General features: G+C 43.7%; 3 protein-coding genes and 1 long non-coding RNA gene across 5 annotated transcripts; 1 reads left to right on the top strand and 3 right to left on the bottom strand.

The window, feature by feature from the left end:
- Positions 1-9441: 9441 nt before the first annotated feature.
- Positions 9442-12563, bottom strand: LOC127341277 (F-box/FBD/LRR-repeat protein At5g22660). Its single transcript, XM_051367080.2, has 3 exons — positions 11444-12563; positions 11229-11372; positions 9442-10063 (listed from the first exon to the last, which is right to left on the bottom strand). Exons 1-3 carry the CDS (start codon positions 12461-12463, stop codon positions 9668-9670), a joined length of 1560 nt encoding a protein of 519 aa, XP_051223040.1. The 5' UTR covers positions 12464-12563; the 3' UTR covers positions 9442-9667.
- Positions 12564-13589: 1026 nt separating this feature from the next.
- On the top strand, positions 13590-13949 carry LOC139837878 (uncharacterized). Its single transcript, XM_071827184.1, has one exon. The coding sequence runs from the start codon at positions 13590-13592 to the stop codon at positions 13947-13949; it is 360 nt and encodes a 119-aa protein (XP_071683285.1).
- Positions 13950-43092: 29143 nt separating this feature from the next.
- On the bottom strand, positions 43093-47900 carry LOC127341279 (uncharacterized). Of its 2 annotated transcripts, XR_007875393.1 has the most exons (3): positions 47453-47900; positions 46027-46178; positions 43093-43932 (listed from the first exon to the last, which is right to left on the bottom strand). It is a non-coding gene; the product is annotated as an uncharacterized lncRNA (long non-coding RNA). The 2 variants fall into 2 exon arrangements; XR_007875392.1 differs by having other exon boundaries at positions 46027-47900.
- A 1097-nt stretch (positions 47901-48997) lies between these two features.
- LOC127341278 (dehydration-responsive element-binding protein 2A) lies at positions 48998-50953 on the bottom strand. The gene is made up of 2 exons (XM_051367081.2): positions 50657-50953; positions 48998-49997 (listed from the first exon to the last, which is right to left on the bottom strand). The coding sequence occupies exons 1-2, from the start codon at positions 50710-50712 to the stop codon at positions 49241-49243; spliced, it is 813 nt and encodes a 270-aa protein (XP_051223041.1). The 5' UTR covers positions 50713-50953; the 3' UTR covers positions 48998-49240.
- Positions 50954-72089: the final 21136 nt, after the last annotated feature.

Below are 72089 nucleotides of genomic sequence, written 5' to 3'. Positions count from 1 at the left end.
GCGACCTTGTTTCAATTCACGGAACTCATCCCTCATCTTCTTGATAAGACCCGGGGGTACATGGTACTTGCTGAACTTGAGTTTGAAATCCTCCCAAGTCATGAATTGACCTCCGTTCATGGCACGGGTACTTGTCCACCAAGCGCGAGCTGGTCCAGCGAGGTGGTGAGTGGCGAACAACACCTTCTCGTTGGCTTCCACTCCAGCTACTTCCAGATTGTTCTCCATAGTCTGGAGCCAATCGTCGGCGTCGAGGGGCTCCTCGGTCTTGCTAAACACCGGAGGGTTGGTGTTCTGGAAGTTCTTGAGCTTGGATCCGGGGTGGTCATGATTTCCATGGCCTTGGGCGATGTTCGCAAGGCGATGATGTTGGCTTGGCGCTCGGCTCTCTCGGTTTCCGGTCTCAGCGGGGTTTGCGGAAAGCTGCATCATCGCGTCATTGGTGCGATTCGGAGGGGCCATCTGAAGGTATAGAAGATCATGAGATAAGAGGGAACATTCTATGGTTCATTTAAGTTTGAAAAACATTTGAAAACTTGTAATCTTTTCATGACAAACATAACATTCATTCATTCAGGCAACACATAGTACAAACTACACACATACTCCCATGGTGTTAAGAACCATTCTCATGCTACGATACAAAGGACGGGATACAACTCACACCTACTATAAGTGAAACTAGTGCAACTACTCCTCATCGTCGATATCAATCGGGACGTAGTCATCCTGTCCGGCCTCCAGGAACTCGTAGTCCTCTTCCTCGGTGTTCTCGTCCTCCTCAAAGTCATCGTCATCGCTCAGAAAGGCGTCTCCTCCCTGAATATCGATGCCTTCATCGTCCTCCTCCATGTGACGAATCTGATCCTCCGGGCCGTGACGGTGGCCTCAAGTGACGCGATCCGGTCGCGAAGGCGGCGAATCGTAGCGTCCTTCTTGGCACGCTGCTGGCGAAGGTTCCTGCGGTCGTTGTTGAGTAGCTTGATCGCCTCACCCTGCTCGATGATGTGAGCATGGGTCTGGTTCGCGTAAGCGCGAGAGGCGTCGAGGTCTCTCTGAGTCTGGTAGAGCATGAAGTCCAAGTGATCCACATGGTGCCTCAACTGGGGGTGGAGTGGCACGTCCATGGGTCTTCCGTCAGAGTTACGCCGTGCGAGATGCGCAAAGCGTTCCTCACGAAGGGCTTCGGTATTCTGTCCGCACAGACGAGCAAGTGCTTCCTGAAGAGCACGTGCAAGCCCGTCGAGCCGCTTGCTTTCCCCGAAAGAGAAAAGGATCCTCTCCGAGGTGGGAGGCTCCAGCTTGCCCCTCAAGTCGGCAGTGATAATCCACTGCAGTTCCCCTCCCGGCTGGTCGTCCACCTGAATCCCGTGAAACTCGGGGTGTGGGCGGCCAAGGTGATCCGACAGGGAGTCGAGGTCATGCTCGAAGATCAAGCTTCCTCCGTTTCCAAGCTGATAAAACTTGGTGTTGAGGGGTTCATTCGGCTCCATCTGAAAGAGAATTGGATGAGTAAGTTAGAGAGTGCAAAGTGTGGCAAGGTTTTAAGTTGATTTAAAATAAGATAGAACATGATCAAATTTTGGCAAAGTCTCAAAGACAAGAGTGTAGTAAATTTTCACAAATAAGTCCTTTCATTTGATTTCAAAGTTAAATTTTTCAGAACGCCCATTCTAACTAAGGTCTTCTAAGGTCAAACAATGGCTCTGATACCAACTTGTCAACACCCGGATTTTTAAGTCCGAATGCCTATTATGTCATACATCGCAATCCCAGGAATATTGTTGTTGCGAGGCATAATAGTTAAGTATCACAGTCATCATTCATTACAAACCATCAGTCTTACAAATTTGGAATCACATGATCCCTATTACACGAATAGTTGATCTATCGATCAACGAACAAACACAAGTTCATAGTTCAACATAGCGGAAGCGTAAGATACAAGGACTCTCGAGTCCACAGGCCAACGCTTGACGTCGGAAGGCGCCTAGTTGTCGTAGGCGTCCTGCTGGTCATCTCCTTGTTCATCTTCATACTCTGGCCATTTGAATAGCCAGGGACAAAGCCGTGAGTACGTTGAGTACTCGCAAACTAATACTAAGAAAAAGTGCTAGACATTCTAGTAGGGTTTGCTAAGCTCTAGTTTATTTGCATAAAGCTAGTTTTGGTTCACAAAATTTTGAGAAAACTTATTCAAGTGCTAACTAACCCAAGGGGGAAACATTAGTGTCATTCCCACCATTCAAGTGGTGATTTCAATTCAATTCACCACAAATCAATTCACCATCACCTTTCAACATCATTTTCAAAGATATGACATCGGAAACTGTATGGCCTTTCCAACCGTCCGTAACCGTGGACGCGGCTATTCGAATAGGTTTACACTCTGCAGAGGTTGCACACTTGTGCCACAACATTTGATTTCATCCGTCGGGATTTCCCCGAATAATCGTAACACAGTACGCGGATCATCAACCATAACCTTTCACTTACGAACCCTAGTATGAGCACCTCTCCCCATGAGCTTGGCCTCCCAGTGAAGACCAACTGTCAACCTGGGAACTGCACAGGGCTTGGGCCGGACATTCACCTCATTTCGCATCATATCGTATCGTTTCTTTTGTGGTAGAGGCAGCTTTCGGCATAACCCCGATGACGCTTGTTTAGAGGGAACCCATACTAAGACGCATAAACTTCCAGTTAAGCCCTACCCATAATCAGGTATTGTGGGGGTACTTGAGAATTGGAAAGGTATCGCATTCAAACCAACATCATGTTTTATCAAAAATCACCATCTTCTCTTGGTCATATTCACCTTCAAAAATCATTCAATGGAATGCATCTTCATTCCAAGGTTTCAAATTCCTTTCAAAAACACAAAGTTCCCATCTAGAGTAGTCAAGTTTAGTTGATTAGCACTAGCTCTAAGTCATGAGGGGTGCTACCTTGCTTTGCTTGGAAAGGCTAACTCACTACTCTAACAACCACTTGTATTTTGACCAAAGTTAACTATAAAAGGAAAAATCATTTGGAAAACAAGTAAAACTTGGGATGGGTTCTCATAAGAAAAGGTAAGACATGGTGCCTTGCCCCAAAGGGGCTTTGCACTTGGCAAGAATAACAGCTTGCATAGTAATTTAGCTTGCCTTGGTAGTTCTCAAACTGTTCCTCTTCCTCCTCCTGGTAGCAACCTTCTTCTTCGGCGTACTCTCCGGTGCTACCGTCTAAATTTGAATACGAGTATAATTACTCACTAATTCCAGGGCTATTCCACACATCACAAATAAACACACAAACTACTCTATGCACACACATAAATAAACTAGGGTGCATGGGTTGTGGGATTAAAATAGGATTTGTATTCTATATGTAAATGATAGTTTCCATAGGGTTCTTGAGAAATAATTTCCTCTTATTGAAATCTTCTTAAGATTTAATTTCTCCAACAATCATGGATGAGCTCATCTTGACCTTGATCAAATGTTCATCATCATCATCATTTGGGAGAATGATTTAAATGAGGTGGAACACCTCATGCCATTTAAATAACACTACATTTGATTTAAATCTCAAGTAATTCATATAAGAGAGTTTGGAACCAGGGGTCCAAACATCCCATGAATTCATGTGAGACAAGTTTAAATGAAGTGTAATACTTCACACAATTTAACTTTAATAGTTTTGGACAATATCAACTAGTTAAACTAGTCAAAATATCCATTCACAAAACCATGGCATGATCATGCAAAGTGACCACACCATTTTATTGCATAAACAATTAGTGTAAGTCAAATGTGAGCTATTAGAGTTGGAATTAACTTAATATCTATTTTGGTTGATTTTTAAGAATTATTTGAATAGGGAAAAGTCCCTGGCTTGTTATTTTTGTCACATTAATTCTACAAAGAATTTGACCAAGAGGCCAGTGGCATTGGATAGAGAATTTCAGTGGCTTTCTAACAATGTCAAATTCACTAAATTTGGTTTAGCCAATTGGAAACTACTTAATTTCAAAGTTTGGGCAGTATTGAAAATGTTTGGAAAATGTTTAAAACGAATTTGAATTAAACAGGCCGGCGGGAAACCAACGTGGGCCGAAACTGTTTAAAAAGAGAAAACGGCCCAGAGCGCATCCCGTGCGCGCGGGCCTGCCGACAGGTGGGTCCACCCGTCAGCCTCCTTTAAAACCCGAAACGGTACGGGCGACGTGGGGCGTAGGATTAGAGAGTAGATCGACGGCTCGAGCCATCGTCTTCTCCGGCGAGATGCCGAGGTTCCGGCGGCGAGCCTAGGGGTGGGAGAGCTAACCAGGGCTCCCGCGGTGGCCGGCAGCAGTGCGTGATGTCGATGTGGACGACGGCGAAGCTCCTGGCACCGGCGGCAACTCCTGGATCGGCTCCAATCGACGGCGGCGAGGTGCGGTACTGGCGGGCTCCGGGCTTCAAATTGGAGCAACTCCGGCAAGAATCGAGCGAGTGGTTGGGTGGAGGAGAAGCAGTGGAGGGTGGTGAACGTGGTGGTGTGCTCAGCTTCGTCCAGGGAACGCGGTATTTATAGATGGCCAAGGGTGCGGCTTGGCCGTGAAGAAGTCGACTGTGGCACGGCATCTACGGCGAGCGGTCGAGCTAGGCGAGGTGGTGGCGTGTTCTACGGCTCCCGGCGATGCTATTGGCGGCGACAACGGGGTCGGGCGGTGGCTAGGTTGGTCGCGTTGCTTCCGCGACGGGCGCGTCTGCGGCGGATCGGGGTTCTCTTCTCCGGCGACGGCGGGCACGGGTCGTGGTCGAGAGCATGTCTAGGCGCGCTGCGGTGTCACGGTGAGGCTCAACGTGTTCGCCGGGGTCCAGGGGGTGCTCGAGGTCATGGCGTGGCGCGTGGCCGTGGTGTGTCCGCGGCGTGCACGCGCTCGACGCGAGCGGCGTCCGGGCGCCATGGACGCGTGCCGGTCCGGCCAATGCGTGTGGCTCCTCCTCGACAACGGCCGATGCTAGGCGACTCAGTAGAGTGAGGTGGAGTGCAGGGACATGGTGGCCAGGGTCGGCGATGAAGGAGAGAGGGGGAGGTGCGGCATGGCCGGCATGTGGCCGGCATGGCCATGCCATGCATGTTCTCTCTCTCCCTAGGGTTTCTAGGCTGGGGTTAGTGAGAGAGGGGACCAGGGGACCATTTGGGGTTGGTTAGAGTAGGTTAGTTTGAGTAGATCACTATTTGCTATAGTGTATGAATAGGGTTCAAATTTGAAAAATACAAAAATATCAAAAATGGAAATAATTCAAATGGTGAATGTTTTTGAAAAGTGAAAGTTGAGATAAGTTGTACTTGACCAGAGATGAGTTGAGGTGGTGGTGGAAAAATTGGATTTCAAAATTTGGCCAAAATGGCTAAGTGGAGATTGTTGACAATGTTAAAAAGTCAAGACTTTGGATGAGCATAGCTAGTGATCAAGGATGAATTTGGCAGGGTGGTCTTCATCAAAGTTGTTCACCTTGATGTTGACTTTGAAATGGTGCAAGGAGTTAGCAAAGAATGGTTTGGGAAAATTGAATTGCAGGGGCTCAAAGTGGTGATCAGACTGAAATTGGCAGATTTGGTCATCATCACATGTGAGTGGGAAAAGTGTTTGAAAATTATTTGAAAAGTGAAACCTTGGTTCCAAAAGTTGTGATAAGTGTTTAATAACATTATTCAACTAATGGTGAAGACCAAATAGGTCTAGGGTCAAAATTTATAAAAATGCCATAGGGCATATGTGAGGGTTTTTAGGGTTTTGCCCTTTTATTTGATTTTCTTCCTCTTTGATTTATTTGGTTGGTGATCCTCACATGATCACTCTAGGGTTTTAGAGCATATCAAGAACAAGTAATAACAATCATCATGGCATATCACTCAGATGCACAAGTCCTATGCATGGTACTATATGCAAAAGAAAAGTTTTTGTTGGTTTGAAAATTTGTATTTCTGGAATCTTCTAACTTTCTTTTTCATTGAAATTTGGGGTGTTACAAGCATTCATGTCAAAATAGGTATAAGCAATGGAGTATTTTAGTTACGCCCACATCAATTGATCGAGGCTATCAAAACACTTTACTATCTATTCATTTTCTTTTAAGAATATTCATCTAATAGTAGCGAGTCCATGCCAAGACTTGAGAAGTGATATTTTTGGATCCCTTTGACAGCTTCCAAGCAAACGTCATGAATGAACTTTTAGTAAGGATTGCGACAATCATGGGGCTAGTGGTGCTAGAATCCCAAGAGTGTGCACAACAGTCATGTTGACACGCGTAAAGTAATATCATATATTAATTCATATGTTGACACGCGTAAAGCAATATCCCATATTTATTCACAACTTTACATCTTGGCATGTGTCCCATCTACCACCAAGTTTCAATTCTATCAAACAACTCTTATCAAGAGTGCTATCAAGTCTATCCCAACATCTATGCAGTTAAGTATCTTCGAAGTTAATCCTTTAAGATAATCAGTCATCATACAAGTCATAGTTTTAGACTTCTTATTGTTGTACTTGCTTGGAAATATTATTTCCACGGCAAGACTCCGTTAACTAAATGAACTAGAGTAAGAGCTTTCACAATTAACCAAACATACAAATAAAAACTCTGCTCCAATTGCTTCAAATCACTTCCACTAGTATCATATCATAATAAATCTACTGACTAGCATAAACAAGCTCTTATGGAGACCAACAAAAAGCAAGTGCATCCCTTATATAAGTACGAAACATAACTTACTCAAGCAAGTCAATCAAAAACAATGAGATACATGCTTGTTCAAATTTTATTAAATGAGAGCATTGCACATGGTCCTACACATGCTAAAGTAACTTCTCCAAGCTAGGCTCTTGCAAGAACCAAACTTGAATATATCACCCAAAGAAAAGAGAAAATACAGATTTCAAAAGAGAGTGTGAGAAGTGATTACCTCCACAAGCTTGATTAAAATAAGGGTGATGCACTTTTATAGTTGCAGTGCGAATAACCTCTCTTTCATTGGACAAGAATCTTTGCTTCAATGAACCTTCTTTGATATGGAATGGTGATTTCCTTCCTCGGGAACCTGCTTGAAAACTAAAAAAAAATATTCTTTCGAAAGCACGGGGTTAGCTCACAAGTGATGAAAGCATAAGTCTCACGAGGTCGGTTCATCAACTTAAGCACCATGCTTAAGTCAACAAACTAAGTCTAAGAGATTTACAAACTCTTGGAATTGATGAAATGCAAATGAGACAACATATGAGACACAAGTGTGCAGCCCTATGTGCTTAATTAAAAGGAGAAGTCTTGCTTAAGGCGGAAATCTCGCTGCTAAAAATTTATTGAGAAAATTCGAGTTGGAAGGTTTTACTATACACATGTTGTTGAAGCGTTGAGTTGAAGCAAACCAAGTGGCCAGTGTAGGCGTTTGAACGGTTGTCACACACGTCAATGTTTCCACACAAGGTTCAAGTCCCTGCGAAAAAAACACATGAAGTTAAAAGAAAACGGTTCGGTGTATGAACGGAGTTCATTCACCTAACCGTGAAAACAAAAAGAAACAAAAAGAGACATGAAACACTATAGAGAATTATAGGCTGAGGAGTTTCGAAGGTAAGTAAATAAGGTATACTAGAACATGTAGAAGGTAACCCACAAACTTTAGATTGTAAAAAAAAATTGAGTTTTTTTATGGTACATGTCTTTACTGCGTTCTGTCGCCTCCTGGTACGGGCGGGTGGTACAGGCAAATGCGCCCGTACTGACGCTCGCTATTCCTACTGAAAATTTCTTCGAATTTGTGTGTCGTGTGGCGAAGTCGGTATGGTCGCACGGTACGGTCGTGTCCCGCCATACAGACGGTCGCTAAACTTACAGCGACTTCTCTGGAAAAATTATTGGTTTCTTCGTTGCTTCGTAGGAGTGGTACGGGTAGATGCACCTGTATCGGTGCCCACTAAACTCCCTCGAGCCTCAAAAATCATTCATTCTTCTCCGAAAATTCACTAAGGACCTGAAACATTAGTCCAACATCCAAAAACGTTCACATATATTCCATAGAGAAATTTTTAAACAGGATATGCAACATATGGTTTCATCAATGATCAATTCTAACTTTTGAAATAGTCCCAAGCCGTTTCCATGGAAATGCTTAGCGTTGTGTGCTGCAGTATTTATAGGTGTTTCTTGATCGGTTTTCTTAGCATGGCTAACTTGAAGTGCCAAGATTAATGTTGCTTTTATGCTGACAGATACGAACAACCAATCAGCCATATATCTGTTTCATACCTAGAAACTTCAGATCCTCGTTTATTTACCTATGATTGTGTTACACTATTCGGTTCTTAATTTGGTTACTTCCTTACATTTTGCTGCTTTCGGGTTTTGCCTTCTGGTTTGTTATGCACTTCTGGGAAGATAATCATCAATAAAGCTCGCTATGTCTTTCTGTGCTGTGAAATGTGAATCATGATGTGCAGCCATATGTGGTATACCGACACACCTTCAAGGCATTGTATGATGTTTCTATTATCAGCCACATTCAGAGTCTATCATTGTCTCTCGCTTAAAACATCAACACAGATGAGCCACATTCAGAGTCTTTCTATGGATATTCAAAAACAGTAGGGCATGAAGAAATTGTGGAAACACAAATGGTCAAGAAGCCAAGCAACTAAAACGAGGCAATGGCATAACAAAGATTGTGCAACATGAGAATTGGACTGTCATGTTGTACTCTACACTCTAAAACCGTGCTAAATTATGTCTGGAGTGAATGTAAGGCTTGAGGTTTATGTTGGAGCTGCATCTCGTAGCCCCATCTTCTCTCTCTAACTCCCAGCTCTCTTGTCTCTCACAAGAATACTCGCCCACTAGCCAAGAAGAACATGCTTTGCCTAGAAAGACTTTCTTGGAACCACCTTGGCTACATCCTCCCTCTTCCTCTTTTCTCCTTGTCAAATGGAAACATGCTTACAAAACTTATATAGGCGTACATGTGTGCCACACTCAGCCTGCTAACTCCACCTAGGCATACACTCAAGCGCTACACAAACCACTAACAACTTGACCTGATGTTCTCGTCACCCATGCGGCTTGGATGCGCCGCTACTACAATATGCAACACGTAAGAAAAAGACAGAACATATATATCATAAAGATGCTGTAAAGGAAATAGGTCACAGTATGCAACACATAATAAAGCTCAAATATCTGTATCTCACGGCCCACCATCATCAAGCTAGCCTCATTTTTAGCAGTGTTTAAAATAGCCGGCTACAGGATGTAGCCGCGGCCTCCCCAAACAGCTATAGTCCGGCTATAGCCTGGCTATAGCCGGCTATTTAAGGACTTTAACACCTTTTAGCGGGCTAATGCAGTTAGCCGCACCATGCGGGAGAAGGCTATAGCCGGGCTCCGGCTATTTTAAACTATGATTTTTAGCAGGAGTTGTGTGATGTAACATGATAACATTAGGCCAAAGCTACATAGTAAAAAAAGGGGCCACAGGGGACATAGAATGAAGTAGTTCATATCTCATCAACACTTGAGTTTAGTCACCCTATTAGAATCAAAATACCCTACCGAGTCTTGAAAGAACACTGAACAAACAAAACAGAGCCTTTCATGTAGATACTTCAACAGAGCACTAACCATTTCCATGGAAACTAAGCTCGGATGATGAAGGCGAAAGGGTCCCTCACAGAGAAATTAGATCCTCTTTTAAAGTTCTGTGACTCAGGTGGTTCTTTTCCTTCAGCATACGCCCCCTCAGTCACCAGAAGTGAGCAGCATGTACTGGCCCATTTTGAGGCAAACAAAGGCTCTAATTTGGAGTTGGCCTCGGTCATCGATTTGAAGGTTCGTTTGGGATACACAATCACCAGCTTTGTCAGCATCGGCGCACTCTCCAGGATGAAGTGGAGGAAGGAAAGCTCACTCTGATCCCCATGAAAATTATGGAAGATCATCAGCTTAATGTGTGATTGGACGCATTCGATGGCACCGGCCTCCTTCCAGAACTCGAGGTTGAACTTGCAAGTGGGCTCAGCAGTTTTCTTGGACTGTGATTTGATAAAATCAAGCAAATTTCAGAGATTGACTGATGGTGCAGCAGTAGCAGCAGTATGTATGATGCTAGTTCGAGAGCGGACGAGTTGCTCCCGAGCTGGTTCACACTCGGAATCATGAAGGTGTATGTGTGGCTGAGGTTGATCCTAGTGCAATTAATGAAACAATATTTCTAGTGAGAGAAAATGACTATGCATTGCAATACAAGTGTAGGATGTATAAGAATTTTGTATGAAATTTAATGAGTCTTGTTGGCTAGTGGTAGCGCATTAAATTTCACCAGTTGGTTGATCTGATTAATTCAGATATGTACCAGCCGGGAGAATTCTTTCGTTGACACATCATGTGCCCCATTTTTACGGCATGAGCCAGTGATTATGAAATCCTAATTAAGGACTAGCTCATCATGTACGGGTAACATTAAGCCATCAACCGAAATCTAATTGGGCACACGGCTGCATACGAACTTGTTGTGTAAAAGCGTATTTTAAAATGTTAGAAAATCCTAAAATTTGCATGTATATACGGCGAGATATTCTATGTTCGCACAATATTTTCGGAAAAAAAGGAATATTTTTTGTGTCGGTGCAAACAGCCTGAGGTTGGGTGGTTAGGAGAGTGGTTGTACCCGCGTCGGCACTTTTTGATCCGTAAACAAGAATTCAGTAACTTAAACTAATGTTTTACGGTTTGCATGTAAGTTGAGAGGGGATATTTTTGGATGAAACTTCACAGATGCACAAGACACAACACAATGTATGTCTAGAATTTTAGTTTGCATTTTTTGGAAACTTGGAAGTGTCACAACAAAAAATGGGGTGCGGGCGCAACTAGTTGCAAATGAGAGTTTCCCGTGTTGGACCATTTTCTATAAATTAAACGCGTAGCTTAAGTAGTTGGCACAGTGCCTGTTTCCAGCCCAAAAGAGACTGCGTGTAGGTTTGCACATACGATTCTGGGATGGTTGGCGGGACTAGACTCTGTATTTGCCCAGTGAATTGAGAGACCTATACAAACCAAATACACGCTGGGGTCAAAGAAATGGATGGCTTGATGCGGTAATGATAACCGGAGCAACCCAGCCCGGGCAGACTTCGGAGTTTCTCATGCGTGAAGATGCAAAACTATTGCCAAGTGAAGTGAGGGTCTCACTCTCACCTCAATATGCAGCCTCTCAACAGCGGGAAAGCATCTGAGGAAGGCAGGCAGCAGCTTCACATCGTCGCCCATGCCGAAACGCACTCTTAAGCCGAGGATCTTCACTGTTGGGACCATGGTGGCTGGGCTCGCCCTTGTCTCAGCCTGAAAGATTTTCACACATTGGCATCGATCATGTGCGCAAGTACAAGAGAGCACGGGATAGAGTAGATAACCTTGATGACGATGTTACCGATCTCCAGCGTGTGGAATTCCGGCTCCAAGTAGCCAAGTATGCTTAGCGCGGGAGCAGGGGCAATCTTGATCCTCATGTTTGATCTTTCTTTGGCCATCACTGACCAGACAATGAGACGCTCGAGGTGCGGCGCATACGCCAGGAGGATGTCCAGATCGGTGGCTGCGGTGATCTGCACGCACCGGAGGCTGCGGCTGACGATGCGGAGGCGCTCGGTCAACAAGTTGGCCTGGATACAAAGGATCTCCAGCACGGGGCTCCTGGCGAGGACGAAGTCCATGTCCGGGTTGAAGATGACGACGGCGCAGAGGCCGAGCTCGCGGAGGTTGGGGAAGGACACCGTGCGCGGGAGGCCGGCCGTGTCGGGGAACTTGAAGAGGCCGAGGTAGAGGCGGGTGACGGCGGGCATGCCGAAGAGGGCGGTGGGGAGGTCGAGGGCGAGCGGGAAGGGGCGGTTGACGAGGACGAGGTCCTGGACGCCCTTGACGGCCAGGGTCTGGAGCCAGCGCGCGAGCAGGCTGGGGAACTCGCCCATGTAGCTGCAGGTGAGGTGGACGCAGCGGAAGGGCCCCGGGTGCGCGGCGAGGACGCGGGACACATTGGCGGTGACGCGGCGCGCCTCCGTGCGCGCGACCTCCCCCGCCGAGGCGGCGGCGGGGGCGAGGAAGTGGGAGTCGACGAGGACGAGCGGGGCTCTGCGCCAGAGCTCGCGCCAGCGCGTGGCGAGCACGGCGGTGCGCGCGGCGTCCTTGTCGGGGAGGCGGGAGACGATGTTGCGGAGGAGCGCGTAGGGGAGGGCGCTGAGGCGGTCGACGTCGTCGTTGGGGAGGAAGGCGCGGAGGGTGGCGCGGCGGGAGACGGGCGGGTCGGGGAGGACGAGGTGGATGTAGCCGAGGATGCGGCCGACGAGCGCCTCTTGGTCCTGCGGGTCCTCGCCGCGGACCCGTAAGAGTGCCTCCGTGACGCGGTCCATGGGGACGGGCGGCGCAGGGGAGCCCATGGCCGCCGCCGCCGACGAGGAGGTTCTTGGGGATTTGGGGTTTTGAGCGCCTGAGAAAAGAATGCGCTTTTTTGGTTGGGAGAAAGGAGACGAGTAGTGGTTGGACAGTCAGGTGTCAGGGTCAAGCTGTGTAGCTCGTTGGTAGGACCATGAGTCAGTCAGCACTCAGCACTGGATCATACCAAGTCCCATTTGCTCCGTACATTTCGTGCAATGGCCACTTAATTTTTGAACTTCAAATATCACATCAAGTTTTAATGGCTTAAAATCTCTAACAAATGACCTAAATATGGGCTAGGTGATGTAAAAGCTGATTTTTACATCACATGTACCCGAAAATGTTGTTTCAACATATGATGGTGACATATATGGTGATGTAGAGAACTGGGTGCACTGTAGCAAGGTTTGAGAGTACACAGTTAGCCCCCAAGTTCAAGTCTTAAGGTAGATCGAATTAAACGGGGTGTTATCAAGCGCGTATGATTTCAGTGCTGGTGAAATTTCATCATCTATCTAATAGATAGCCAAGGGAGGAAATCTTCTCCGTTGGTCAACGTTTATATGGCGATGTAAAAAAAATTACATCATGATGTATAACTTGACCCAAGTGATCTAAATATACATCACCAGGGGTGGTGATGTATCCTATTTTTCATCGCCCTGCATAGCCCAGCCGCAAAGGAGGGAGGTGGCTGGTTGGGCCCTACAAGGCCCAGTAAGGTGGGTTCATCTTTTTATTATTAAATAAATATATAATTAATATCAATTCACTTAATTATATGACATGATCGTAACTAACACCCTCTTTTAAAAAGAGAGAATCACGTCTAGTGACTTTTAGTAGTGACCATCACAGTAGCCAGATTGACTTCATCCTCTCAAGGAGAGAAGACAGGAATGTGTGCCTAGAATGTAAGGTGATACCTGGAGAGAGTGTTGTCCATCAGCATAAGTTTGTGGTGGTTGACTTCCGCTTTCGACTTCGTGTCCAGCGGGATAAGCGTGTGAAAGTCGCTAGAACGAGTGGTGGAAGCTCAAGAGGGAGGTAGCTCAGACGTTCAAGGAGAGGGTCATTAAGGAGGGCTCTTGGGAGGAAGGAGGTTATGCGGACAATATGTGGACGAAGATGGCGACCTGTATTCGTAAGGTGGCCTCATATGAGTTTGGAGTGTCCAGGGAAAGTAGAAGCGAAGTTAGTGATACCTGGTGGTGGAACACTGATGTCCAGAAGGCTATTAATGAGAAGAAAGATTGTTTCAGACGCCTGTACCTAGATAGGAGTGCAGATAACATGGAGAAGTACAAGATGGCAAAGAAGGCCGCAAAGCGAGCTGTGAGTGAAGTAGGGGGTCGGGCATATGAGGACCTCTACCAGCGGTTAGACACAATGGAAGGCGAAAATGACATCTATAGGATGGCCAAGATCCGAGAGAGGAAGACGAGGGATGTTGACCAAGTCAAATGCATCAAGCACGGAGCAGACTAGCTCCTGGTGAAGGACAAGGAGATTAAGCATAGATGGCGGGAGTACTTCGACGGGCTGTTCAATGGGACTGAGAGCTCTACCATTGAACTGGACAACTCCTTTGATGATACCAGTAGGTGTTTTGTGCGGCGAATCTAGGAGTCCAAGGTCAAGGAGGCATTGAGAAGGATGAAGGGATGCAAGGCAATGGGCCATAGCAATATTATGGCTAACTAAGCTCTTCAACTCCATTTTTCGGACAAACAAGATGCCAGAAGAATGGAGATGCGCTATATTAGTACCAATCTTCAAGAACAAAGGGGATGTTCAGAGTGGTACTAACTACCGTGGAATTAAGCTTATGAGCCATACAATGAAGTTATGGGAGAGAGTCATTGAGCACCGTTTAAGATGAATGACAAGCGAGACCAAAAATCGGTTTGGTTTCATGCGTGGGAGGTTGACCATGGAAGCCATCTTCTTGGTACGACAACTCATGGAGAGATACAAGGAATAAAAGAAGGACCTGCATATTTTTTTCGATAAAGGATGCTTTATTACTTCAAAAAGCAATTACATCCAGCCTCTTGTGGTGACCCGGCATACCACTGCATGGTGTAGTATGCAAGTCTGATATAACACTAATGAAACAACGTTCCACTAGTATTATATCGCTCAGAGTGGTACAACAGAAACATATGCGGGTCCAAGGTATGTCTATAGAATTACATCATCGACTCTGTTACATAAGATCATCACAGCCTCCTACTTTACAATGAGGTAAATCTGCAAATAAACTCCAGAAGAACGACTCGTAGTCTAATTCTATCACGAACTCTATTTGTAGAGTATTTGACTAGCTATAGGGGCTATGAATAGATTCTAGCTAAATAGGAGCTAGGTTTAGGAAGCTAGTTCCCTTCTATGGCTAAACTAGGTTTTCTCCTTGTTGGATGTGGTATCTGACTCCTCTGACAGGGTACTGTCTCTTGAAGTAGTTGCTGACTCCTCGGTCTTCGAGTTGCACTGTAGATCCTCCTTTGATGCCTCCATATCTAAGCAGGGGATTTAAGAGTGGGATGAGTACGAGCGTACTCAACAAGTTCATTATAGGAAAGAGGTGTTTAATGCACTAGTTACGGCATTAGACCAGAAAGTCTAATACCAATGCAGGTTTTCATAATCATTTCTTCAAAAGGTTGCTTTTATTCAGAAGAACTATGTCCGTCAGCCTTCACCGGTTTACTAGAACTTCATGGAGCTCCTTTCCGGCCGCTGTCATAGCTTCCATATCCCGAACAGGAGTGACAGGTCACGGTTCTTTACACTCTGCAGAGGTGTGTTGCTTTACCCATAAGAGATCTTAACCTTGGTGCCAACCGGGCAATTTCCCCGTCCACACTTCCTATGGTGTGAGGCCCGGTATAAGGTCTAGCCAATCATGTTCCTCCGCTACCTCGAACACCCACCCTTTGTTGCATGCCCCGACCCTGGGTCCTCGCCGGTCCCATTATTCCCGTAATTTCAGGGTGGACCCCGACCACGACGACAGCCTGGGATCGAACCAAACTCCTTCGCCGGTAGCTGCAACCCATCATAGACCGCAATACCGTCGGGACTTAGAATGGGTTCCCCACCCACAAGTTGTTCCGCAAGCCGCAACCGCTACGGTATGCACAGCATAACCGTGGGGACTTAGAATGGGTTCCCCACCCACAAGTTGCTCCGCAAGATACAACCGCTACGGTAAGCGCATCCGTTGATGAACGAGAGGTGGAAACACTTTTGACTACTCCGTCCCACTCCGGATCTTATGGTTAACACGGATATTACGGCACAAGAATCACTGGCAACATTTGTTGTTTAATCCTGGATGGATATAAACCCGTGCAATGGAACCTCCACCATATCAACACAATCCATGGTTCCATTGCCCACCACATAGTCATATTCATAGTTATGAAAGTAGTGGTTTTGATTTTTATGCAATAGTGATAACCATAATACTTTGCAAGTAATTTGATAAAAATACTCAAATGACATGAGCAAGTGATGAACTTGCCTTTCTTGACTGCAAGATTATGCAGGCAAGGTCTTCGATACGCAATAACTCCAAATTCTGAAATAGCATCATCGTCCGATAAGGACGATGTTTAAAAGATTGGCAAAGATGCAATAATGCATAAGAATGAGATGCAATCACTCTAAGCGTGACCTAACCCCGATGATTTAGGATCAGTGAGTTGTAATGATTGGTTTAGGGTGTGTTGCACTTTTAGAGTGATTCACATACAAGGTTCTTATTCAGGTGTGATTACTTGGTATTATCAACAGGTAGATAATAAAGCATAGTAATCAATTGAGCACACAAAGAATAACAATTGTCATAATGTTATCAAGTAAGGAACAGTGGTCAGTTTTAGTACTATATGGCATGGTTAATGATTAATTATCATATACTTTAAAAGAATAACTTTTGAAGAACATGTTCTTTAATAAAGAACAAGTATGATAATTAGGTTGGTGGGTTCTATGGTTAACTATGGTTCCAGTTGGTTCTGGAGTAGATATTAGATGGATCCTAACAAGGTTGGATTTATCAATACCAGGTGGAGTTATGCCTAGGCATCCTAAGCAATTAATTACACATGGGTGCTATCAAGATTGGTTTATCTTGCTAATGATAGCTGGCTAGGGTTTATAGGTCCTTATAAGCAGGGTTGATGATGATTCCTTATTTTCTTCAAAAGAATAACTTTCGAAGAACATACTTCTTAAGTAATAAGAAGTATATCAATTAGGGTTGGGGTGGTCTAGGTTTTACGGTTGGTTCTATTAAGTAAGGAATAATTGTCTCCTAAATAGGAGGGTTGATAAGTATCTTACACTAGTAGGGTTTAGTGGAACAGGGTTATGTATTGTGAAATATTAGGTATGGTTGCTATTAGGGTTCATCACAATGGTGTGATGCTAAATAGGGATAAACAAGGATGATGGTTTTGGTAGAGGGATCTAGGGTTTACACTTGGTTGATCTTAGTTGATCACCTTTAATGGTATACATACTTGGAATACTAATTTGCTAGTGATAGGGTTCTACATTTTATGTGGACATAGATATGTCTTTAGTTGCTAATTATGGCTCTATGGTAATGGAGTAACATGGTCACATGTTCTAACCTAGGGTTTAGGTTTAGAAGCAATTTAGGTTTCACATGTAATAATGGAACTAGGGTTTGTGCATAATTGAGCTAGGGTTTTAGGGTTCCACATAAAATGATGGGTTATAATACCATTCATTATGGAATTAGGGTTTGCTATTTACCATATAGTCTTATGGTTAGTAACTTCAATTTAAAGTTGAAGTTATTAGTAACCTTAAAATAAAATAATATTGAATGTGGCATTTTATTCTTTTTAAACCATTAATAATAAGGGTAATTATTAATTAGGGTTTAAATTTCCACTAATAAAGATTTATCAAAATAATAAATAAAGAAAAATAGCTTTAATGTTTTCTTTATTTTCTTACTGGTTTTTATTCATTTTAGAAGGTTTTCCTAATTATTGAATTTTAATTCAATTTAAAATTAAAGAAAAGGCTTATTTAATAAGTACTAAATAGTTAAATTTTTATTAAAAATAAAATTTTCATTTTATATTTTTATTGGGTAGATTTTTCTTTTATAGGAATTTTGATATCTCATTTGTATTTTTCGGAGCTTTTATGAATTTCCTATAATTATCTAAAGTTGCAGCAATTTATTGAATTGAATTTAAAACAATGAAATCACTAAAGCTACCCGGTTAAACCTACCCACAGCCACTGGCTAGTGGACCAGTGACCATGTCACGTGCCACGGTGGCCTTTGACCGAGGTCAAAATCACCGAGATGGCGTTGAGGTGACCGACCGGCGGCCAGGCAAGGTTGCCGCTGACGATTCGGCGCTCCCCCGGAAGCGTGCGTGTGCACAATCGAACGAGGGCGATGCGACTATGCTACTGGTGGTAGCGCCGCTCCGGTTTGGTCACCGGAGCGTGCTCTCCGGCGGGGTACCGCGGCGGCGCTCGCAGGCGTATGTCGCTACGGCGATGCAGGGGGCTAGGGAGGATGCCGTGATGCGCTAGGGAGTCAGTGACTCACCGCGAGCACGCCGGGCGTGTCGGCGAGGCCAGAGGTGAACGGCATCGCCGGATTTCGTCGCTCCCGGCGTCGGGGAAGATGAACTCGATGGCGGTGTTCTGGGACGCCCCACCTCGATTCCTTGCGCTGGATGGGCATGTCGAGGACGGCGATCCCGATGACGTCCACAGCGAGGCCTGGGGAGGTCTACAGCGACGGCGGTCATGGTGGCCGGGGGACGGTAGGGTTTCGATTTGGGTGAAATTGGAGCAAGGGAGGAAGAAATTGAGCTAGGGTTCGTCATGAGGTTTATATAGGCGCTCGGACGATCCCCGTCACGTTGCCGAGGAAGGAGAGGCTGCCAGCGTCGCATCGAAGCCGAGCACGGCTTCGCCGTGTCGACCATGCGGGGAAGACGAAGACCACGTCTTCGCACGATCTTTGAAGCAGGTGAACCGGTATTTGAGTTGGGTTGGGTTGGCCTGGTGGGCTACTGCTGGGTTACTCATTGGGCTGCATCGGGCTGCTCCGGCCAGGTGAGTCCAGGTAAGATTTTTCTCTCCTCTTTTCTTTTTCTGTTTTATTTTCTGTTTTCAATTCTGGTTTTTATAATTCAAATTTGAATCTTCTTATTTTGCAGGTGTTTGACAATTGATATTAGGATTTGGTAACAATGGTCACTGCATTATTTTATTGCTCAAGACAAATGTGTAATGCATGATTTTGTTTGTATCCTTGTGGTTTCCTTTTTACATTTTTTATTTAGCCATGAATTTATGGGGTCTTTGAAACTCCTTTTCCTCCTTGCAATACAACTTTCTTTTGGATTATTTAAAGTGTATAATTAGTGCTCAAAGCATTTTAAAGATTATTATAAGGTCTTGGGTTCTTAATTGAGAGTTTGTTTCACTTACATATTATTTTATGGAATCACCTATTTATTGGAGTTTTGTAAATTCTCTTATAACCCCCTTTTAAGATGAACACTATTATTAATATTGAAAATGTCTAGAGTAAATATTGTTCTCATAATGGTTTGGTCTTGATTACAAAGGTAAGTGATTGATCACCTCCCATGGTTTTAAATAAAGGGTTTCAACTATGTTCATCTTATGCTCCATAATTAAGTCTAGGATTTAACTAGTGAGCAATCCTAGGGTTCTAAGCATATTCACCTAATGGGAATTGGTTTGAATCACAATTATGGCCTGGTTTTATATTATGAGCACCATAGTGATACATAAACCAGTGTTGAGATTTAATTCAAGGTTATAGAAATGAGATGACACCATATTGCATGCTAGGGTTTAATCTTCCCTAACCATGGTAAGGTGTTTACTTACTTAATATTTCATGTGCTTCCTAGTTACTAAGGATTTGAGAAGTGGTTTTATCTTCTACCAATTAACTTCTACTCCCTCCGTTCCTTTCTATAGTGCCTATTGTATTTTGGCACGGAAATTAGCGCAAGCTATTTTTTGACACAAAACCCCCTAGCGATCTTAGAGATAAAATAGGAAACTGAAATCAGATCTCAGAAAATAATCCTGTTTCCATAACCGATCGCATCATGTACTCCCTCTCTCCTGCTATTCTTTCCATAATGAGACTGGTTTCCATATTTTCTGACGGGAACAGATTGGTTTCCAGATTTTCTGGCCGGGAACAGATCCGTTTCCAGATTTTCTGGACGGGAACAGATCGGTGGAAGGGGTTCTTTGCAAGAAAACATAACTTTACTCTTATATTCTGAAACAAAAGCGAAAAAACAATAGGCATTATAGAAAGGAACGGAGGGAGTATTATTAACCTCACTTTATCATTAAGGTAACTACAATGGTTATAGTTCTTTTTATAGTTAACTTTGGTCATATGGGTATATGGTTTCTCACCATATAAAGCATAGAGTTTAACTCTAAGGTTTTCTTAGGTTGTTTAATTTATGAAGTATGGATATGGTAGGATTCTACTTATGATCACCAAGTGGTTCACAAGTTAAGGTTGGGATACAAGCCTAAGGTTGCTTACTAGTGATCTCCCAGTAATTTCATGTGGAGATGAGATCTACTTATCCTATTAGGGTTTATTCTCAATATCTCAAGTTCTTAGGGTTTATGATCATTACTGAATTAATAATGATCAAGGTTTGGCTTCCTAAGGATCTCTCATTAAATTGGGTTCTCACTTACATGATCAAACATTGTCTTGATCAATTAGGGTATAATATCTTTCTTATAGTTTCTTGAGTGGTCATGGCTATGACTGTCTCAATAGCTTATATCCCAGGAGAATGTCTGAGATATTCTGTTAGGGTTCTACTTTAGCAATGATGATATAATCATCTGGGTTTATAAGGATAGTTCTCTCCCTCACATTCAATTGTTGGCTTAACTTTCTTGAGTGTAATACCTTAGCTTGAGCTCTCCTACAAAGGTATGGTTTATTCTAGGTTTTATGGTGTATTCCCATATCTCAATGAATATCAAGTCTAAACTCCACTTGGCTATCTTGGTTGAATTAATCTCCTCCTTACTTTATCAATTCATGGATATGTTATTATTCCATTTGGCATTGGCTATCTCACCACTCCCAAATGATATGGTTTAACTCCTAATGCTTTAGTTCAATGGTTGTCACTTATTCTTAAATAGGTAAAGCTATGATTTGTATGATTGGTCTCTCTCATTTGGAAAGGTCTTTAATACTAACCTATGGTTAGGCTCCATAGAGAATGATGTGATCACCACTATCTATGGTTAACATAGGTGGATCCTCTCTCTAGGAAATATCTTGAATAAGTTCCTAGGGTTCCTCTTAAAGAGAATGATTTAAATACTTGGATGTATATCCAAGGTTTAGCTCAAGTTTTGGTACTGCTTCTCTAATAAATATTATAGAACTCTCACCTCTCTAGGTTTGATGTGTAATAACTTGGAATGGAGAAGAACATATACTTCTTGAGTGGATCTCCTTGTTATAATTCCAGTATGAAGTAGAATAAATATCATGAGGTTCATGGTAGGATCATGGATTTGTTTAAGACATGGAAAAGATAAGTGAAGAATAGTTTCTCCAATTATTGTTACTTGATTTCCAATTTAAATGGATGTTCATATGTTATGGCAAGGAATTCCATATTATGATCTTTTATAAGATCAAGCAATTGATCATTGAGTAAAGTGTTGTTGTGTTGATTATTAGTTCCATTTGATCTAACCCCTTAGATCAAATCTTCTCTACCCAAAACAAGGTTTAAGCAAAGTCACATTGAGGTTTATAGCGCTTGACTTGATGAGCTACTTCAATTCCACCAAGGTCAAGTGAAACTTCAGTTACTGTGACTGTTTTACTTTAAAGCGCGAAAATTCCCCAGATTTTCTATGCATGAATGCAATGCACACATCTGTTTCCTCTATTTTTGTAACCCCATTACCTGGGATATTACAGTCTCTACCCCTTAAACTAAACTTCGTCCTCGAAGTTTGATATCTCTCACGTTTCGGAGTGTGGATCTGTCTTGTGCAGACTACATCTTTTCTCAAACTCCTTGGTGATCTCACTGGATATAATTGAATATATCCCTTGTCTAGATTCTTCCTGGAATCCACTAGGGTTTGTCTCCGAACCATGGTTCTTACTTTGATTCATTGATTTCTTCCTACTCTATAAGGTTGTTTCCTTTCTCATTGAAGAATCAATGATGGGACTTCTTCTTGTCCTGACAGTCTTAATTCAAGACTAATTGGATAACATTCTCCTATTTGATAAAATAGGTCTTTGTTTTCCCTTACTACCAAAACTGCAATAATGGTACTTGGTAAGGTACTTAATATGGAATTGATCATGGTGGTTTATTCCTCTGAGAATGGATTAGACTCATTTAGTCCATCCAATCATGGTTTATAGTTGATACCTATAACTATTTTGTGTTCTTTAGGTTCCATGAAAGGAATCATTCTATTAGTCCTTGATATTAGTATGTTCAATCTTCTTCATTCTTTGACCATCTTGGGCTTTATTGGTCTACGGTATTTCCTTCGTCCAACTTCATTATACTTAGCTTACTTGAGTTTCCGTAATTCTGAGTAAATTTTACTCACTTTCTCAAGTTATAGTCCACTTCTTACTTCCTCGAGGTATAAACCTCGGCTTCTAGTCTGACATCTTTCTGAAAGTAGTGTTCGTTAATCTTATGAAAATAAGATCGAACTTCCTCTCAGATCAGACCTTCTGCTTCTATCAAGCTTAAAGTATTGAGTTGTTATATACCCAACTCAATCTTTACTCTACCCCTTAGAGTTTTCTTATGGTCTTTAACTCTTTTTTCTTCCAACTAATGGATTGATGGTTAGAATATTGGTCTAGGTGTAGTGGTTTATCTTCTTCTAAAGTCTTGCGAATAATCTTTGTGGTGTATCCACTCAATTGTGGACATCCAATGTGAATCCTTCGACTAAATGATTATAGATCTAGTTATTTGGCTGACAAGATTTTTATTTGTTCACAAACTTTTGTTACAAATAATTAAATCGTGGACTATTCGTAATACCAACTGATACCAGCTGTGGTTATTATACCAACTGTGGCTATTTGATATCTAAAAATGAGTTCTATTATAGGTTCTGATCAACTGGACGAGATATCTTCTGCTTTATCTCGCAGTATTGATCCTATATCAATTGTGGTCTTCTGATATCAACTATGGTCTTCTTATATCTGCTATGGTTTCATAGGTCATCTTTCTTCTGTCAGGGTTTATTTTGCAAGAAAACCACTAGCTGACACTATGAATATAATATCCGAAGTGATTTCCCATGCATCCCCTCTTCCATGTTGACTATGGATCTGCTTCAGCTTCACCATAATCACCAGATTTCTCAACTTCATGCTTCTTCTGTACTAAAGTACTCCTCTATTGAGGCAAAGCATGAGTTTTGATTGATACTTCCTTTAGAGTATTGTGGTTACTTCCCACAACTTTGCTTCCTTTTTTTTCTGATGAACCTTCATCTTGTCTTCAGAATCTCCAGAATTCGTCACTTCCTCACACGAATACCATTACCCTCTAGATCTATAACATCAAGTAAAGACTTGATATTGCAACATGCATTTGCATATCAAAGTCAAACTTCATGTATGGATCTAGTCAAACAATGAAAATTCCAATAAAATCCAAGAAGATTCAACTTTGTGCTTATAATACACATCATCATAAGCCCGAATAATAGTTGAGTAAAACATCTCTAAACATCAGGCTCTGATGTGTAGTATATAACACCACATAATACAGGTTTATATCGTGATACTTAGCACAAATATATGGGATTCTACTATTTGTCTTAACATTTACCCGAATTGCACAATTGCAATGAGATAAACTTGAAACAAAGTGATTTGGGATGGTTAAGGTTAACCTAGTTTTGTTTGGAAGTACTTCTTAACTTTTATTTTATTGAGGACTATCTCATATGTTATATCTAGATTCTAACATCACTATTCTAAATACATAACTATTGGAATATAGCTCCTATACTTCCAAGTGTTTATACTTATCATGAGACTATGGTCATGATATGCTTGGCACACTTCCCATGGTTTTGGGAACACAATTCTTGCACTATTGTTGAACACCTGGCTTCTTATTGTACTCCTCTTAATTAATTATGAGGTTCTAGTCCATCACATAATGATTCTCAGGTGAATCATATATGATTTCTATCTCTACCATGTAAGTAGGTATATTTTATTCCTATCTCTCTTCCTTACCTCCCATGATTGACGCATCATGGTCAATACTACCTCACATAACTCAGAGTTATCACTTACTATCAATTGTTTCACATGTCTAGATAATTTTAATTACTCATTACTTAACTTGGTCTACATCTTCTATTAGGATTTCTTAACTATCTTCATCACTTGATTTACTCCTATTACATGTCTGAATAATTCTTACTTAATCATAACATGTGTTGGTACACATCTTCCAATAGGATATCTTCCTTATGGTTGTATCCTCTCTTTGGACTACCATGTATTGTATACCAACTGTGATCTACTCATCTATTGTTCTAAGGACTTATTGATGTGCTACATGTTTAGGATTAGCTAACTAACTTCACTTAGGAAAGATAGGTAAGAAATGTTGACTCAAGTGTGTCAGGATTATTCTCAAGTGAATACCCATCTCAAGTCATAAAATTATTTGGTTTACCTAGGACAACTTCCTATGGACACTACCAATCCTATAGGTCTCCTTTAAAGGGTTTTTAATCCTAGGGTCAAAGCATTTGCTCTGATACCAACTGTGGTGACCCGGCATACCACTGCATGGTGTAGTATGCAAGTCTGATATAACACTAATGAAACAACGTTCCACTAGTATTATATCGCTCAGAGTGGTACAACAGAAACATATGCGGGTCCAAGGTATGTCTATAGAATTACATCATCGACTCTGTTACATAAGATCATCACAGCCTCCTACTTTACAATGAGGTAAATCTGCAAATAAACTCCAGAAGAACAACTCGTAGTCTAATTCTATCACGAACTCTATTTGTAGAGTATTTGACTAGCTATAGGGGCTATGAATAGATTCTAGCTAAATAGGAGCTAGGTTTAGGAAGCTAGTTCCCTTCTATGGCTAAACTAGGTTTTCTCCTTGTTGGATGTGGTATCTGACTCCTCTGACAGGGTACTGTCTCTTGAAGTAGTTGCTGACTCCTCGGTCTTCGAGTTGCACTGTAGATCCTCCTTTGATGCCTCCATATCTAAGCAGGGGATTTAAGAGTGGGATGAGTACGAGCGTACTCAACAAGTTCATTATAGGAAAGAGGTGTTTAATGCACTAGTTACGGCATTAGACCAGAAAGTCTAATACCAATGCAGGTTTTCATAATCATTTCTTCAAAAGGTTGCTTTTATTCAGAAGAACTATGTCCGTCAGCCTTCACCGGTTTACTAGAACTTCATGGAGCTCCTTTCCGGCCGCGTTCGTAGTTCCATATCCCAGAACAGGGAGTGACAGGTCACGGTTCTTTACACTCTGCAGAGGTGTGTTGCTTTACCCATAAGAGATCTTAACCTTGGTGCCAACCGGGCAATTTCCCCGTCCACACTTCCTATGGTGTGAGGCCCGGTATAAGGTCTAGCCAATCATGTTCCTCCGCTACCTCGAACACCCACCCTTTGTTGCATGCCCCGACCACCGGGTCCTCGCCGGTCCCATTATTCCCGTAATTTCAGGGTGGACCCCGACCACGACGACACGGGATCGAACCAAACTCCTTCGCCGGTAGCTGCAACCCATCATAGACCGCAATACCGTGGGGACTTAGAATGGGTTCCCCACCCACAAGTTGTTCCGCAAGCCGCAACCGCTACGGTATGCACAGCATAACCGTGGGGACTTAGAATGGGTTCCCCACCCACAAGTTGCTCCGCAAGATACAACCGCTACGGTAAGCGCATCCGTTGATGAACGAGAGGTGGAAACACTTTTGACTACTCCGTCCCACTCCGGATCTTATGGTTAACACGGATATTACGGCACAAGAATCACTGGCGACATTTGTTGTTTAATCCTGGATGGATATAAACCCGTGCAATGGAACCTCCACCATATCAACACAATCCATGGTTCCATTGCCCACCACATAGTCATATTCATAGTTATGAAAGTAGTGGTTTTGATTTTTATGCAATAGTGATAACCATAATAATTTGCAAGTAATTTGATAAAAATACTCAAATGACATGAGCAAGTGATGAACTTGCCTTTCTTGACTGCAAGATTATGCAGGCAAGGTCTTCGATACGCAATAACTCCAAATTCTGAAATAGCATCATCGTCCGATAAGGACGATGTTTAAAAGATTGGCAAAGATGCAATAATGCATAAGAATGAGATGCAATCACTCTAAGCGTGACCTAACCCCGATGATTTAGGATCAGTGAGTTGTAATGATTGGTTTAGGGTGTGTTGCACTTTTAGAGTGATTCACATACAAGGTTCTTATTCAGGTGTGATTACTTGGTATTATCAACAGGTAGATAATAAAGCATAGTAATCAATTGAGCACACAAAGAATAACAATTGTCATAATGTTATCAAGTAAGGAACAGTGGTCAGTTTTAGTACTATATGGCATGGTTAATGATTAATTATCATATACTTTAAAAGAATAACTTTTGAAGAACATGTTCTTTAATAAAGAACAAGTATGATAATTAGGTTGGTGGGTTCTATGGTTAACTATGGTTCCAGTTGGTTCTGGAGTAGATATTAGATGGATCCTAACAAGGTTGGATTTATCAATACCAGGTGGAGTTATGCCTAGGCATCCTAAGCAATTAATTACACATGGGTGCTATCAAGATTGGTTTATCTTGCTAATGATAGCTGGCTAGGGTTTATAGGTCCTTATAAGCAGGGTTGATGATGATTCCTTATTTTCTTCAAAAGAATAACTTTCGAAGAACATACTTCTTAAGTAATAAGAAGTATATCAATTAGGGTTGGGGTGGTCTAGGTTTTACGGTTGGTTCTATTAAGTAAGGAATAATTGTCTCCTAAATAGGAGGGTTGATAAGTATCTTACACTAGTAGGGTTTAGTGGAACAGGGTTATGTATTGTGAAATATTAGGTATGGTTGCTATTAGGGTTCATCACAATGGTGTGATGCTAAATAGGGATAAACAAGGATGATGGTTTTGGTAGAGGGATCTAGGGTTTACACTTGGTTGATCTTAGTTGATCACCTTTAATGGTATACATACTTGGAATACTAATTTGCTAGTGATAGGGTTCTACATTTTATGTGGACATAGATATGTCTTTAGTTGCTAATTATGGCTCTATGGTAATGGAGTAACATGGTCACATGTTCTAACCTAGGGTTTAGGTTTAGAAGCAATTTAGGTTTCACATGTAATAATGGAACTAGGGTTTGTGCATAATTGAGCTAGGGTTTTAGGGTTCCACATAAAATGATGGGTTATAATACCATTCATTATGGAATTAGGGTTTGCTATTTACCATATAGTCTTATGGTTAGTAACTTCAATTTAAAGTTGAAGTTATTAGTAACCTTAAAATAAAATAATATTGAATGTGGCATTTTATTCTTTTTAAACCATTAATAATAAGGGTAATTATTAATTAGGGTTTAAATTTCCACTAATAAAGATTTATCAAAATAATAAATAAAGAAAAATAGCTTTAATGTTTTCTTTATTTTCTTACTGGTTTTTATTCATTTTAGAAGGTTTTCCTAATTATTGAATTTTAATTCAATTTAAAATTAAAGAAAAGGCTTATTTAATAAGTACTAAATAGTTAAATTTTTATTAAAAATAAAATTTTCATTTTATATTTTTATTGGGTAGATTTTTCTTTTATAGGAATTTTGATATCTCATTTGTATTTTTCGGAGCTTTTATGAATTTCCTATAATTATCTAAAGTTGCAGCAATTTATTGAATTGAATTTAAAACAATGAAATCACTAAAGCTACCCGGTTAAACCTACCCACAGCCATCGGCTAGTGGACCAGTTGACCATGTCACGTGCCACGGTGGCCTTTGACCGAGGTCAAAATCACCGAGATGGCGTTGAGGTGACCGACCGCGGCCGTGCAAGGTTGCCGTGACGATTCGAGCGCTCCCGGAAGCGTGCGTGTGCACAATCGAACGAGGGCGATGCGACTATGCTGCGAGTGGTAGCGCCGCTCCGGTTTGGTCACCGGAGCGTGCTCTCCGGGGTACCGCGCGGCGCTCGCGAGCGTATGTCGCTACGGCGATGCAGGGGGCTAGGGAGGATGCCGTGATGCGCTAGGGAGTCAGTGACTCACCGCGAGCACGCCGGGCGTGTCGGCGAGGCCAGAGGTGAACGGCATCGCCGGATTTCGTCGCTCCCGGCGTCGGGGAAGATGAACTCGATGGCGGTGTTCTGGGACGCCCCACCTCGATTCCTTGCGCTGGATGGGCATGTTGAGGACGGCGATCCCGATGACGTCCACAGCGAGGCCTGGGGAGGTCTACAGCGACGGCGGTCATGGTGGCCGGGGGACGGTAGGGTTTCGATTTGGGTGAAATTGGAGCAAGGGAGGAAGAAATTGAGCTAGGGTTCGTCATGAGGTTTATATAGGCGCTCAGACGATCCCCGTCACGTTGCCGAGGAAGGAGAGGCTGCCAGCGTCGCATCGAAGCCGAGCACGGCTTCGCCGTGTCGACCATGCGGGGAAGACGAAGACCACGTCTTCGCACGATCTTTGAAGCAGGTGAACCGGTATTTGAGTTGGGTTGGGTTGGCCTGGTGGGCTACTGCTGGGTTACTCTGCTGGGCTGCTACTGGGCTGCTCCGGCCAGGTGAGTCCAGGTAAGATTTTTCTCTCCTCTTTTCTTTTTCTGTTTTATTTTCTGTTTTCAATTCTGGTTTTTATAATTCAAATTTGAATCTTCTTATTTTGCAGGTGTTTGACAATTGATATTAGGATTTGGTAACAATGGTCACTGCATTATTTTATTGCTCAAGACAAATGTGTAATGCATGATTTTGTTTGTATCCTTGTGGTTTCCTTTTTACATTTTTAATTTAGCCATGAATTTATGGGGTCTTTGAAACTCCTTTTCCTCCTTGCAATACAACTTTCTTTTGGATTATTTAAAGTGTATAATTAGTGCTCAAATCATTTTAAAGATTATTATAAGGTCTTGGGTTCTTAATTGAGAGTTTGTTTCACTTACATATTATTTTATGGAATCACCTATTTATTGGAGTTTTGTAAATTCTCTTATAACCCCCTTTTAAGATGAACACTATTATTAATATTGAAAATGTCTAGAGTAAATATTGTTCTCATAATGGTTTGGTCTTGATTACAAAGGTAAGTGATTGATCACCTCCCATGGTTTTAAATAAAGGGTTTCAACTATGTTCATCTTATGCTCCATAATTAAGTCTAGGATTTAACTAGTGAGCAATCCTAGGGTTCTAAGCATATTCACCTAATGGGAATTGGTTTGAATCACAATTATGGCCTGGTTTTATATTATGAGCACCATAGTGATACATAAACCAGTGTTGAGATTTAATTCAAGGTTATAGAAATGAGATGACACCATATTGCATGCTAGGGTTTAATCTTCCCTAACCATGGTAAGGTGTTTACTTACTTAATATTTCATGTGCTTCCTAGTTACTAAGGATTTGAGAAGTGGTTTTATCTTCTACCAATTAACTTCTATTATTAACCTCACTTTATCATTAAGGTAACTACAATGGTTATAGTTCTTTTTATAGTTAACTTTGGTCATATGGGTATATGGTTTCTCACCATATAAAGCATAGAGTTTAACTCTAAGGTTTTCTTAGGTTGTTTAATTTATGAAGTATGGATATGGTAGGATTCTACTTATGATCACCAAGTGGTTCACAAGTTAAGGTTGGGATACAAGCCTAAGGTTGCTTACTAGTGATCTCCCAGTAATTTCATGTGGAGATGAGATCTACTTATCCTATTAGGGTTTATTCTCAATATCTCAAGTTCTTAGGGTTTATGATCATTACTGAATTAATAATGATCAAGGTTTGGCTTCCTAAGGATCTCTCATTAAATTGGGTTCTCACTTACATGATCAAACATTGTCTTGATCAATTAGGGTATAATATCTTTCTTATAGTTTCTTGAGTGGTCATGGCTATGACTGTCTCAATAGCTTATATCCCAGGAGAATGCCTGAGATATTCTGTTAGGGTTCTACTTTAGCAATGATGATATAATCATCTGGGTTTATAAGGATAGTTCTCTCCCTCACATTCAATTGTTGGCTTAACTTTCTTGAGTGTAATACCTTAGCTTGAGCTCTCCGACAAAGGTATGGTTTATTCTAGGTTTTATGGTGTATTCCCATATCTCAATGAATATCAAGTCTAAACTCCACTTGGCTATCTTGGTTGAATTAATCTCCTCCTTACTTTATCAATTCATGGATATGTTATTATTCCATTTGGCATTGTGATGCTGTCCAGGACTGGCGCGTGGTTGACGAGGGAGGAAATTCCTGTTGTGTAGCTTTCTGGTCCCCGGCAACGGCGCCAGAAAAGTGCTTGATGCCTACTTTCCCCCTCCTTTCCTGTAGACAGTGTTGGGCCTCCAAGAGCAGAGGTTTGTAGAACAGCAGCAAGTTTTCCCTTAAGTGGATACCCAAGGTTTATCGAACTCAGGGAGGAAGAGGTCAAAGATATCCCTCTCATGCAACCCTGCAACCACAAAGCAAGAAGTCTCTTGTGTCCCCAACACACCTAATAGGTGCACTAGTTCGGCGAAGAGATAGTGAAATACAGGTGGTATGAATATATATGAGCAGTAGCAACGGTGCCAGAAAATAGCTTGCGGGCGTGTAGTTGATGGTGGTAGTATTGTAGCAGTAGTAACGCAGTAAAATAGTAAACAAGCAGCGATAGCAGTATTTAGGAACAAGGCCTAGGGATTACACTTTCACTAGTGGACACTCTCAACATTGATCACATAACAGAATAGATAAATGCATACTCTACACTTTTGTTGGATGATGAACACATTGCGTAGGATTACACGAACCCTCAATGCCGGAGTTAACAAGCTCCACAATAATGCTCATATTTAAGTAACCTTATAGTGTAAGATAGATCAACAGACTAAACCAAGTACTAACATAGCATGCACACTGTCACCTTCATGCATATGTAGGAGGAATAGATCACATCAATATTATCATAGCAATAGTTAACTTCGCAATCTACAAGAGATCATGATCATAGCATAAACCAAGTACTAACACGGTGCACACACTGTCACCTTTACACACGTGCAGGAGGAATAAAACTACTTTAATAACTTTGCTAGAGTAGCACATAGATAAATTGTGATACAAACTCATATGAATCTCAATCATGTAAAGCAGCTCATGAGATTATTGTATTGAGGTACATGGGAGAGAGATGAACCACATAGCTACAGCGGAGCCCTCAGCCTCGGGGGTGGATTACTCCCTCCTCATCATGGAGGCAGCGATGGCGGTGAAGATGGCGGTGAAGACGGCGGTGGAGATGGCTCCGGGGGCAATTCCCCGTCCGGCAGGGTGCCGGAACAGAGACTCCTGTCGCCCAGATCTTGGCGTCGCGATGGCGGCGGCTCTGGAAGGTTTCTGTGGTTTTCGCCGAACGCATCAGGGTTTTCGATCCAGGGGCTTTATATAGGCGAAGAGGCGGCGCAGGAGGGCTTCTGGGGGGCCCACACCATAGGGCGGCGCGGCCCCCCCTCTGGCCGCGCCAGGGTGTGGTGTGGGGCCCCCAGGGCTCCTCCGGCGGCTCTCGGGTGTTCTGGATGGTTCCGGGAAAATAGGAACCTGGGCGTTGATTTCGTCCGATTCCGAGAATATTTCGTTACTAGGATTTCTGAAACCAAAACAGCAGAAAACAGAACCGGCACTTCGGCATCTTGTTAATAGGTTAGTTCCGGAAAATGCACGAATATGACATAAAGTGTGCATAAAACATGTAGATAACATCAATAATGTGGCATGGAACATAAGAAATTATCGATACGTCGGAGACGTATCAGCATCCCCAAGCTTAGTTCTGCTCGTCCCGAGCAGGTAAAACGATAACACAGATAATTTCTGGAGTGACATGCCATCATAAACTTGATCATACTATTTGTAAAGCATATGTAGTGAATGCAGCGATCAAAACAATGGTAATGACATGAGTAAACAACTGAATCATAAAGCAAAGACTTTTCATGAATAGCACTTCAAGACAAGCATCAATAAGTCTTGCATAAGAGTTAACTCATAAAGCAATAATTCAAAGTAAAGGCATTGAAGCAACACAAAAGAAGATTAAGTTTCAGCGGTTGCTTTCAACTTATAACATGTATATCTCATGGATATTGTCAACATAGAGTAATATAATAAGTGCAATATGCAAATATGTAGGAATCAATGCACAGTTCACACAAGTGTTTGCTTCTTGAGGTGGAGAGAAATAGGTGAACTGACTCAACATTGAAAGTAAAAGAATGGTCCTCATAGAGGAAAAGCATCGATTGCTATATTTGTGCTAGAGCTTTGATTTTGAAAACATGAAACAATTTTGTCAACGGTAGTAATAAAGCATATGCATCATGTAAATTATATCTTATAAGTTGCAAGCCTCATGCATAGTGTACCAATAGTGCCCGCACCTTGTCCTAATTAGCTTGGACTACCGGATCATCACAATGCACATGTTTTAACCAAGTGTCACAAAGGGGTACCTCTATGCCGCCTGTACAAAGGTCTAAGGAGAAAGCTCGCATTGGATTTCTCGCTATTGATTATTCTCAACTTAGACATCCATACCGGGACAACATAGACAACAGATAATGGACTCCTCTTTTATGCATAAGCATGTAACAACGATTAATTTTCTCATTTGAGATTGAGGATTTTGTCCAAAACTGAAACTTCCACCATGGATCATGGCTTTAGTTAGCGGCCCAATGTTCTTCTCTAACAATATGCATGCTTAACCATAAGGTGGTAGATCGCTCTTACTTCAGACAAGACGGACATGCATAGCAACTCACATGAAATTCAACAAAGAGTAGTTGATGGCGTCCCCAGTGAACATGGTTATCGCACAACAAGCAACTTAATAAGAGATAAAGTGCATAATTACATATTCAATACCACAATAGTTTTTAAGCTATTTGTCCCATGAGCTATATATTGCAAAGGTGAATGATGGAATTTTAAAGGTAGCACTCAAGCAATTTACTTTGGAATGGCGGAAAATACCATGTAGTAGGTAGGTATGGTGGACACAAATGGCTTAGTGGTTGGCTCAAGTATTTTGGATGCATGAGAAGTATTCCCTCTCGATACAAGGTTTAGGCTAGCAAGGCTTTTTTGAAACAAACACAAGGATGAACCGGTGCAGCAAAACTCACATAAAAGACATATTGAAAACATTATAAGACTCTACACCGTCTTCCTTGTTGTTCAAACTCAATACTAGAAATTATCTAGACCTTAGAGAAACCAAATATGCAAACCAAATTTTAGCATGCTCTATGTATTTCTTCATTAATGGGTGCAAAGCATATGATGCAAGAGCTTAATCATGAGCACAACAATTGCCAAGTATCACATTACCCAAGACATTAATAGCAATTACTACATGTATCATTTTCCAAATCCAACCATATAATAATTTAACGAAGGAGAAACTTCGCCATGAATACTATGAGTAGAAACCAAGGACATACTTGTCCATATGCTACAGCGGAGCGTGTCTCTCTCCCACACAAGCATGATGTAATCCAATTTATTCAAACACAAACAAAAACAAAAACAAACAGACGCTCCAAGTAAAGTACATAAGATGTGACGGAATAAAAATATAGTTTCAGGGGAGGAACCTGATAATGTTGTCGATGAAGAAGGGGATGCCTTGGGCATCCCCAAGCTTAGACGCTTGAGTCTTCTTGATATATGCAGGGGTGAACCACCGGGTGCATCCCCAAGCTTAGAGCTTTCACTCTCCTTGATCATGTTGCATCATACTCCTCTCTTGATCCTTGAAAACTTCCTCCACACCAAACTCGAAACAACTCATTAGAGGGTTAGTGCACAATATAAATTTGACATATTCAGAGGTGACACAATCATTCTTAACACTTCTGGACATTGCATAATGCTACTGGACATTATTGGATCAAAGAAATTCATCCAACATAGCAAAAGAGGCAATGCGAAATAAAAGGCAGAATCTGTCAAAACAGAACAGTTCGTATTGACGAATTTTAAAATGGCACCAGACTTGCTCAAATGAAAATGCTCAAATTGAATGAAAGTTGCGTACATATCTGAGGATCATGCACGTAAATTGGCTTAATTTTCTGAGCTACCTACAGGGAGGTGGACCCAGATTCGTGACAGCAAAGAAATCTGGAACTGTGCAGTAATCCAAATCTAGTACTTACTTTACTATCAAAGACTTTACTTGGCACAACAAAACACAAAACTAAGATAAGGAGAGGTTGCTACAGTAGTAAACAACTTCCAAAACACAAATATAAAACAAAGTACTGTAGCAAAATAACACATGGGTTATCTCCCAAGAAGTTCTTTTCTTTATAGCCATTAAGATGGGCTCAGCAGTTTTAATGATGCACTCGCAAGAAATAGTAGTTGAAGCAAAAGAGAGCATCAAGAGGCAAATACAAAACACATTTAAGTCTAACATGCTTCCTATGAAAAGGAATCTTGTAAATAAACAAGTTCATGAAGAGCAAAGTAACGAGCATAGGAAGATAGAACAAGTGTAGCTTCAAAATTTTAAGCATATAGAGAGGTGTTTTAGTAACATGAAAATTTCTACAACCATATTTTCCTCTCTCATAATAACTTTCAGTAGCAACATGAGCAAACTCAACAATATAACTATCAAATGAAACATTCTTATCATGAGTCTCATGCATAAAATTATTACTACCCACATAAGCATAATCAATTTTATTATTTGTAGTGGGAGCAAATTCAACAAAGTAGCTATCATTATTATTCTCATCATCAAATATAGGAGGCATATTGTAATCATAATCAAATTTATCCTCCATAACAGGTGGTAACAAAAGACTACTATCATTATAATCATCATAAATAGGAGGCAAAGTATCATCAAAGAAAATTTTCTCCTCAATGCTTGGTGGACTAAAAAAATCATGCTCATCAAAACCAGCTTCCCCAAGCTTAGAATTTTCCATATCATTAGCAACAATGGTGTTCAAAGTATTCATGCTAACATGTTCCATGGGTTTTTTAATTTTCGCATTAAACCATTCATGTCTTGACTCAGGAAATAGTACAAAGAGCTCACAGATGTTTTCCATTATGCCTAACTAGTGTAAACAAGAAACAAAAAGTTGCAATTGCAGGATCTAAAGGAAATAGCTTCGAGCACAAACACAATGGCGCCAGAAAAGTACTTTACCTGGAACCGAGTATGAGTGCCTTTTACCTTTCCTCCCCGGCAACGGCGCCAGAAAATACTTGATGCTGTCCAGGACTGGCGCGTGGTTGACGAGGGAGGAAATTCCTGTTGTGTAGCTTTCTGGTCCCCGGCAACGGCGCCAGAAAAGTGCTTGATGCCTACTTTCCCCCTCCTTTCAGTAGATGTTGTTGGGCCTCCAAGAGCAGAGGTTTGTAGAACAGCGGCAAGTTTTCCCTTAAGTGGATACCCAAGGTTTATCGAACTCAGGGAGGAAGAGGTCAAAGATATCCCTCTCATGCAACCCTGCAACCACAAAGCAAGAAGTCTCTTGTGTCCCCAACACACCTAATAGGTGCACTAGTTCGGCGAAGAGATAGTGAAATACAGGTGGTATGAATATATATGAGCAGTAGCAACGGTGCCAGAAAATAGCTTGCGGGCGTGTAGTTGATGGTGGTAGTATTGTAGCAGTAGTAACGCAGTAAAATAGTAAACAAGCAGCGATAGCAGTATTTAGGAACAAGGCCTAGGGATTACACTTTCACTAGTGGACACTCTCAACATTGATCACATAACAGAATAGATAAATGCATACTCTACACTTTTGTTGGATGATGAACACATTGCGTAGGATTACACGAACCCTCAATGCCGGAGTTAACAAGCTCCACAATAATGCTCATATTTAAGTAACCTTATAGTGTAAGATAGATCAACAGACTAAACCAAGTACTAACATAGCATGCACACTGTCACCTTCATGCATATGTAGGAGGAATAGATCACATCAATATTATCATAGCAATAGTTAACTTCGCAATCTACAAGAGATCATGATCATAGCATAAACCAAGTACTAACACGGTGCACACACTGTCACCTTTACACACGTGCAGGAGGAATAAAACTACTTTAATAACTTTGCTAGAGTAGCACATAGATAAATTGTGATACAAACTCATATGAATCTCAATCATGTAAAGCAGCTCATGAGATTATTGTATTGAGGTACATGGGAGAGAGATGAACCACATAGCTACAGCGGAGCCCTCAGCCTCGGGGGTGGATTACTCCCTCCTCATCATGGAGGCAGCGATGGCGGTGAAGACGGCGGTGGAGATGGCTCCGGGGGCAATTCCCCGTCCGGCAGGGTGCCGGAACAGAGACTCCTGTCCCCCAGATCTTGGCGTCGCGATGGCGGCGGCTCTGGAAGGTTTCTGTGGTTTTCGCCGAACGCATCAGGGTTTTCGATCCAGGGGCTTTATATAGGCGAAGAGGCGGCGCAGGAGGGCTTCTGGGGGGCCCACACCATAGGGCGGCACGGCCCCCCCTCTGGCCACGCCAGGGTGTGGTGTGGGGCCCCCAGGGCTCCCCTCTGGCGGCTCTCGGGTGTTCTGGATGGTTCCGGGAAAAATAGGAACCTGGGCGTTGATTTCGTCCGATTCCGAGAATATTTCGTTACTAGGATTTCTGAAACCAAAAACAGCGTAAAACAGAACTGGCACTTCGGCATCTTGTTAATAGGTTAGTTCCAGAAAATGCACGAATATGACATAAAGTGTGCATAAAACATGTAGATAACATCAATAATGTGGCATGGAACATAAGAAATTATCGATACATCGGAGACGTATCACATTGGCTATCTCACCACTCCCAAATGATATGGTTTAACTCCTAATGCTTTAGTTCAATGGTTGTCACTTATTCTTAAATAGGTAAAGCTATGATTTGTATGATTGGTCTCTCTCATTTGGAAAGGTCTTTAATACTAACCTATGGTTAGGCTCCATAGAGAATGATGTGATCACCACTATCTATGGTTAACATAGGTGGATCCTCTCTCTAGGAAATATCTTGAATAAGTTCCTAGGGTTCCTCTTAAAGAGAATGATTTAAATACTTGGATGTATATCCAAGGTTTAGCTCAAGTTTTGGTACTGCTTCTCTAATAAATATTATAGAACTCTCACCTCTCTAGGTTTGATGTGTAATAACTTGGAATGGAGAAGAACATATACTTCTTGAGTGGATCTCCTTGTTATAATTCCAGTATGAAGTAGAATAAATATCATGAGGTTCATGGTAGGATCATGGATTTGTTTAAGACATGGAAAAGATAAGTGAAGAATAGTTTCTCCAATTATTGTTACTTGATTTCCAATTTAAATGGATGTTCATATGTTATGGCAAGGAATTCCATATTATGATCTTTTATAAGATCAAGCAATTGATCATTGAGTAAAGTGTTGTTGTGTTGATTATTAGTTCCATTTGATCTAACCCCTTAGATCAAATCTTCTCTACCCAAAACAAGGTTTAAGCAAAGTCACATTGAGGTTTATAGCGCTTGACTTGATGAGCTACTTCAATTCCACCAAGGTCAAGTGAAACTTCAGTTACTGTGACTGTTTTACTTTAAAGCGCGAAAATTCCCCAGATTTTCTATGCATGAATGCAATGCACACATCTGTTTCCTCTATTTTTGTAACCCCATTACCTGGGATATTACACCTCTGCATAACCAGGATGCACACAGCCGTTTGTTGTCTCAAGTGATCAAAGTTACAGAAAAACGAAAAATAGGCGAAATACATATCGGAACGATGAATCATATAACGCCTAAGAGCTAGGTGGAGCAACTATCCGTAGACTATGCTGCCACCCATGTAGGGAAAAAGTATCCCTCGCCGTATCCTCCAACCGTGTACAGACCTCCGTAAACAGGTCTCGGTTCTCCACACGCTGAAGAGGTAACCACGAACGGAGAATACCTGTGCATCTGTAGATAACCTGCAACAAAGAGCAATTTTTATCGTTAAAGATCTTGTCATTTCTACATAGCCAGAGTGCCCAGATAACTGCTAGCGCCCCCATCCTAAGAAGCATTTTAAACCTTGAGCTAATACCATGAAGCCAATTGCCAAAGACATTAGCGACACTAGTCGGAGGATACAAGGTAGACGCTACTTGGATGGCTGACCATATAGATCTCGCAAATTGGCACTGGAAGAATAAATGATTGATGGTTTCATCATGATGACAAAAAACACATCGTGTACTTCCGTGCCAATTCCTCTTAACAAGATTGTCTTTGGTGAGAATAACCCCTCGACGAAGATACCATCCAAAAAATTTAATTTTTAATGGTATCTTCATCTTCCAAATTTTCTTATTATTATCAACTGGTAAATCAGAAAGTAGCATCGCATTGTATAAAGATTTTACAGAAAAAGAACCATCTACGTGGAGGTTCCATCGAAATTCATCTGGTTCTGGCGATAACTGAATATCTCCAAGCCTCTGAATTAGATTGTTCCATGCCACGAGCCTTTGTCCTAGTAAAACCCGTCTGAACGTCACATTCGGGGGTGAGGTAGCCATTACGGTTGCAATGGTATCACCTTGGCGACGCGCAATTCTATACAAAGCGGGATACTGTTCACATAGGGGTGCATTGTCGAGCCAAGCATCTTCCCAGAAACGTATCTGCGCTCCATTCTTAATGGAGAAAGTCCCATGTCAAAAAAAAACATTTTTTGTCGCCATAAGACCAGCCCAGAAGTGTGAATCCCCAGGTTTCCAAACCACCTGAGATAATGTCTTCGAGCCGATGTATTTTCTCCGAAGTATAGTTTGCCAAATCCCATTCTCAGTAAGTAGCTTAAAAAGCCATTTACCCAGAAGAGCTGAATTCTTGACCTCCAGGTCATGAACTCCAAGCCCTCCTTGATCTTTGGGACTACAAACTATACTCCATTTAACCAGCCGATATTTCTTTTTCTCGTTGTCCCCTTGCCAAAAGAATCTGGATCGATAATAATCGAGTTTATGCAGAATTCCTTTTGGTAGGATGAAGAATGATAATATATACAGTACCATATTAGTTAGTACTGAATTAATGAGTACCAATCTTCCACCCAGGGACAACAATTTACCTTTCCAACTACTGAGGCGTTTTTGTAATCTTTCTTCCACTAATTTCCATTCCGCAATTGTCAGTCTCCGATAGTGAATCGGAATACCCAAATAGCGAATCGGAAATTGGCCTTGCCCACAACCAAATAACTCTGTATACAGAGCTACATCGTCTTGGGCATCACCGAAGCAGAACAATTCACTTTTATGGAAATTAATTTTCAATCCTGATAATTGCTCAAAAGCTGCTAAAATTAATTTCAGATTTCGAGCTTTTTCAAGATCATGATCCATAAACAGAATTGTATCATCAGCGTATTGAAGGATAGATAAGCCACCATCAACCAGATGTGGAATCACACCTTCAATCTGACCATCAGACTTGGCTCTCTCTATGAGTACCGCCAACATATCCGCTACGATGTTAAATAACATCGGAGATAGCGGATCTCCCTGGCGTAACCCTCATCGAAGGACCTGCATATGGTGTTCATAGACTTGGAGAAGGCCTACGATAAGATATTGCGACACGTCATGTGGTGGGCCTTGGAGAAACACAAAGTCCCCGCAAAGTACATCACCCTCATCAAGGACATGTACGATAATGTTGTGACAAGTGTTCGAACAAGAGATGGCGACACCGATGACTTTCCGATTAAAATAAGACTACACCAACGGTCATCTTTGAGCCCTTATCTATTTGATTTGGTGATGGATGAGGTCACAAGGGATATACAAGGAGATATCCCATGGTGTATGCTCTTTGCGGATGATGTGATCATAATCGATGATAGTCGAACGGGGGTCAATAGGAAATTAGAACTATGGAGACAAACCTTGGAATCGAAAGGTTTTAGACTTAGTAGAACTAAAACTGAGCACATGATGTGCGGTTTTAGTACTACTAGGCACGGGGAGGAGGAGGTTAGCCTGGATGGGCAGGTGGTGCCTCAGAAGGACACATTTCGATACTTGGGGTCAATCCTGCACAAGGATGGGGATATTGATGAAGATGTGAACCACCGGATCAAAGCCGGATGGATGAAGTGGCGCCAAGCTTCTGGCATTCTTTATGATAAGAGAGTGCCAGAAAAGCTAAAAGGTAAGTTCTATAGGACAGCGGTTCGACCCGCAATGTTGTATGGCGCTGGGTGTTGGCCGACTGAAAGGCGGCATGTTCAATAGTTAGGTGTGGCGGAGATATGCATGTTGAGATGGATGTGTGGCCACACGAGGAAGGACCGAGTCCGGAATGATGATATACGAGATAGAGTTGGGGTAGCACCGATTGCAGAGAAGCTTGTCCAACATCGACTAAGATGGTTTGGGCATATTTAGCGCAGGCCTCCAGAAGCTCCGGTGCATCGTGGACGGCTAAAGTGTGCTGATGATGTCAAGAGAGGACGGGGTAGACCAAACTTGACATGGGAGGAGTCCGTAAAGAGAGATCTGAACGACTGGAGTATCACCAAAGAACTAGCCATGGAAAGAGCCGCGTGGAAGCTTGCTATCCATGTGCCAGAACCATGAGTTGGTTACAAGATCTTATGGGTTTCACCTCTAGTCTACCCCAACTTGTTTGGGAATAAAGTCTTTGTTGTTGTTGTACTTAATTAATACATAATACACATTATTTAATTCCTGATGATCCGAGGCACCTCTCGAACCACTCTGAACATCTTCGAATTCTCTCGGAACCCTTTCAGGTTCTCTCTTCTCTATTCTCCGGTGTTTTCAATGAATTCAAAACAATCTTAAGTTTCGTTGAACCCTTAAGTGTGTTTCCCTACGGTTCGAGAACGGCACAGACATGATCGAGACGCCTCTCCGATCAATGATCACCGGGGTGTCTTGGAGAACAATAATGACCCATGTGTATTCTACGAAGATGTGATCATCGTTTGAACCGCAGACATAGAGTCATATTCCCTTTGTTACTTCGATACTAGACTTGTTCGAGATGTGATCATTGGTATCATCATATACCTAATTCGATCTCGTTACCGACAAGGCTATTCAACTTGTTCCCGTGTGATTCCATCCTCATGACCTAGAAATGTGTTGCAACTTGGATGTACTCTCACCGAATGGGACCTCAGTATCTTCCGTCACGCGGATGAACAAATCACGTTATTGACACATACACCTCAACCCATCTCTTTGGAATACCTCAGAAGCACCTTTATGACCACACTGTTACGGTGTGGCGGTTGATGATGTCTAAGCAGCCGCCGGTGATAGTGATTAGATATGGTCTCACGGTCTAATGATTAGGTCACAACATTTATGTTAGTATAGCAACGTGAACTTTGTGACTTGATCGTGTTGCAATACATATATTGGGAATGTCCATCATATCATTCACCTAATGATATGATTCTATTGTCAATGACGTGTGTCCATGATAGGAAAACCTCGATCATCGATTGACCTCAATGAACTAGTTTTTGTATGCTCACTTGGGACCCTGGTTTGTTTACAATACCATACGTGCATCAATGTTTCCGATTAATGCAATTATATCATGGCACGAAACATATATGAACTATGGATATATAACAATAAACACTATCTATTATTTACCTCTAGGGCACCATATCCAACAAAAACAACATTTCATACCTAGTGTTTGTTACTTTACTTACATTTCTCTCTAGCCTGCTGCTATACATGATCCATCCCTCGCCACGTTCCCTAGCTATTAAAACACTAGCCATCATAGACTTCAACGCAACACACAAAATCTACAAAGCTTCCATATCCATCCGAGGAACCCCTTCTCTCAATCTCCATCAAAGATGGAGTCCACCGGCTCATGAACCACATACATTTTGGCCACTATAGACTTCAACCAAACACACAAGATCTCCAAAGCATCCAGATCCATCCAAAGAGCCTCTTCTCTTGGTCTCCATTTCCAAATGGAGTCCACCAGCGCATGCACCCGTCGACACAGTCATTGCAGTCGATAGCTATCCATGACGAGGAAAACAAGCTAGCACGGCAGATCCAACATCATCTTGTGCACCGTCATTGCCATCCAACAAGGAGGTAGAGGAGATGATCCCCAAGGCAACATTCAAGTACTCTGCGCGCGCACGTTCAATACGTGCAGGCACGGGTCGGGCACCAGAAGGTGCATAGTGTGGCTAGCAAAAATGAAGCTACAGGGTGACAAAAGTTCAGAACTGTAGCTAACAAATATTAAGCTACAAGGTGGCAAAAGTTGGGAAAGTGCGACAACATTTTCTGTGTGAGGACGGCGTCTCTTAAGTCTGATATCTCAAGCTGTTGTTAAATATTAATGTAGGATATCATTTCCTCTAAAACAAAAACAAAAACATCAACTGAATCAATTGTTTTCTCCACAACTGGCAATTTTGTTTTATGTGCAACTGACAAAAGACAATCTTGGTTGTCCGATTGACACTCTGTGTGACTAATACATGAACATTGTCTTCGTTGTTTCGTTCTGTGACTGGCAGGTATGGCTTCACCAGTTTTTTTGGGGGCAACTGGAATAGAATTTTCATGTTATGGAACATTGTATTAACCTATTGGCTGTGGTAGCTCAGATATATAGCTCCAACAAGAGATTTTCCATCCAATACATTCAACCAAAGTACAGATGGGTCCCCAACAAGCATGGACGATCCCTCCTTTTCACCTATGAGAGTAATGCTTATTGAATAAAACTCACCACTCATTAGCTTTTGATAGGGATACACTGTATATTTTGGAGCTTTTATTTGTGGGTAACTTTGTTACGAACTCTAAAATAACACTTCATCCATAATGATTGTGACCTTTCAGAATTGTTACTTGCACTCTTATTTTGGTCATTCGATCATATCCGCTTCAAGGAGCCAATCGAAAACACTGTCAACCTCTTCCTCTTACACGCCACAAACAAGATACATAAGCAAACCTGGCCACTGGAATAAGCTTTCTAGGCGTTGGTGGATGCGTCTGTTGATGAAATTTTCGGGCAGGACGGTGGAGGCAGACACCATGCACCGTCTACATAGCCAGCATGCTTCTGCCGAGTGGCTGCCTGATTGAGGAGAGCAATGGCTACTGCAAGATATACTCTATCATATAGCTTGATACTTCAACATGTGCTTCTAGATAGATGTCGGTTTACAAAGTATTTGGTCGAACTTCTTGGTGTGTATTTGTTCAAAACAATCATAAATATTTGACAGCTAAGATATGAAAAACTATTCATGTTTGGTTCGCAACAAATTAGATGCCTTTTGAAGGAGCCAAACTGAAAAACAAATCTCCCCTTTTTTTTCTTGTCAGTGAACATATTAATTGTCGCCAGTTTTACTTGGCATCACTGCACCACATTTAACACATACATATGACTCTGGGACCAAATCTGTGAATGACTCGGGACCAAATCTGGGAGACTGGGACGCACAACATCTTTCAGAATATCACCCGTTGGGTTTGCACCTACTCCACCAGACGGCCGCAAAACAAAAACAAAAATGTTTAAGATCATGCTGAGCTGAGAAAATTAAGGTGTGCCCTCAAAGTAACTGATTAAAGAAGAGCATCGAGAGAATCACTAGAAAAAAACGAGAACCATAATTAATACTTGAGGGGGCATGTTCAGACCAGTATGTGAAAGAGTGATTATATGCCAGCGACAGAAACTGGTTCAAGTGTGTATCACATAAAATAAATACTTAGATCAACTATTGAGTACATATTATACTTGCAGAAGTAAAAGTCTAATGACTGATAAACTTAGAATCACAACGCCATGAGTATCTCACCTGAAAAGGAACAATGACTCTTAACCTCTTGTTGCTGATCTCTTGAAGAATTTTGTCAAGAAGCAGTAGTTGGCTACTTGCATTATCATATCAGGATTTTTGACAAGTGAAGTTTCCAGACATTCAAGAGGGAGATAAGGGCAATTACAGCACTGTTACATAACGACAATAACAGATCAAAGTCAATAACAGTGTCAATATCTTTGCAGAAACAATTATGTGTAATGTAGATTGCAAGCATGAATAGTTGCACAGTAAACCTTTGAAGAGACCAGTTAATGTCACAAATTGCTTCAACTCTTTCCTGAGGATGGATGAATTTGAAAGCAGTATGGAACAATATCTACCTAGTTGCACTTGTGAAATGTAAGCAGGAATCCATGCTCCAGAAATTTTGAGGAATATGCTTTCTGCTCGTATGCAATATGATGTGCAAAACTTAATTTTGACATCTCAAAGGCATCAACAGTTTCAACGTAACTGCTATTGTGCTTCTCTCCAGAATTAAGTAAAGCTAACAGGTTCATGTACGGATCATGGCTATGGTTTGAAGTTTGATAGAGGAGCTGAAAAGTGTGTTTTCCCTTGCAGGGATTGGAGGTGGCAGCCATGAGGAAGGAGGAACTGGAGTGGTTGTCGAACAACGAAGTGTTCCCATGGGCAGAGACCACTAAATGGCTACACACACCCACACCACCCATTTTTGCTTACAAGACACTCCCTTAAAAAGCACATGACAAAAAACCGCCTTGCCTAAAAGTGTTTTATTACTTTAATTTGATGTCTAGCTAGTCCATTTCGGAAGAAAAAAAAGATTTAGGTAGTCTGCCGCTGTACATGACCCATCCGTTGTCAGGCTCCCTAGCTATTAAAACCCTGGACACTATAGACATCAACAAAGCACACAAGATCCAAACCATCCAGATCTATCAAGGAACCTCTTCTCCTGATCTCCATCTTTAAACAGAGTCGGCCAGCTCATGCACTGCCTACACGTCCCTGCAGTCGCTGGCCATCCGTGACAAGGAAACAAGCTAGCGCGGAAGAGCCCAACGTCATCTCGCGCACCGTCATCGGCTTCCAACGAGAACGAGATGCAGGAGATTATCCCTGAGGCAGCGTTCAACTGCAGGTAGTGCCCGCGCACATTCATGTCAGTGCGGGCATGGGGCAGGCACCAGAAATTGCACAGGCACCTGCGCCAGGTCCACCAGAACCACTGAACCACATGCGGCTACCAAAATGAAGCTAAAGGGTGGCAAAAGTTCGGAAGTGTGACTAACAAAAGTGGAGCTACAGGGCGCAAAAAGTTGGGGAGGTGTGACTAACATTTTTTGTGTACGATTTTACATCGTACCACGCCAATTTCTGGGACCCACTTTTTTAGGGAATTTCTGGAATACAATGTTGAAAACTTAATTTTGATATCTCAAGGGCATCAGCAGTGCCAGCGTAACTGTTATTATCTCTCTCCTGAATTAAGTAAAGCTAACAGGTCCATGTACTGACCATCTGCCGTGGCAGGGATTGGAGGTGACCGCCGCCGTGCCGCTTGGCAGAGCGGGGGGGGGGGGGGGGGGGGGGGTGGGGGAACAGGGCCCGGCGCACGCGACAAAGGGGCTACAGCGGGGTGGGAGACGACACCGTGGAGCCTAGCTCCCACACTGCCAGGCAGCAGAGTGGCAGAGTGCATCCGAGGAGACACCGCAGTAGCGGCTGGGGGCGGACAGGCCTTGCACGTTGTGCAACGCGTACGGCATGCGGTTCAGGACCAGCGGCTACTCCTCGAGTACCAGCCGGCGAACAACCCCACCTTCTCCCTACAGCAACACTCCAACTCTGACAGACGCATCTTGGAGATGTACCGCCTTAGCGAGGACGGCGACGCCTCGACCGCCAGGGCGCGCCGGGCCTCGCCGCCAAAGGCAAGGCGGCGACGCCACCGTTGGCAGAAGGCCCGTCTCAAGCCCTAGCATAGCGCGAGCTGCTTCCCCTCAGTGATGACGGAGGATCAATGAATTAATGGAGACATGGAGCGAGTGACTGGAGATTCTAGCTATGATCAGCAAACACTGTAGCTCCTTAACTTGATCCAATTTTCTTCTTCTCTGATCGATTTCCATTTTGTGAGGACATCACTAGGTTTTAGGGGTTTAAGAATAAATTAGCTCAGGGACATTATCCTGAAAAATAGCAAGATTTGCCATGCTTGTTCAACCGTAGAAAGCAGAGTTGTTGATAGTTACCTTAACTGGGGTCTAGAGAGCTCACAACCAACACTATGAATTTTGTAGAAACTAGAAACTTGCTCGAGCTGTTCCAGATATGTTGGAGCTGGGCGTTGATAACAATCAACTATAACTGCCTCTTGTCCAATGTGTGATATAGACTCAATGTCCTGTGTCATGGCAGAAAGATAACAATTAAATAGAATAAACTTGAGCTGAGGTAGGGCCTAGAGGTGTCATGTCAATATGATATCAAGGTGAAGTTAATGTGCTCTAAATGTGTAAGCAGCATTTACTTGTGCTAAGAATAGCCGAGGACTATCAGCACTTACATGCACACCCACACAACAAGCACACAGACAAAAAGGTCACCTTGCCCAACCTTTCCCTCCTACAAGACAACATTACAGCGGCTGTATGCATCATTGCGATGCAGAGACTGGGGCAACCCATTTCGAAAAAAGAAAAAAACAAGACAACATTACACAGTGTTTATTACTTAAGTTCCATTTCTCGCTAGTCTCCCACTGTACATGACCCATCACTCGCCGCTCTCCCTAGCTTTTAAACCCTGGCCAACGTAGACTTCAACAAAGCACACCAGATCTCCAAAGCATCCAGATCCATCAAGGAACCTCTTCTCTCGATATCCATCTCCAAATGGAGTCCACCGGCTCATGCACCCAGCGACACCTCCCTGCAGTTGCTAGCCATCTATGACGAGGAAAACAAGCTAGCACAGCAGAGCCCAGTGTTGTCTCGCACACTGCCATCAGCGTCCAACAAGGAGGTACAGGAGATGATTGCCAAGGCAACATTCAAGTGCAAGTACCATCCGCGCACGTTCAAGTACTTGAGGGCACAGGGCAGGCACCAGAAGGTGCACAGGCCACCAGAACCAGAACCAGGTGTGGCTAACAAAAATGAAGCTACAGGTACAGGGTGACAAAAGTTGGGAAGTGTGGCTAACAAAAATGAAGCTACAGGGTGGCAAAGGTAGGGAAATGTGGCTAACATTTTTTCTGTAAGATTCTGCATAGCACCGCCACCATGCCAATTTTTGGAACTACTATTTTAGGAAATTTCTTGGACTACTTTTTTAGGGCATTTCTGGAACTACTAACAAACAAGATTTCAGCGGGGAAGCTCGAAAAGGAGAAAGCCTCTTCTTTTGTTGGAAGTGCTTTTTTGTGTAATACTATAAGACTTCATAGTTCCTACCTTATTATCAACAAGACAGATCCATGAGATTTGGACCAGGACTACAGGAGCTGGTTGACAGAATGTTTGCTTGGTATTTGTCCCACTCAATCCGTAAAGATCGGGCAACCCTCCGTATCACAAAGTCCAAACAACTTTGACACATATGATCCATTCCGCTCTTAAAAATTCTCTCCCAAAACAAACTGATCAATAAAATTGCTTTGATACATCCAGTCCTCACCGTCTATGATATGGGCAGGTCCATGCATCAGACAGTCCTGAAGGCTAACGTGAACCCGCTCTTCTTTATATGATTGTCAAAATCAGGATGGCACCTGTCTAGCAAGTCTCTGAAGTTTCTGAAGTGGGCATTTACAGGCCAGTAAATATATGTAGGGAGGGTCCTGAAGTTTCTGAAGTGGGCATCTTACGTGGGTTTGCGGCTCACAGCTCCTTCTATAAGAATATGCCCAATGGTTAAACTTAATAGCATATCAAAAAGATTGTAGTCCACGTAATGAATTATAAAAATTACTAACAGTATATGCATATATCATTGAAGTTACTATTTCTCATCACACCATTTTTTAGTGCGAATAGACGGCTGTTTTGCCGTTCGCGGCTGTTCTCATGATTCTTTTAAAGTTCATCAGCCTCAAATATGTATGAACAGGGTAATGTTCATCAGATTGGAACACCTTTAATTGTCTTGAAGCTCGATCTTCTTTCTGAATGCTAATGAGTTCACCATATCCAAGCATGCTTTAGGCTAACACAACATTAAAACAGTATTGCAATAGAAACTGTAGAACCCCACTCCCATTTGGACAATGAAGATACATCCCAGGCCTCTGCAATCAGGAGAGTGGCACGATCACACACCCAACTCCATTGGTGCATAAAAATGAGAAAGCACATGATGGATAAGGGACAAGAGAAAGCGCATGATGGATAAGGGACAAGGAAGCAGGCGTATAAAATGAATACAACATCTAACCATGTATATACTTCATAGTGATACCTGTTCAGAATAGATATGATAAATCGACGCACTTCTTAGTGATGATAGAAAACTTTGTCTGCAAAATAGTAAGGTCAACACAGAATCAACATGTATTCCAAATGTAAGACAAATATACAAGAAGCAGCAAGGATACTGAAGAAGGCTGTGTCTGCAATAATCGACGAGAAAAGTTAGTCCTTACCACTGTTTCTAAATGGTTCTACGGAGAACAAGGATACTGACTGCTGCGTAGTGGCTGTTGTAGTGCCGCTGTAACTTCCAAGCTTTCGCTGATTCAGTCAAGGGCATGCAGCTTCCATGACAGGTACTCAAATGTGAACCACCCATTCACAGGATGGCATCATGATTGCACGTGATGAGTTGTGAGACAGTTTCTTGTGAAAGGTCTGCCATGAAGCATTTGGAAATACTATGGACTGGTATATCCCAGGCTGGATTTGATTAATATACTGCCTAACAAACAAAGGACCTCCCACAGTGAAATAAGGTGGCTTGAATGCAGAGTGCATGCAACTTTCCTTTGCAGAGTTCCATAATACTACTTCCAATGATTGTTTGGCGTTATATGGTATGTAAATATATTTACATATACATGCATGTAAAAGCTATAAACAATCCAGTTTTTCTAGAGTATACAAAGTAACACCTGCAGAAACATGACTTCCTAATATGCCTAAAATGAATGCAACCGTGAGCAATATTCCGAGTATCTACCGACAGTTTCAGGAGCTAACTTGAATTCAACCGAACAAATAAGAAAAATTATCAACAAAGTAAGCTCATTAAATATGGACTGAATTTTTACCATAGTACATGAACTCAACACACAGGACAACTTGTTGCACCCGTTGGCTTATGGTATAAAGCTATCCTCTCCAGTAAGATAAAAACCATAAGTGACTACAAAGCTTGGGGTTGTAGATGATTTGAAGTATTTCCTAGCAGCTAGAATGAAGTTATTCCTATTGCTCCGCGTGACTACAACCCTCATATCATAACTAAGCCCTAATATGAGAAAAGACTAAACCCATCATCGCCATCTTGGTACTCTTCATGCACTTCCATTTTTCTATCAGCACTCAATTCCACAATTATCATGTCGAGAACTTCTTCGACATTGAAGTAATCGTAACTTACTTTCTCTTCTTTACGTAAACCTTTCCCTTCTGGTTGGAATACTTCCACAGCCTTGCGCTCCTCACGGACACCTGTCGAGTCATTGCTCGCTTCTGTTTTGACCTCATGCACCACAGTCCCTGCAGATTCAGGCTCATCCTTCGCATCCGACGTAAGAGAAGGAGGAGATTCCGATTCGTCCTTCCCATCGGCCGGAAGCGACACAGCAGTTGGCCCGTTAGACATGAGCACTGGAGGTGCCGATGTGCAGCCAGAGTCGGCATCCGGCGAACGCTCCGAGAAGTTGACACGTGCCGTGGCGCCATACATCGCCCTTGCCGCCTCGTCGTACGCGTGTGCAGCTTCCACCGCAGTAGGGAACGAGCCAAGCCACAGCCGGTTGCCGCGGTTGGGCTCGCGGATCTCAGCCACCCATTTGCCCCACGTCCGCTGCCTCACGCCGCGGTACTTGCAATTTGAATTCTCCGGACCACCTTTCCCTGCCATGCAGCCTTTCTTCGAGCCCTTGGCCGGCGCTTTCCGGGCTCCGTTCTCCTCCTGGAGCTTCTGGTTCTGCTCCTTCCACTTCTTGATGATTTCAGACACCGAATCGGGGCCAGTGCTTCTCCTCCGCACTTTCTTCTTCCTGGACATCAAGGAAATTCATGTCACAAAGGCAGACCATGGAACACGGAAACTAAAACCATGTTTATCAGTCATGTAAATCTCAAACAAAGTCGAATCAGGACTGTTCTTGTTTCCTTAATAATAACAAAAAAAAAGGAGATTGTCACTCAGGGAGCAGCCAGACCCAGTCCCCAGAGAGATAGTTTCCGATGCTATGCACCAACACAATTGTCCGGCCATGGCATAAGCAATTTATGTCCACCGCCATGAACACGAGGAACTTCCGCATCGAATTCCGAGGAGACAGTATGCTACGCCCACGCCAAATCTCACCGAACTCTAATCCCCAATCGAGAACGCTACAATAACCAGAACACTATTTCTGCAAAAAAAAAAAATTTGAGGATGCCGGGCGAGCTGAGCTGAACTGAAGAACAGCCGCGAAGTTGTAGCGCGACGCAGCGCAAACCAATCCGACACGCGACGCAGCAACAGAGCACGGGTAGCTCTAGCTTTCTTTACACGAGCAGCAGCAACAAAGCAACCAAGCGCGGAAAGCCGCGCCAATTGCCATGCCGCGCCGCCGCCTCGGCCACAGCAATGCCCACAGATGCGAGCACGGGAGAGAGACGGTCGTAGAAAGATAGAGAGAGGGAGAGAGAAGCTGGTTCCGCTCACCTCTCCGGCGCGGAGCAATCTGCTCCTCCTCCTCGCTTGCCATCCGCGGGGTCCATGGAGCCAGCAGAGATCTCCTCCTCCGCCTTCGATTCCCACTTTGCCGCGGCCGCCGCCGCCGCCGCCAAAGCAGCCAGATCCCCCGTGGTCGGCCGGCGGTGGCGCCCGCGCCGGATCTCTCCCTCCTTGAGCTCGGCGCGGCGCCTTGTGTCGGTGTCCGTCCCCCCTCCCGCCCGCTGCCGCCGCCCTCCTTCGGTTTTGACGTGGAGCAGCGGGGGTCAACACGAGTGGCACGGCGGTCACCCGCTCCGCTCCCGTTTTTAACTGTGCTCTGTCGTGCCGTGCTGTGCTGGCGCTACCCTGCCTGCCACCGCCACCGCTAATGGCAAGTCATGACTCCTATCCAGTGGGCACACCGACTCGATTCGGTGTGGATTTGCTGCCTCCTCCCTTCACATCTTTGTGTGCGGATTTCAAATGGAATAAAATTTGAACGAATTCAGATATTTTCCTTGAAAGGATAGTTTCAAATATTTTTCACATTTTCCATGGAAGTGATAATTTGGGTGTATTAGAGGAGAGTAGTGTCGAAAGAGGTAGGACACACGAGACTATCACGTTGAAATGGTGTGGTGTCGGTGGTCGTTGTTGAAAGACCTAGGACGCACGAGACTATCACTTATCAAGTGTAAATGGTATCGTATCCGGTGTGAATCTATGTTTTGGTTGATTCGTCTTGGGTGTGACTAGTTTGTAAGGACATAGTGGTTTTATTATGTTTGGACGCGACTAAGCATCACCCAAAAATAGGAAAGCGCCCAATCACCAAATCGGGACCACTTCCGCTATCCGGCCCAAACTACCAATTAATTTTGGGGTCATAAGAAAAACACCGAATAAAGGTCCCACCATGCATCCCAGCGCTCCTGGGTCCACCCGCTGCCCCTTCCATTTACATCTTGTCTTCTTCTTCATCTAGACTATCCATGAAAACATGTAGATACATAGAAACCCTAGAACGTGTAAAACACAAGGGAAAAATACCTACGCCCTATATCACCCCATGAAGGTCCAGATCAATTAGATTATATATAATTGTAGCAAAGATCACACCTGCACGAAGCAAAGGCAACTACCCCTACATAAATTTAGTTTGATTCATAAATCCTAGTTGTATTCAACAAAATAACTGAGACGGCTTAGATAAAAGAATTCAAATATCTCCTTCCGAAAACAACCACAGATGCCTATCGAAACCCTAGGTGCGACAACATTAGTTGCAGTTGTAACTACATTAGTATAGGGTGCAACTACAATAATGTAAGTCAGAGATGGTAAACATAGAGGGGGGATCTTGTGGAGGTTGACGGTTGTAGAATTCGGTAGAGGTCAACCTGATGGGATCTTGTGGCTTCCGGTATCCATCAACAATGATCTCCCACATCTCCACACTGCAACTGCGAATATGAGACTCCATAGAGGATTTCCAAAAGGAAAAAATGAGTTTCATCAAAATGGGGAACATTCCCACTATGGTTTATATGATGCATGGGTGAAGTGTTTTTAGGATAGTCATGATTAACTTGGTTGTAGGACTCCCCAGGGGTAGCAGCCCCACTAGTAGTCCCACCACTTAGATTCTTAAGCATGGCACTCATTTCTGCCATTTGGTTCTAAAGATCATCCTCCTTTTTCTTTTCTCAGCTTCATATGCTAAGAATCTGGATTTCATCTCCTTAACTGAAAGGTTAGAATCTTTATCCAAACCCTCGAATAGTTTATCCATCTCACTCTTAAGGCTGTAAGGCCCTTAAAAGGAGTTCAGGCTCTGATACCAATTGTAAGTTCATAGATGGTAAACCTAGAGGGGTGAATAGGTTTCTACAAATTTTAATTCTTTCATTGCGGTATTAGGCTTTGCGGAATATAAATGTGATCCTAATGCAACCTAGGTGAGGCAACATAGATGATAATGCAAGTATCTCAAGCACGAAGGCTCTCACAGGATATATAACACAAGTAAAGAGTTTGGTTAGGAATAACCGAAAGCACGCAGAGACGAAGATGTATTACTGTGTTACCTTCCTTTGCAAGAAGGTACGTCACGTTTAGAGAGGTGGGGATCCCACGAAGGATTTCCTAACGCCACGAAGGCTCACCTTCTTCTCCGAGCCTATCCCACAAAGGAATAGCCCTTTCACTTGTGGTAGACTTTGAGGTAGCCTCTAAACTTTCACAATCTTGTCAGGAGCAAATCCATAGCCCGGATGCTTCTGGATGATTTTGCCCACCTAGGGTTTCCAAGAAACCCTAGAGAGCCGGTATCTCGAAGAATACAAGTGGGAACAAGATTTGGCTTTGTGAGACTGTAGATCAAGACCTCCTCTAGCTTTTCCCCGGAGGGATTTGCGTTTGGGTGGAGGAGGAGGAGGGAGATCTGAAGCTTTTGGTGTTTGCTACAATGGAGTATGAGAGATAGAGAGCTCAAGAACAGAGTATAGTGTAGTGCCTAGTTGTTCTGTGGTAGGTGAAGGGGTATTTATAGTCCAAGACGAAATTCAGTCGTTGGAGAGTATCTGCGAGCCAAACCGGCACAGCTGGTTCTCCTGCCGAAACTTCTGGCGAGCAGACCGGTCTCCCGGACCGTGTGACCGGCACACTGGAACAGTTCCAGAATAGCCAGAATTGCTTACAGTATAGCTTTCCGGCGAAACCGAACCGAAACCGGCAGACCAGAAATTTCCGGCGGTGGAGCAGGCTCCACCGAAACCTGTGCCAGAACTCGCCATTCTCTTTTCATTTGATGATTTCTCCAAAAACTTATCTTCTCTGAAAGAAACACCATCGCTTCTTGTGATCCACAACATGGGGGGTCACACACCATCTTGCAATTCCATATTCGGACTAAACCTATGTAAGTACCTAGATAAACCATTAGTCCGCACAATAGCTCCAGTGTCATTGTTAACCAAAATAATGGTTAAGGGTAAAGTGCCCTTACAATCTCCCCCTTTTTGGTTTTAACGATGACAAACCGAGCTAGAGTCTAATAAAGATATTATGATGAGCTTAAACAATTGTTTCCATGGAAGATATTAGGCAAGCTCCCCATAATGTATGCACTTGGAGAATTTGCGTTTGAATGCAAAGTGCAACAATAGAGCATATGAGAAGCTCCCCCAATATCTTTAGGAAACAAACATATCATGGACAAGATAAAGTAAGAATATCTAAGCATATAGATGATACATATCATAACATAGATAGATATCCAAGGTGCTCATAACATAATACAAACTTGTCTAGCCCACGAACATAAAGCGAATAGTTCAAATGAAATAGCAAATGGTAACACAAGCCAATAAGAACGAAACAAAGTAGCAAGGCTTGTGCATACGGGGAACCCCGGAGTCCCGGCCAAGAACTCGTAATCCTAATAGACTCTACTCTTTCTCCCCATTTGACATCGAAACACCAAAAAGAGGACAAAAAGTAGACGATGCTAACGGTCAAGCGAAGAAGGCGATGTCGTCCGGGCGCTGGGAACTCTCCTCAGACTCTACTTCACCATCTCTGGAGCCGGTGTGACTTCCACTACCGGTACCACTGCCAGTGGGAACACTGTGACAAGGGCGAGAAAAAGCACGAGCTGAGCCAAATGGAGGTAGCCTGGACATGTCAAACCCATGGAACATGGCATCATCAATTGTAGGCATCACAAAGGACTCATAGGGCACAAGATTCATCTCTAGGCCAGGCTGGGGAACAGTCACATTCCATGCACTAAGGAACTCATCCTGCCTCCTCCTAGTCTCTTGAGCCATCTCCAGGGCCCGGTGGTTCAGATCATAGGAACATTTGCACATTTGCCAAAGGTTGGTGAAGAATTTGGTAGCCCCCTTCATCGGCTTGGCAATACCACCACGGGCACCACGACGAGAGGAAGAGGAACCCGAGGTATAGAGAGGATCATGTCTGGCCTTGGTCCTACCTTCAGGAGGCATCATCTCAGGAACATCCATATAAGGACCACGAAGTGTAAGAGAGAAGGATTCTATCCGCACTTGCTGAACTCTGGGAAGCTTATCAACGGGCACAACATGGGAGAGAAGGCGCTGAACAAACTGGCAGTAGTTGAGGGACATGCGCTTCTCCACAGACCGCTGCAACTCACATAAGATGAAATCACAGCCATTAATCATCTCCAGATTCTCGAGACGGCAATAGTACATCAAGTTGACATGATAATGGAGACAACTAGCCTCGCCGCCGACCTTGCTCACAAAATTCTCCCGGAATATCTTGGCCAAAGTGTGGTAGTAGTAGTACATGCTAGCAATCCGGGGAGGTATCTGGTCAGGGTCAGGAGTATAGCAAAAGACAATCTTATGGATGGGAATGGGCTTCTGAGAGTGAACCTTGAAGCCACTAGCATGGCCTCCACTATATCCAAGAGCATCACAGGAATCATCAAAAGAAGCAGAGTACTGATCCCTACCAGTCATCCAAATTTGGGTGTACTAGAGGAGAGTAGTGTCGAAAGAGGTAGGACACATGGGACTATCACGTTGAAATGGTGTGGTGTCGGTGGTCGTTGTTGAAAGACCTAGGATGCACGAGACTATCACTTATCAAGTGTAAATGGTATTGTATCGTATCCGGTGTGAATCTATGTTTTGGTTGATTCGTCTTGGGTGTGACTAGTTCCATAAGCATATGGTTGTTTTATTGGGTTTGGACGCGACTAAACATCACCCAAGAATAGCAAAGCACCCAATCACCGAACCGGGACCACTGTCGCTATCCAGCCCAAACTACCAATTAATTTTGGGATCATAAGGAAGACGTTGGAAAAAGGTCCCACCATACATCCCAGCGCTCCCATGTCCACTCGTTGACCCTTCCTTTTACATCTTGTCGTTTTCTTCCTCTAGACTATCCATGAATACATGTAGATATATAGAAACCCTATAACGTGTAAAACACAAGGGAAAAATACCTACGCGCTATATCGCCCCATGAAGGTCTGCAGCAATTTGATTAAATATAATTGTAGCAAATATTTTAGGTGCACGAAGAAATAGCAACTACCCCTGCATAAATTTAGTTGGATTCATAAATCCCAGTCGTATTCAACAACAACATAACTAAAACAACTTAGACAAAAAAATCATATATCTTAGGTCCTTAACGACAAGAACAACATAAACAGGAAAACCCAAGTTTCATGCAACAAAGAAACTCCTTTCGAAAACAACCTCATATGCCTATCGGAATCCTAGGTGTGAGTACATTAGTTGCAGTTGTAACTACATTAGTATGTGGTGCAACTACAATAGGGTTAGGAACGACAGTTGGATGCCAAATCTTAATTTTGTTGTATAAGGAAATGCTGAAATATCAATAAAAACTATCATTTTATGGTATTTTGACGCGATAAAAATTATCTAAGAACTTAACCACGTGTCTAGGTGTTGCGGTCAGAAACCCACCGGCGAGCAGCGACGGGCAACACAGTAGAGCCGGGAGGCTCCCAGGACTGCGGCTGGCCCTGGTCCCTCCGAGCGACGGCCCGCAAAGACTCGGCACACACGTCCGATGATGGTGCAAGGGCGTGCCACCTGACCTATACCTGGTCAGGAAGGTGATGGATGTGCCTCGCTTAGTTTCATGCATGGCATACACGTAAACATTAAATACGAGCCTCGATCGGCTCTCAGGTTGTCCTGTGAATCGGCTCAAAGAGCCGATCCACCCATGATCCGTACGAGGTGTACGAATATATGGTGGTCCTGCTTGATCAAAATAAAGCTAAAACGACCTACTATGATTTAGGGTTTTCACCACATAATCGGAACATCCTACTCGTGATTGAGCCTGGCGGCCACGCACGGTGATCGTAAACCGACCCTAGACAAGGCCTAAAAACCAACACGAAGTTGATCCCCGGAACATCCTGTCAACACCCGGATTTTTAAGTCCGAATGCCTATTATGTCATACATCGCAATCCCAGGAATATTGTTGTTGCGAGGCATAATAGTTAAGTATCACAGTCATCATTCATTACAAACCATCAGTCTTACAAATTTGGAATCACATGATCCCTATTACACGAATAGTTGATCTATCGATCAACGAACAAACACAAGTTCATAGTTCAACATAGCGGAAGCGTAAGATACAAGGACTCTCGAGTCCACAGGCCAACGCTTGACGTCGGAAGGCGCCTAGTTGTCGTAGGCGTCCTGCTGGTCATCTCCTTGTTCATCTTCATACTCTGGCCATTTGAATAGCCAGGGACAAAGCCGTGAGTACGTTGAGTACTCGCAAACTAATACTAAGAAAAAGTGCTAGACATTCTGGTAGGGTTTGCTAAGCTCTAGTTTATTTGCATAAAGCTAGTTTTGGTTCACAAAATTTTGAGAAAACTTATTCAAGTGCTAACTAACCCAAGGGGGAAACATTAGTGTCATTCCCACCATTCAAGTGGTGATTTCAATTCAATTCACCACAAATCAATTCACCATCACCTTTCAACATCATTTTCAAAGATATGACATCGGAAACTGTATGGCCTTTCCAACCGTCCGTAACCGTGGACGCGGCTATTCGAATAGGTTTACACTCTGCAGAGGTTGCACACTTGTGCCACAACATTTGATTTCATCCGTCGGGATTTCCCCGAATAATCGTAACACAGTACGCGGATCATCAACCATAACCTTTCACTTACGAACCCTAGTATGAGCACCTCTCCCCATGAGCTTGGCCTCCCAGTGAAGACCAACTCAGCAACCTGAATCGCACAGGGCTTGGGCCGACATTCACCTCATTTCGCATCATATCGTATCGTTTCTTTTGTGGTAGAGGCAGCTTTCGCATAACCCCGATGACGCTTGTTTAGAGGGAACCCATACTAAGACGCATAAACTTCCAGTTAAGCCCTACCCATAATCAGGTATTGTGGGGGTACTTGAGAATTGGAAAGGTATCGCATTCAAACCAACATCATGTTTTATCAAAAATCACCATCTTCTCTTGGTCATATTCACCTTCAAAAATCATTCAATGGAATGCATCTTCATTCCAAGGTTTCAAATTCCTTTCAAAATCACAAAGTTCCCATCTAGAGTAGTCAAGTTTAGTTGATTAGCACTAGCTCTAAGTCATGAGGGGTGCTACCTTGCTTTGCTTGGAAAGGCTAACTCACTACTCTAACAACCACTTGTATTTTGACCAAAGTTAACTATAAAAGGAAAAATCATTTGGAAAACAAGTAAAACTTGGGATGGGTTCTCATAAGAAAAGGTAAGACATGGTGCCTTGCCCCAAAGGGGCTTTGCACTTGGCAAGAATAAAAGCTTGCATAGTAATTTAGCTTGCCTTGGTAGTTCTCAAACTGTTCCTCTTCCTCCTCCTGGTAGCAACCTTCTTCTTCGGCGTACTCTCCGGTAAGCTACCGTCTAAATTTGAATACGAGTATAATTACTCACTAATTCCAGGGCTATTCCACACATCACAAATAAACACACAAACTACTCTATGCACACACATAAATAAACTAGGGTGCATGGGTTGTGGGATTAAAATAGGATTTGTATTCTATATGTAAATGATAGTTTCCATAGGGTTCTTGAGAAATAATTTCCTCTTATTGAAATCTTCTTAAGATTTAATTTCTCCAACAATCATGGATGAGCTCATCTTGACCTTGATCAAATGTTCATCATCATCATCATTTGGGAGAATGATTTAAATGAGGTGGAACACCTCATGCCATTTAAATAACACTACATTTGATTTAAATCTCAAGTAATTCATATAAGAGAGTTTGGAACCAGGGGTCCAAACATCCCATGAATTCATGTGAGACAAGTTTAAATGAAGTGTAATACTTCACACAATTTAACTTTAATAGTTTTGGACAATATCAACTAGTTAAACTAGTCAAAATATCCATTCACAAAACCATGGCATGATCATGCAAAGTGACCACACCATTTTATTGCATAAACAATTAGTGTAAGTCAAATGTGAGCTATTAGAGTTGGAATTAACTTAATATCTATTTTGGTTGATTTTTAAGAATTATTTGAATAGGGAAAAGTCCCTGGCTTGTTATTTTTGTCACATTAATTCTACAAAGAATTTGACCAAGAGGCCAGTGGCATTGGATAGAGAATTTCAGTGGCTTTCTAACAATGTCAAATTCACTAAATTTGGTTTAGCCAATTGGAAACTACTTAATTTCAAAGTTTGGGCAGTATTGAAAATGTTTGGAAAATGTTTAAAACGAATTTGAATTAAACAGGCCGGCGGGAAACCAACGTGGGCCGAAACTGTTTAAAAAGAGAAAAACGGCCCAGCAGCGCATCCCGTGCGCGCGGGCCTGCTGACAGGGTGGGGTCCACCCGTCAGCCTCCTTTAAAACCCGAAACGGTACGGGGCGACGTGGGGCGTAGGATTAGAGAGTAGATCGACGGCTCAGAGCCATCGTCTTCTCCGGCGAGATGCCGAGGTTCTGGCGGCGAGCCTAGGGGGTGGGAGAGCTAACCAGGGCTCCCGCGGTGGCTGGCAGTGTGCGTGATGTCGATGTGGACGACGGCGAAGCTCCTGGCACCGGCGGCAACTCCTGGATCGGCTCCAATCGACGGCGGCGAGGTGCGGTACTGGCGGGCTCCGGGCTTCAAATTGGAGCAACTCCGGCAAGAATCGAGCGAGTGGTTGGGTGGAGGAGAAGCAGTGGAGGGTGGTGAACGTGGTGGTGTGCTCAGCTTCGTCCAGGGAACGCGGTATTTATAGATGGCCAAGGGTGCGGCTTGGCCGTGAAGAAGTCGACCAGGGCACGGCGTCTACGGCGAGCGGTCGAGCTAGGCGAGGTGGTGGCAGTGTTCTACGGCTCCTGGCGATGCTATTGGCGGCGACAACGGGGTCGGGCGGTGGCTAGGTTGGTCGCGTTGCTTCCGCGACGGGCGCGTCTGCGGCGGATCGGGGTTCTCTTCTCCGGCGACGGCGGGCACGGGTCGTGGTCGAGAGCATGTCTAGGCGCGCTGCGGTGTCACGGTGAGGCTCAACGTGTTCGCCGGGGGTCCAGGGGGTGCTCGAGGTCATGGCGTGGCGCGTGGCCAGGGTGTGTCCGCGGCGTGCACGCGCTCGACGCGAGCGGCGTCCAGGGCGCCATGGACGCGTGCTGGTCTGGCCAATGCGTGTGGCTCCTCCTCGACAACGGCCGATGCTAGGCGACTCAGTAGAGTGAGGTGGAGTGCAGGGACATGGTGGCCAGGGTCGGCGATGAAGGAGAGAGGGGGAGGTGCGGCATGGCCGGCATGTGGCCGGCATGGCCATGCCATGCATGTTCTCTCTCTCTCCCTAGGGTTTCTAGGCTGGGGTTAGTGAGAGAGGGGACCAGGGGACCATTTGGGGTTGGTTAGAGTAGGTTAGTTTGAGTAGATCACTATTTGCTATAGTGTATGAATAGGGTTCAAATTTGGAAAATACAAAAATATCAAAAAATGGAAATAATTCAAATGGTGAATGTTTTTGAAAAGTGAAAGTTGAGATAAGTTGTACTTGACCAGAGATGAGTTGAGGTGGTGGTGGAAAAATTGGATTTCAAAATTTGGCCAAAATGGCTAAGTGGAGATTGTTGACAATGTTAAAAAGTCAAGACTTTGGATGAGCATAGCTAGTGATCAAGGATGAATTTGGCAGGGTGGTCTTCATCAAAGTTGTTCACCTTGATGTTGACTTTGAAATGGTGCAAGGAGTTAGCAAAGAATGGTTTGGGAAAATTGAATTGCAGGGGCTCAAAGTGGTGATCAGACTGAAATTGGCAGATTTGGTCATCATCACATGTGAGTGGGAAAAGTGTTTGAAAATTATTTGAAAAGTGAAACCTTGGTTCCAAAAGTTGTGATAAGTGTTTAATAACATTATTCAACTAATGGTGAAGACCAAATAGGTCTAGGGTCAAAATTTATAAAAATGCCATAGGGCATATGTGAGGGTTTTTAGGGTTTTGCCCTTTTATTTGATTTTCTTCCTCTTTGATTCATTTGGTTGGTGATCCTCACATGATCACTCTAGGGTTTTAGAGCATATCAAGAACAAGTAATAACAATCATCATGGCATATCACTCAGATGCACAAGTCCTATGCATGGTACTATATGCAAAAGAAAAGTTTTTGTTGGTTTGAAAATTTGTATTTCTGGAATCTTCTAACTTTCTTTTTCATTGAAATTTGGGGTGTTACAAACCCTTCCCCCTTACGAAAGATCTCGTCCCGAGATCAAAAAGAAAGTTAGGTACTAAAGAGATCTGGGTACTCCTTCTTCATGAAGTCTTCGCGTTCCCAGGTGGCTTCATCCTCGGTATGATTGCTCCATTGGATCTTTAGAAACTTGATGCTTCGGGTGCGGGTGGTTCTGTATGCTTCTTCTAGGATGCGAACCGGCACTTCGCGGTAAGTCAGATCCTTGTTGATATCCACCGATCGGTGATCGATGTTCTTGAACACTTCGGTCTTCTCGTGGACTTCAAGACATTTCGGAGAAGTGAGATGTGAAAAACGCCGTGCACAAACTCGACATTTCTTCGTGCAACTCCAGCTTGATAAGATACTTCACCTCGGCCGAGGACTTGGAAAGGTCCCACGTAGCGAGGTGCAAGCTTTCCTTTCAGCTGAAACCTTTGCATCCCTTTCAAGGGGGATACTTTGAGATAGACAAAATCTCCGATCTCAAAGGTCATCTCCCGACGTCTCTTGTCGGCGTAGCTCTTCTGTCTGGATTGCGCAGTCTTGAGGTACTCACGGATCTTGTGAACCTTCTCTTCGGCTTCACGAAGAACGTCTGGGCCGAAAACTTGACTCTCTCCGACTTCTGACCAGTTCAGGGGGGTACGGCACTTCCTTCCGTACAAGGCTTCAAAGGGGGCCATCCGTAGGCCGGCTTGATAACTATTGTTGTATGAGAATTCTCGCGTAAGGTAGGCGGTCTTCCCACTTGGATCCGTATTCCAAGACGCATGCTCTAAGCATGTCTTCCAAGATCTGGTTTACTCTCTCACTGTCCGTCGGTCCGAGGGTGATAGGCGGTGCTGAAATTTAGGCGAGTGCCTAGTCCTTCATGCACCTTCTCGCGTAACCTTGAGGTGAACCGTGATCCTCTATCCGACACTATCGATTTGGGGGTTCCATGCAAAGCGACTATTCTGGAGATGTAAAGTTCAGCTAACTTGGGGCCTTGATAGGTGGTTTTGACGGCGATGAAATGGGCGACTTTGGTCAATCTATCGACCACTACCCATATGGAATCATTGCCTTTGCTGGATTTGGGCAGTCCGGTGATAAAGTCCATTCCTACGGAGTCCCATTTCCATTCTGGAATCTGAAGGGGTTGCAACAGTCCGGCGGGTCTCTCGGTGTTCTCGCCTTAACTCGCCGGGCAGATGTCACACTTAGCGATATAGCTACCGATCTCTCTCTTCATTCCGTGCCACCAAAATTGTTCTTTCAGTCCCGGTACATCTTGGTACCTCCTGGGTGGATTGAGTAAAGGGTGTCATGGGCTTCTTGCAGGATGACTTGTTTCCAGTCGTAGTCCGATGGTACGCAGAGGCGTTCTTTGTACCAAAGCACTCCGGCTTCGTCAATGGTGAATCCGGGGCTTTTCCTCGCGGCTATCTGTTTCTTGATTCCATCAATGCTAGCGTTGTCCTTCTCGGGCTTCCTTGATCTGACCAATCAAGGTAGGTTGCGCTCGATGCTGGCTAGGAATCCTTCACTCACAAGTTCAAGTCTGAACTGTTCAAACTCTTGGTGCAAACTAGGCTGTTCGATTGCGAGCATGGAGTTCAACTGGCACGGCAGTCGACTCAAAGCATCTGCTACCACATTGGCTTTGCCGGGGTGGTAGTGAATCTCCATGTCGTAATCCTTGATCAATTCGATCCATCGGCGTTGTCTCATGTTTAACTCCTTCTGGGTGAAAATGTATTTGAGGCTTTTGTGGTCGGAGTAAATCTCGCATCGATTACCCATGAGGTAATGACGCCAAACTTTCAAGGCTAAGACCACGGCTGCAAGCTCGAGGTCGTGGGTTGGGTAGTTCTGCTCATGTTGCTTGAGTTGTCTAGAAAGGTAGGATACAACCTTTCCTTCTTGCATAAGCACGCATCCAAGTCCAGTCTTGGAGGCGTCGCAATATACGTCAAAGGGCTTTGCGATATCTGGCATGATCAGGATTGGGGCTGTTGTCAGTCTACTCTTGAGCTGTTGAAAGCTCTCTTCACACTTGTCGGTCCACTCAAACTTTCTGTCCTTTTTCAGCAGTTGGGTCATTGGTCGAGCGATGCTCGAAAAACCTTCTACAAATCTGCGGTAATATCCGGCTAATCCAAGAAAAGCACGGACCTCAGTTTGTGTGGTCGGAGCTTTCCATTCCATAACAAGCTTTGATCTTGGCGGGATCTACGGCAATTCCTCCTGCAGACAAGATGTGTCCGAGGAATCCAACTTCTTCCAGCCGTAACTCACACTTGCTAAACTTGGCGTACAACCGGTGCCGTCTCGTGGTTTCTAGAACAATCTCCAGATGCTGTTCATGTTCTTCTTCGGATTTGGAGTAGACCAAAATGTCGTCGATGAAAACAACGACAAATTTGTCCAAGAAGTTCATGAAGATCTTATTCATGAGATTCATGAAATAAGCGGGAGCATTGGTCAGTCCAAATGACATGACGTTGTACTCGTACAACCCATATCCGTGGTAAAGGCAGTTTTTGGAATGTCGGTGGCTCGGATTTTCAGTTGGTGGTATCCAGCTTCTAAGATCAATTTTCGAGAAAACTCGGGATCCGGTGAGTTGGCTCGAACAAGTCTTCGATCTTGGGTAAGGGGTATTTGTTTTTGATGGTGACATCGTTAAGCTTACGATAGTCGGTGCATAAACGTATTTGCACCATCCTTCTTGTCGACAAACAAGACGGGGATCTCCAGGGGGATGCACTTGGTCCGATCAAACCTTTGGCTAACATGTCATCTATTTGCTTCTTCACTCCACAAGCTCGGCTGCGTTCATGCCGTAGGCTCTCCGGGCGATGGGTCCAGCTCCGGGGATTAACTCGATGATAAACTCGATATCCCGGTCCGGGGCATACCGGTAGATCATCCGAAACACATCAGGGTAGCGACAAACGACCCCGATTTGATCCGTAGTAGGCTTGGATACACTTTGGTTGCGTAAATTTTCTCGGGTAGTTTTTCGTAGACGTGCTCAACTACGATTCCGGTGCTGCTAGTCATGGTTATGGCTTTCTTGGCGCAATCTATCAATCCATTGTGTTTGGACATCCAGTCCATTCCTAGGACAACTTCCAAACCTTTGGTTCCAAGTATGATGAGATTTGCAAAGAAATCAACATCATGGATTTTGATTGGCACATTTTTACAAAATTTTCTCAAGCTTTGGTGGTTGATCCTGGGATTTGAACTATCATAACATGCTTCAAACTGAGGGGTTGAATTTTACTTGTTGATGCAAAATCTTCGGTGACAAAGGAATGCGATGCTCCGGAATCAAACAACACTCTAGCAGGGGTGTGGTTGACAGAAAACATACCCGCACCACATCTCGGGGCTTCCCGGGCTTCTTCGGCGTTCATGTGGTAGAGGCGGCCGTTGCGGTTGTTGGGGTTGTTGGGGGCGAACTTCTTGCCGGTGGAGACACGGCGTTGTCTTCTGAGCAGAGCAATGGTGTTGCCGGCGAGCTTGGCAAGACGCTTGGGACACTCGTTGGAGTAGTGCCCCACTACACCACACTCATAACAAGTGATAGTGCTCTTGTCCTGCTTGTTCGCAACGGGAATGGCATTGCTCCCGGTTCTGGGGTTGGTGTTGGTGTTGGTGTTGTTGGTGTTCGGGGCTCGAGGTGGAGCGCGGTTGTAGTTGTTGTTGTTGTAGTTGGGGTTGTAGCCTCCCGGCTTGAGTTTCCTCCACTTCGGTTCCGATAACCGGGCGAGAGTTCTGCATCGGGGGTTTGTTATGTCTCGGATTGAAACCTCCGCTTGAGCTAGGGCGAAACTTTTGGGGGTGGCTTGATCCACTCGATTTGCCATGCGGCGCTTGCGGTTCTCATTGGCTTGGTTCAACTTGCCCTCCATCCGGATGGCGGAGTCAACAAGGGCTTCGAGGTCGGCGAAGGGGATGTTGACGAGGACAACCCGCATCTCATCATGCAGCCCGTTCAGGAATCTCTCCTTCCTCTTTTCAACGGTGTCCGTCTCATCAGGGGCATACCTTGACAAGGTGAGAAACTTGTCGCGGTACTCAACCACCGTCATGCGACCTTGTTTCAATTCACGGAACTCATCCCTCATCTTCTTGATAAGACCCGGGGGTACATGGTACTTGCTGAACTTGAGTTTGAAATCCTCCCAAGTCATGAATTGACCTCCGTTCATGGCACGGGTACTTGTCCACCAAGCGCGAGCTGGTCCAGCCGAGGTAGTGAGTGGCGAACAACACCTTCTCGTTGGCTTCCACTCCAGCCTACTTCCGCATTGTTCTCCATAGTCCGGAGCCAATCGTCGGCGTCGAGGGGCTCCTCGGTCTTGCTAAACACCGGAGGGTTGGTGTTCGAAGTTCTTGAGCTTGGATCCGGGTGGTCATGATTTCCATGGCCTTGGGCGATGTTCGCAAGGCGATGATGTTGGCTTGGCGCTCGGCTCTCTCGGTTTCCCCGGTCCTGCTGTGGTTTGCAGAAGCTGCATCATCGCGTCGTTGGTGCGATTCGGAGGGGCCATCTGAAGGTATAGAAGATCATGAGATAAGAGGGAACATTCTATGGTTCATTTAAGTTTGAAAAACATTTGAAAACTTGTAATCTTTTCATGACAAACATAACATTCATTCATTCAGGCAACACATAGTACAAACTACACACATACTCCCATGGTGTTAAGAACCATTCTCAAGCTACGATACAAAGGACGGGATACAACTCACACCTACTATAAGTGAAACTAGTGCAACTACTCCTCATCGTCGATATCAATCGGGACGTAGTCATCCTGTCCGGCCTCCAGGAACTCGTAGTCCTCTTCCTCGGTGTTCTCGTCCTCCTCAAAGTCATCGTCATCGCTCAGAAAGGCGTCTCCTCCCTGAATATCGATGCCTTCATCGTCCTCCTCCATGTGACGAATCTGATCCTCCTGGGCCGTGACAGTGGCCTCAAGTGACGCGATCCGGTCGCGAAGGCGGCGAATCGTAGCGTCCTTCTTGGCACGCCGGCGAAGGTTCCCGCGGTCGTTGTTGAGTAGCTTGATCGCCTCACCCCGCTCGATGATGTGAGCATGGGTCCTGGTTCGCGTAAGCGCGAGAGGCGTCGAGGTCTCTCTCGAGTCCGTAGAGCATGAAGTCCAAGTGATCCACATGGTGCCTCAACTGGGGGTGGAGTGGCACGTCCATGGGTCTTCCGTCAGAGTTACGCCGTGCGAGATGCGCAAAGCGTTCCTCACGAAGGGCTTCGGTATTCTGTCCGCACAGACGAGCAAGTGCTTCCTGAAGAGCACGTGCAAGCCCGTCGAGCCAGTTGCTTTCCCTGAAAGAGAAAAGGATCCTCTCCGAGGTGGGAGGCTCCAGCTTGCCCCTCAAGTCGGCAGTGATAATCCACCGCAGCCTCCTCCCGGCTGGTCGTCCACCTCGAATCCCGTGAAACTCGGGGTGTGGGCGGCCAAGGTGATCCGACAGGGAGTCGAGGTCATGCTCGAAGATCAAGCTTCCTCCGTTTCCAAGCTGATAAAACTTGGTGTTGAGGGGTTCATTCGGCTCCATCTGAAAGAGAATTGGATGAGTAAGTTAGAGAGTGCAAAGTGTGGCAAGGTTTTAAGTTGATTTAAAATAAGATAGAACATGATCAAATTTTGGCAAAGTCTCAAAGACAAGAGTGTAGTAAATTTTCACAAATAAGTCCTTTCATTTGATTTCAAAGTTAAATTTTTCAGAACGCCCATTCTAACTAAGGTCTTCTAAGGTCAAACAATGGCTCTGATACCAACTTGTCAACACCCGGATTTTTAAGTCCGAATGCCTATTATGTCATACATCGCAATCCCAGGAATATTGTTGTTGCGAGGCATAATAGTTAAGTATCACAGTCATCATTCATTACAAACCATCAGTCTTACAAATTTGGAATCACATGATCCCTATTACACGAATAGTTGATCTATCGATCAACGAACAAACACAAGTTCATAGTTCAACATAGCGGAAGCGTAAGATACAAGGACTCTCGAGTCCACAGGCCAACGCTTGACGTCGGAAGGCGCCTAGTTGTCGTAGGCGTCCTGCTGGTCATCTCCTTGTTCATCTTCATACTCTGGCCATTTGAATAGCCAGGGACAAAGCCGTGAGTACGTTGAGTACTCGCAAACTAATACTAAGAAAAAGTGCTAGACATTCTAGTAGGGTTTGCTAAGCTCTAGTTTATTTGCATAAAGCTAGTTTTGGTTCACAAAATTTTGAGAAAACTTATTCAAGTGCTAACTAACCCAAGGGGGAAACATTAGTGTCATTCCCACCATTCAAGTGGTGATTTCAATTCAATTCACCACAAATCAATTCACCATCACCTTTCAACATCATTTTCAAAGATATGACATCGGAAACTGTATGGCCTTTCCAACCGTCCGTAACCGTGGACGCGGCTATTCGAATAGGTTTACACTCTGCAGAGGTTGCACACTTGTGCCACAACATTTGATTTCATCCGTCGGGATTTCCCGAATAATCGTAACACAAGACGCGGATCATCAACCATAACCTTTCACTTACGAACCCTAGTATGAGCACCTCTCCCCATGAGCTTGGCCTCCCAAAGTGAAGACCAACCGTCAACCCGGGAACCGCACAGGCTTGGGCCGGACATTCACCTCATTTCGCATCATATCGTATCGTTTCTTTTGTGGTAGAGGCAGCTTTCGGCATAACCCCGATGACGCTTGTTTAGAGGGAACCCATACTAAGACGCATAAACTTCCAGTTAAGCCCTACCCATAATCAGGTATTGTGGGGGTACTTGAGAATTGGAAAGGTATCGCATTCAAACCAACATCATGTTTTATCAAAAATCACCATCTTCTCTGGGTCATATTCACCTTCAAAAATCATTCAATGGAATGCATCTTCATTCCAAGGTTTCAAATTCCTTTCAAAATCACAAAGTTCCCATCTAGAGTAGTCAAGTTTAGTTGATTAGCACTAGCTCTAAGTCATGAGGGGTGCTACCTTGCTTTGCTTGGAAAGGCTAACTCACTACTCTAACAACCACTTGTATTTTGACCAAAGTTAACTATAAAAGGAAAAATCATTTGGAAAACAAGTAAAACTTGGGATGGGTTCTCATAAGAAAAGGTAAGACATGGTGCCTTGCCCCAAAGGGGCTTTGCACTTGGCAAGAATAAAAGCTTGCATAGTAATTTAGCTTGCCTTGGTAGTTCTCAAACTGTTCCTCTTCCTCCTCCTGGTAGCAACCTTCTTCTTCGGCGTACTCTCCGGTGCTACCGTCTAAATTTGAATACGAGTATAATTACTCACTAATTCCAGGGCTATTCCACACATCACAAATAAACACACAAACTACTCTATGCACACACATAAATAAACTAGGGTGCATGGGTTGTGGGATTAAAATAGGATTTGTATTCTATATGTAAATGATAGTTTCCATAGGGTTCTTGAGAAATAATTTCCTCTTATTGAAATCTTCTTAAGATTTAATTTCTCCAACAATCATGGATGAGCTCATCTTGACCTTGATCAAATGTTCATCATCATCATCATTTGGGAGAATGATTTAAATGAGGTGGAACACCTCATGCCATTTAAATAACACTACATTTGATTTAAATCTCAAGTAATTCATATAAGAGAGTTTGGAACCAGGGGTCCAAACATCCCATGAATTCATGTGAGACAAGTTTAAATGAAGTGTAATACTTCACACAATTTAACTTTAATAGTTTTGGACAATATCAACTAGTTAAACTAGTCAAAATATCCATTCACAAAACCATGGCATGATCATGCAAAGTGACCACACCATTTTATTGCATAAACAATTAGTGTAAGTCAAATGTGAGCTATTAGAGTTGGAATTAACTTAATATCTATTTTGGTTGATTTTTAAGAATTATTTGAATAGGGAAAAGTCCCTGGCTTGTTATTTTTGTCACATTAATTCTACAAAGAATTTGACCAAGAGGCCAGTGGCATTGGATAGAGAATTTCAGTGGCTTTCTAACAATGTCAAATTCACTAAATTTGGTTTAGCCAATTGGAAACTACTTAATTTCAAAGTTTGGGCAGTATTGAAAATGTTTGGAAAATGTTTAAAACGAATTTGAATTAAACAGCCGGCGGGAAACCAACGTGGGCCGAAACTGTTTAAAAAGAGAAAACGGCCCAAAGCAGCGCATCCCGTGCGCGCGGGCCTGCTGACATTGTGGGGTCCACCCGTCAGCCTCCTTTAAAACCCGAAACGGTACGGGCGACGTGGGCGTAGGATTAGAGAGTAGATCGACGGCTCGTAGCCATCGTCTTCTCCGGCGAGATGCCGAGGTTCCGCGGCGAGCCTAGGGGGTGGGAGAGCTAACCAGGGCTCCCGCGGTGGCTGGCAAGGTGCGTGATGTCGATGTGGACGACGGCGAAGCTCCGGCACCGGCGGCAACTCCCGGATCGGCTCCAATCGACGGCGGCGAGGTGCGGTGCGGCGGGCTCCGGGCTTCAAATTGGAGCAACTCCGGCAAGAATCGAGCGAGTGGTTGGGTGGAGGAGAAGCGGTGGAGGGTGGTGAACGTGGTGGTGTGCTCAGCTTCGTCCAGGGAACGCGGTATTTATAGATGGCCAAGGGTGCGGCTTGGCCGTGAAGAAGTCGACCAGGGCACGGCGTCTACGGCGAGCGGTCGAGCTAGGCGAGGTGGTGGCAAAGTGTTCTACGGCTCCCGGCGATGCTATTGGCGGCGACAACGGGGTCGGGCGGTGGCTAGGTTGGTCGCGTTGCTTCCGCGACGGGCGCGTCTCGCGGCGGATCGGGTTCTCTTCTCCGGCGACGGCGGGCACGGGTCGTGGTCGAGAGCATGTCTAGGCGCGCCGCGGTGTCACGGTGAGGCTCAACGTGTTCGCCGGGGTCCAGGGGTGCTCGAGGTCATGGCGTGGCGCGTGGCCAGGGTGTGTCCGCGGCGTGCACGCGCCGACGCGAGCGGCGTCCAGGGCGCCATGGACGCGTGCTGGTCCGGCCACGTGCAGGCTCCTCCTCGACAACGGCCGATGCTAGGCGACTCAAGAGAGGAGTGAGGTGGAGTGCAGTGGACATGGTGGCCAGGGTCGGCGATGAAGGAGAGAGGGGAGGTGCGGCATGGCCGGCATGTGGCCGGCATGGCCATGCCATGCATGTTCTCTCTCTCTCCCTAGGGTTTCTAGGCTGGGGTTAGTGAGAGAGGGGACCAGGGGACCATTTGGGGTTGGTTAGAGTAGGTTAGTTTGAGTAGATCACTATTTGCTATAGTGTATGAATAGGGTTCAAATTTGGAAAATACAAAAATATCAAAAAATGGAAATAATTCAAATGGTGAATGTTTTTGAAAAGTGAAAGTTGAGATAAGTTGTACTTGACCAGAGATGAGTTGAGGTGGTGGTGGAAAAATTGGATTTCAAAATTTGGCCAAAATGGCTAAGTGGAGATTGTTGACAATGTTAAAAAGTCAAGACTTTGGATGAGCATAGCTAGTGATCAAGGATGAATTTGGCAGGGTGGTCTTCATCAAAGTTGTTCACCTTGATGTTGACTTTGAAATGGTGCAAGGAGTTAGCAAAGAATGGTTTGGGAAAATTGAATTGCAGGGGCTCAAAGTGGTGATCAGACTGAAATTGGCAGATTTGGTCATCATCACATGTGAGTGGGAAAAGTGTTTGAAAATTATTTGAAAAGTGAAACCTTGGTTCCAAAAGTTGTGATAAGTGTTTAATAACATTATTCAACTAATGGTGAAGACCAAATAGGTCTAGGGTCAAAATTTATAAAAATGCCATAGGGCATATGTGAGGGTTTTTAGGGTTTTGCCCTTTTATTTGATTTTCTTCCTCTTTGATTCATTTGGTTGGTGATCCTCACATGATCACTCTAGGGTTTTAGAGCATATCAAGAACAAGTAATAACAATCATCATGGCATATCACTCAGATGCACAAGTCCTATGCATGGTACTATATGCAAAAGAAAAGTTTTTGTTGGTTTGAAAATTTGTATTTCTGGAATCTTCTAACTTTCTTTTTCATTGAAATTTGGGGTGTTACACATCCTATCTAGGGCTAGCAAACTACACCCTACGCGCCACTGGATCCTTCAACCCGTTTGTAAGGCCTAACTATGCGGATATTAAACTAATCCTTGAAGAACAAGGAGCAATCATAACGGATCGGATCTACTAAATAATGATCAAGCGGGGTGCCGTCCTTACACCTAAGATAGGTGTAAGGGCGGCTAGACGTCTAAGGGTTGCACGACGACAGCATATGATACGATGAACAATGCTAACCCTAACACGTCTAAGATAACTACGTTGCTCGCCATCAACAAGGCTTCAGCACGAGCAACGCATGAACAGCGAATAAACATGTACTGCCTAGATCGCAAGATGCGATCTAGGCAGCATGATGCTTACCCGGAAGAAACCCTCGAGACCAGGGAGTTGGCGATGCGCCTAGATTGGTTTGTGGTGAACGTGATTGTTGTTTATTTCATAAACCCTAGATACATATTTATAGTCCGTAGACTTTCTAACGTGGGAATAATCCCAACTGGGCACGGGCCAAACTCTATCTAACCGACACGTATCCTACTATATTACAGATACACGGGCAAACTAGCCCAAACTTTGCATATAAGGCCGATTCATGTATTTCTTCCATGTATATCCTTCAAGCCCATCTTTAATCGCGGCCCACCTCTGATCCGGTCAAATTCTGGTGATAACACATGCCCCCCTGATTTTGGAAATGACAATTTCAAAATCACTCTGCTTTTTTCTTCGTCGGGTCATGTCGTGGCAGAGCAGAACCGTCGCAGTATCCTTCATCATGATGCCTTGCCTCTTCCACTTCTCCGCGTGACCTGGCATTTTTTTTTGTTGGGCACTGATACGTCCCCGACGTATCCATAATTTCTGTCGTTCCATGCTTGTTTTATGACAATACTTACATGTTTTGCTTGCACTTTATGATGATTTCATGCATTTTCCGGAACTAACCTATTAACGAGATGCCACGATGCCGTTCTCGTTTTTCATTGCTTTTGGTTCCGTAAAGGTCTGTTCGGGCAATATTCTCGGAATTGGACGAAATCAACGCCAAACCTCCTATTTTTCCCGGAAGGCT

The sequence above is a fragment of the Lolium perenne genome, chromosome 3, assembly GCF_019359855.2.
Source record: "Lolium perenne isolate Kyuss_39 chromosome 3, Kyuss_2.0, whole genome shotgun sequence".
Classification (NCBI taxonomy): Eukaryota; Viridiplantae; Streptophyta; class Magnoliopsida; order Poales; family Poaceae; genus Lolium; species Lolium perenne.
Note: the sequence above shows the minus strand (reverse complement) of the source record. Positions and strands in the feature narration are given on the sequence as shown.

Excerpts from the sequence above, each read along its gene's own strand:
- LOC127341278 (XM_051367081.2), bottom strand. The coding sequence starts at position 50,712 with ATGGACCCCGCGGATGGCAAGCGAGGAGGAGGAGCAGATTGCTCCGCG. Across the intron at positions 49,998-50,656 it reads GATTGCTCCGCGCCGGAGAG|GAAGAAGAAAGTGCGGAGGA; the intron begins GTGAGCGGAACC and ends CTTGATGTCCAG.
- LOC127341277 (XM_051367080.2), bottom strand. The coding sequence starts at position 12,463 with ATGGGCTCCCCTGCGCCGCCCGTCCCCATGGACCGCGTCACGGAGGCA. Across the intron at positions 11,373-11,443 it reads TCGGTAACATCGTCATCAAG|GCTGAGACAAGGGCGAGCCC; the intron begins GTTATCTACTCT and ends AAAATCTTTCAG. Across the intron at positions 10,064-11,228 it reads TTGAGAGGCTGCATATTGAG|TCCAAGAAAACTGCTGAGCC; the intron begins GTGAGAGTGAGA and ends ATCAAATCACAG.
- LOC139837878 (XM_071827184.1), top strand. The coding sequence starts at position 13,590 with ATGGCGACCTGTATTCGTAAGGTGGCCTCATATGAGTTTGGAGTGTCC.